Source organism: Drosophila gunungcola, unplaced genomic scaffold, assembly GCF_025200985.1.
Source record: "Drosophila gunungcola strain Sukarami unplaced genomic scaffold, Dgunungcola_SK_2 000231F, whole genome shotgun sequence".
NCBI lineage: Eukaryota > Metazoa > Arthropoda > Insecta > Diptera > Drosophilidae > Drosophila > Drosophila gunungcola.
This window is the reverse complement of record NW_026453392.1, coordinates 1-65,290: the sequence shown is the minus strand read 5'-3', so window position 1 is coordinate 65,290 and position 65,290 is coordinate 1. Positions and strand designations below refer to the sequence as shown.

General features: G+C 37.4%; 4 protein-coding genes across 10 annotated transcripts; 2 read left to right on the top strand and 2 right to left on the bottom strand.

The window, feature by feature from the left end:
• Positions 1-18,148: 18,148 nt before the first annotated feature.
• On the bottom strand, positions 18,149-19,868 carry LOC128266026 (B-cell CLL/lymphoma 7 protein family member B-A). The gene has a single exon (XM_053002293.1). The coding sequence runs from the start codon at positions 19,558-19,560 to the stop codon at positions 19,120-19,122; it is 441 nt and encodes a 146-aa protein (XP_052858253.1). The 5' UTR covers positions 19,561-19,868; the 3' UTR covers positions 18,149-19,119.
• Positions 19,869-20,317: 449 nt separating this feature from the next.
• LOC128266028 (palmitoyltransferase ZDHHC8) lies at positions 20,318-57,797 on the top strand. Of its 7 annotated transcripts, none has more exons than XR_008269004.1 (11): positions 20,318-20,676; positions 21,702-22,411; positions 41,294-41,412; positions 41,477-41,634; positions 41,699-41,871; positions 42,549-42,743; positions 43,708-43,957; positions 47,936-48,198; positions 48,794-49,045; positions 50,250-50,714; positions 53,574-53,712. XR_008269004.1 is itself a non-coding variant. In XM_053002299.1 (11 exons), exons 2-11 carry the CDS (start codon positions 22,320-22,322, stop codon positions 55,418-55,420), a joined length of 2,772 nt encoding a protein of 923 aa, XP_052858259.1. In that variant the 5' UTR covers positions 20,318-20,676; positions 21,702-22,319; the 3' UTR covers positions 55,421-57,797. The 7 variants fall into 7 exon arrangements, 5 of the variants coding, with proteins under 5 accessions (XP_052858259.1, XP_052858257.1, XP_052858258.1 ...); XR_008269003.1 differs by having other exon boundaries at positions 43,708-44,026; XM_053002299.1 differs by lacking the exon at positions 50,250-50,714 and adding an exon at positions 54,381-57,797 and having other exon boundaries at positions 41,492-41,634; positions 53,574-53,818.
• LOC128266029 (uncharacterized) lies at positions 51,344-53,006 on the top strand. The gene has a single exon (XM_053002301.1). The coding sequence runs from the start codon at positions 51,674-51,676 to the stop codon at positions 52,739-52,741; it is 1,068 nt and encodes a 355-aa protein (XP_052858261.1). The 5' UTR covers positions 51,344-51,673; the 3' UTR covers positions 52,742-53,006.
• A 284-nt stretch (positions 57,798-58,081) lies between the features above and the next one.
• Positions 58,082-64,802, bottom strand: LOC128266027 (von Willebrand factor A domain-containing protein 8-like; the record flags this gene model as incomplete). Its single annotated transcript, XM_053002294.1, has 6 exons — positions 58,082-58,337; positions 59,032-59,466; positions 59,840-61,942; positions 62,464-63,035; positions 63,511-63,831; positions 64,368-64,802. Coding segments are annotated over 6 exons (3,966 nt in total), but the record flags the coding sequence as incomplete, so codon positions are not given.
• Between the last annotated feature and the right edge of the window lie 488 nt (positions 64,803-65,290).

Below are 65,290 nucleotides of genomic sequence, written 5' to 3'. Positions count from 1 at the left end.
CTAAACCGATTTTGTATGGGTGGTATAGGTTGCCAGCTGTCCAAACAGTCACTCTTATGCTCTATCTCTAATTTTGGCCAAGTTACAAAAAAAGGACGCTTTAGGAATTTTTATTTGTCAAATCTCCGAGAGCCCAAAAAAAGAACCTAAAATACAGTTTTTGTATCAAAACCTTGGAAAAAAATGGTCACCAGATGGAATGTCATACACGCGCGAATTCGTCATTAAATTCCAATCAAATGGCATTCTCAGTTAAAAAATTTTCAGATTTTGAAATTTTCGTAAAAATGATGATGTGTACCCCCTTATCAAAAATGCAAAAATTGGTCATAACGTTAATTCTTCAAAAGTCTATTTTGAAAAAAATCGGGTTTTCTTATTAAACCAATAAAAATGGGCTCTAAACCGATTTTGTATGCGGTAGTATAGGTTGCCAGCTGTCCAAAACGTCACTCTTATGGCTCGATCTCTAATTTTGGCCAAGTTACAAAAAAAAGGACGCTTTAGGAATTTTTTAGTTTGTCAAAATCTCAGAAGCCCAAAAAAAAGAACCTAAAATACAGGTTTTTGTATCAAAAAGCCATTGGGAAAAAATGGTCACCCAGATGGGAAATGTGCAGACATCGAGCGAATTCGTCATTAAATTTCCAATCAAATGGCATGCTTCAGTTACGAAAAATTTCAGATTTTGAAAGTTTCGTAAAAATGAATGATGTACCACCCTCGTATTCAAAAATGCAAAAAATGGTCATAACGTTAATTCTTCAAAAGTCTATTTTGAAAATCGGTTTTCTATTTAAAACCAAATAAATGGCTCTAAACCGATTTTGTATGGGTAGTATATGTTGCCCAGCTGTCCAAAACAGTCCTCTTATGGCTCTATCTCTAATTTTGGCCAAGTTACAAAAAAGGACGCTTTAGGAATTTTTTATTTGTCAAATCTCAAAAACCCAAAAAAAGCACCTAAATACAGGTTTTTTGTATAAAACCTTGGGAAAAAATGGTCACCAGATGGAATGTCATACATCGGACGAATTCGTCATTAAATGCCAATCAAATGGCATTCTCAGTTAAAAATTTTCAGATTTTGAAATTTCGTAAAAATGATGATGTACCCCCTTATCAAAAATGCAAAATTGGGCATAAACGTTAATTCTTCAAAAGTCCTATTTTGAACAATCGGGTTTTCTTATTAAACCAAATAAATGGCTCTAAACCGATTTTGTATGGGTAGTATAGGTTGCCAGCTGTCCCAAAACAGTCCTCTATGGCTCTATCTCTCATTTTGGCCAAGTTACAAAAAAAGGACGCTTTAGGAATTTTTATTTGTCAAATCTCCGAGAAGCCCAAAAAAAGCACCCTAAATACAGGTTTTTGTATCAAACCTTGGGAAAAAATGGTCACCAGATGGAATGTCATACATCGGCGATTCGTCATTAAATTTCCAATCAAATTGCATTCTCAGTTAAAAAATTTTCAGATTTTGAAATTTTCTTAAAAAATGATGATGTACCCCCTTATCAAAAAATGCAAAAATTGGTCATAACGTTAATTCTCAAAAGTCTATTTTGAAAAATCGGGTTTTCTTATTAAAACCAACTAAATGGCTCTAAACCGATTTTGGATGGGTAGTATAGGTTGCCAGCTGTCCAAACAGTCACTCTTATGGCTCTATCTCTAATTTTGGCCAAGTTACAAAAAAGGACGCTTTAGGAATTTTTTATTTGTCAAATCTTCCGAGAGCCCAAAAAAAGAACCTAAATACAGGTTTTTGTATCAAAACCTTGGGAAAAAAATTGTCACCAGATGGAATGTCATACATCGGCGAATTCGTCATTAAATTTGCCAATCAAATGGCATTCTCAGTTAAAAAATTTTTCAGATTTTGAAATTTTCTTAAAAAATGATGATGTACCCCCTATCAAAATGCAAAAATTGGTCATAACGTTAATTCTTCAAAAGTCTATTTTGAAAAATCGGGTTTTCTTATTAAAACCAAATAAATGGCTCTAAACCGATTTTGTATGGGTAGTATAGGTTGCCAGCTGTCCAAAACAGTCACTCTTATGGCTCTATCTCTAATTTTGGCCAAGTTACAAAAAAAGGACGCTTTAGGAATTTTTATTTGTCAAATCTCCGAGAGCCCAAACAAAGAACCTAAAATACAGGTTTTTTGTATCAAAACCTTGGGAAAAAATGGTCACCAGATGGAATGTCATACATCGGCGAATTCGTCATTAAATTTCCAATCAAATGGCATTCTCAGTTAAAAATTTTCAGATTTGAAATTTCGTAAAAAATGATGATGTACCCCCTTATCAAAAATGCAAAATTGGTCATAACGTTAATTCTTCAAAAGTCTATTTTGAAAAATCGGGTTTTCTTATTAAAACCAAATAAATGGCTCTAAACCGATTTGTATGGGTAGTATAGGTTGCCAGCTGTCCAAAACAGTCACTCTTATGGCTCTATCTCTAATTTTGGCCAAGTTACAAAAAAGGACGCTTTAGGAATTTTTATTTGTCAAATCTCCGAGAGCCCAAAAAAAGAACCTAAAATACAGGTTTTTGTATCAAAAACCTTGGGAAAAAAATGGTCACCAGATGGAATGTCATACATCGGCGAATTCGTCATTAAATTTCCAATCAAATGGCATTCTCAGTTAAAAATTTTCAGATTTTGAAATTTTCGTAAAAATGATGATGTACCCCCTTATCAAAAATGCAAAAATTGGTCATAACGTTAATTCTTCAAAAGTCTATTTTGAAAAATCGGGTTTTCTTATTAAAACCAAATAAATGGCTCTAAACCGATTTTGTATGGGTAGTATAGGTTGCCAGCTGTCCAAAACAGTCACTCTTATGGCTCTATCTCTAATTTTGGCCAAGTTACAAAAAAAGGACGCTTTAGGAATTTTTTATTTGTCAAATCTCCGAGAGCCCAAAAAAAGAACCTAAAATACAGGTTTTTGTATCAAAACCTTGGGAAAAAATGGTCACCAGATGGAATGTCATACATCGGCGAATTCGTCATTAAATTTCCAATCAAATGGCATTCTCAGTTAAAAAATTTTCAGATTTTGAAATTTTCGTAAAAAATGATGATGTACCCCCTTATCAAAAATGCAAAAATTGGTCATAACGTTAATTCTTCAAAGTCTATTTTGAAAAATCGGGTTTTCTTATTAAAACCAAATAAATGGCTCTAAACCGATTTTGTATGGGTAGTATAGGTTGCCAGCTGTCCAAAACCAGTCACTCTTATGGCTCTATCTCTAATTTTGGCCAAGTTACAAAAAAAGGACGCTTTAGGAATTTTTTATTTGTCAATCTCCGAGAGCCCAAAAAAAGAACCTAAAATACAGGTTTTTGTATCAAAACCTGGGGAAAAATGGTCACCAGATGGAATGTCATACATCGGCGAATTCGTCATTAAATTTCCAATCAAATGGCATTCTCAGTTAAAAAATTTTCAGATTTTGAAATTTTCGTAAAAAATGATGATGTACCCCCTTATCAAAAATGCAAAAATTGGTCATAACGTTAATTCTTCAAAGTCTATTTGAAAAATCGGGTTTTCTTATTAAAACCAAATAAATGGCTCTAAACCGATTTTGTATGGGTAGTATAGGTTGCCAGCTGTCCAAAACAGTCACTCTTATGGCTCTATCTCTAATTTTGGCCAAGTTACAAAAAAAGGACGCTTTAGGAATTTTTATTTGTCAAATCTCCGAGAGCCCAAAAAAAGAACCTAAAATACAGGTTTTTGTATCAAAACCTTGGGAAAAAATGGTCACCAGATGGAATGTCATACATCGGCGAATTCGTCATTAAATTTCCAATCAAATGGCATTCTCAGTTAAAAATTTTCAGATTTTGAAATTTTCGTAAAAAATGATGATGTACCCCCTTATCAAAAATGCAAAAATTGGTCATAACGTTAATTCTTCAAAAAGTCTATTTTGAAAAATCGGGTTTTCTTATTAAAACCAAATAAATGGCTCTAAACCGATTTTGTATGGGTAGTATAGGTTGCCAGCTGTCCAAAACAGTCACTCTTATGGCTCTATCTCTAATTTGGCCAAGTTACAAAAAAAGGACGCTTTAGGAATTTTTTATTTGTCAAATCTCCGAGAGCCCAAAAAAAGAACCTAAAATACAGGTTTTTGTATCAAAACCTTGGGAAAAAATGGTCACCAGATGGAATGTCATACATCGGCGAATTCGTCATTAAATTTCCAATCAAATGGCATTCTCAGTTAAAAATTTTTCAGATTTTGAAATTTTCGTAAAAAATGATGATGTACCCCCTTATCAAAAATGCAAAAATTGGTCATAACGTTAATTCTTCAAAAGTCTATTTTGAAAAATCGGGTTTTCTTATTAAAACCAAATAAATGGCTCTAAACCGATTTTGTATGGGTAGTATAGGTTGCCAGCTGTCCAAAACAGTCACTCTTATGGCTCTATCTCTAATTTTGGCCAAGTTACAAAAAAAGGACGCTTTAGGAATTTTTTATTTGTCAAATCTCCGAGAGCCCAAAAAAAGAACCTAAAATACAGGTTTTTGTATCAAACCTTGGGAAAAAATGGTCACCAGATGGAATGTCATACATCGGCGAATTCGTCATTAAATTTCCAATCAAATGGCATTCTCAGTTAAAAAATTTTCAGATTTTGAAATTTTCGTAAAAATGATGATGTACCCCCCTTATCAAAAATGCAAAAATTGGTCATAACGTTAATTCTTCAAAAGTCTATTTTGAAAAATCGGGTTTTCTTATTAAAACCAAATAAATGGCTCTAAACCGATTTGTATGGGTAGTATAGGTTGCCAGCTGTCCAAAACAGTCACTCTTATGGCTCTATCTCTAATTTTGGCCAAGTTACAAAAAAAGGACGCTTTAGGAATTTTTTATTTGTCAAATCTCCGAGAGCCCAAAAAAAGAACCTAAAATACAGGTTTTTGTATCAAAACCTTGGGAAAAAATGGTCACCAGATGGAATGTCATACATCGGCGAATTCGTCATTAAATTTCCAATCAAATGGCATTCTCAGTTAAAAATTTTCAGATTTTGAAATTTTCGTAAAAAATGATGATGTACCCCCTTATCAAAAATGCAAAAATTGGTCATAACGTTAATTCTTCAAAAGTCTATTTTGAAAAATCGGGTTTTCTTATTAAAACCAAATAAATGGCTCTAAACCGATTTTGTATGGGTAGTATAGGTTGCCAGCTGTCCAAAACAGTCACTCTTATGGCTCTATCTCTAATTTTGGCCAAGTTACAAAAAAGGACGCTTTAGGAATTTTTTATTTGTCAAATCTCCGAGAGCCCAAAAAAAGAACCTAAAATACAGGTTTTTGTATCAAAACCTTGGGAAAAAATGGTCACCAGATGGAATGTCATACATCGGCGAATTCGTCATTAAATTTCCAATCAAATGGCATTCTCAGTTAAAAAATTTTCAGATTTTGAAATTTTCGTAAAAAATGATGATGTACCCCCTTATCAAAATGCAAAAATTGGTCATAACGTTAATTCTTCAAAAGTCTATTTTGAAAAATCGGGTTTTCTTATTAAACCAAATAAATGGCTCTAAACCGATTTTGTATGGGTAGTATAGGTTGCCAGCTGTCCAAAACAGTCACTCTTATGGCTCTATCTCTAATTTTGGCCAAGTTACAAAAAAAGGACGCTTTAGGAATTTTTTATTTGTCAAATCTCCGAGAGCCCAAAAAAAGAACCTAAATACAGGTTTTTGTATCAAAACCTTGGGAAAAAAATGGTCACCAGATGGAATGTCATACATCGGCGAATTCGTCATTAAATTGCCAATCAAATGGCATTCTCAGTTAAAAAATTTTTCAGATTTTGAAATTTTCGTAAAAATGATGATGTACCCCCTTATCAAAAATGCAAAATTGGTCATAACGTTAATTCTTCAAAAGTCTATTTTGAAAAATCGGGTTTTCTTATTAAAACCAAATAAATGGCTCTAAACCGATTTTGTATGGGTAGTATAGGTTGCCCGCTGTCCAAAACAGTCACTCTTATGGCTCTATCTCTAATTTTGGCCAAGTTACAAAAAAAGGACGCTTTAGGAATTTTTATTTGTCAAATCTCCGAGAGCCCAAAAAAAGAACCTAAAATACAGGTTTTTGTATCAAAACCTTGGGAAAAAATGGTCACCAGATGGAATGTCATACATCGGCGAATTCGTCATTAAATTTCCAATCAAATGGCTTCTCAGTTAAAAATTTTCAGATTTTGAAATTTTCGTAAAAAATGATGATGTACCCCCTTATCAAAAATGCAAAAAATTGGTCATAACGTTAATTCTTCAAAGTCTATTTTGAAAAATCGGGTTTTCTTATTAAAACCAAATAAATGGGCTCTAAACCGATTTTGTATGGGTAGTATAGGTTGCCAGCTGTCCAAAACAGTCACTCTTATGGCTCTATCTCTAATTTTGGCCAAGTTACAAAAAAGGACGCTTTAGGAATTTTTTATTTGTCAAATCTCCGAGAGCCCAAAAAAAGAACCTAAAATACAGGTTTTTGTATCAAAACCTTGGGAAAAAATGGTCACCAGATGGAATGTCATACATCGGCGAATTCGTCATTAAATTTCCAATCAAATGGCATTCTCAGTTAAAAATTTTCAGATTTTGAAATTTTCGTAAAAAATGATGATGTACCCCCTTATCAAAAATGCAAAAATTGGTCATAACGTTAATTCTTCAAAAGTCTATTTTGAAAAATCGGGTTTTCTTATTAAAACCAAATAAATGGCTCTAAACCGATTTTGTATGGGTAGTATAGGTTGCCAGCTGTCCAAAACAGTCACTCTTATGGCTCTATCTCTAATTTTGGCCAAGTTACAAAAAAAGGACGCTTTAGGAATTTTTTATTTGTCAAATCTCGAGAGCCCAAAAAAGAACCTAAATACAGGTTTTTGTATCAAAACCTTGGGAAAAAATGGTCACCAGATGGAATGTCATACATCGGCGAATTCGTCATTAAATTTCCAATCAAATGGCATTCTCAGTTAAAAATTTTCAGATTTTGAAATTTTCGTAAAAAATGATGATGTACCCCCTTATCAAAAATGCAAAAATTGGTCATAACGTTAATTCTTCAAAAGTCTATTTTGAAAAATCGGGTTTTCTTATTAAAACCAAATAAATGGCTCTAAACCGATTTTGTATGGGTAGTATAGGTTGCCAGCTGTCCAAAACAGTCACTCTTATGGCTCTATCTCTAATTTTGGCCAAGTTACAAAAAAAGGACGCTTTAGGAATTTTTTATTTGTCAAATCTCCGAGAGCCCAAAAAAAGAACCTAAATACAGGTTTTTGTATCAAAACCTTGGGAAAAAATGGTCACCAGATGGAATGTCATACATCGGCGAATTCGTCATTAAATTTCCAATCAAATGGCATTCTCAGTTAAAAAATTTTCAGATTTTGAAATTTTCGTAAAAAATGATGATGTACCCCCTTATCAAAAATGCAAAAATTGGTCATAACGTTAATTCTTCAAAAGTCTATTTTGAAAAAATCGGGTTTTCTTATTAAAACCAAATAAATGGCTCTAAACCGATTTTGTATGGGTAGTATAGGTTGCCAGCTGTCCAAAACAGTCACTCTTATGGCTCTATCTCTAATTTTGGCCAAGTTACAAAAAAGGACGCTTTAGGAATTTTTTATTTGTCAAATCTCCGAGAGCCCAAAAAAAGAACCTAAAATACAGGTTTTTGTATCAAAACCTTGGGAAAAAATGGTCACCAGATGGAATGTCATACATCGGCGAATTCGTCATTAAATTTCCAATCAAATGGCATTCTCAGTTAAAAAATTTTCAGATTTTGAAATTTTCGTAAAAAATGATGATGTACCCCCTTATCAAAAATGCAAAAATTGGTCATAACGTTAATTCTTCAAAAGTCTATTTTGAAAAATCGGGTTTTCTTATTAAAACCAAATAAATGGCTCTAAACCGATTTTGTATGGGTAGTATAGGTTGCCAGCTGTCCAAAACAGTCACTCTTATGGCTCTATCTCTAATTTTGGCCAAGTTACAAAAAAAGGACGCTTTAGGAATTTTTTATTTGTCAAATCTCCGAGAGCCCAAAAAAAGAACCTAAAATACAGGTTTTTGTATCAAAACCTTGGGAAAAATGGTCACCAGATGGAATGTCATACATCGGCGAATTCGTCATTAAATTTCCAATCAAATGGCATTCTCAGTTAAAAAATTTTCAGATTTTGAAATTTTCGTAAAAAATGATGATGTACCCCCTTATCAAAAATGCAAAAATTGGTCATAACGTTAATTCTTCAAAAGTCTATTTTGAAAAATCGGGTTTTCTTATTAAAACCAAATAAATGGCTCTAAACCGATTTTGTATGGGTAGTATAGGTTGCCAGCTGTCCAAACAGTCACTCTTATGGCTCTATCTCTAATTTTGGCCAAGTTACAAAAAAAGGACGCTTTAGGAATTTTTTATTTGTCAAATCTCCGAGAGCCCAAAAAAAGAACCTAAAATACAGGTTTTGTATCAAAACCTTGGGAAAAAATGGTCACCAGATGGAATGTCATACATCGGCGAATTCGTCATTAAATTTCCAATCAAATGGCATTCTCAGTTAAAAAATTTTCAGATTTTGAAATTTTCGTAAAAAATGATGATGTACCCCCTTATCAAAAATGCAAAAATTGGTCATAACGTTAATTCTTCAAAAGTCTATTTTGAAAAATCGGGTTTTCTTATTAAAACCAAATAAATGGCTCTAAACCGATTTGTATGGGTAGTATAGGTTGCCAGCTGTCCAAAACAGTCACTCTTATGGCTCTATCTCTAATTTTGGCCAAGTTACAAAAAAAGGACGCTTTAGGAATTTTTTATTTGTCAAATCTCGAGAGAGCCCAAAAAAAGAACCTAAAATACAGGTTTTTGTATCAAAACCTTGGGAAAAAATGGTCACCAGATGGAATGTCATACATCGGCGAATTCGTCATTAAATTTCCAATCAAATGGCATTCTCAGTTAAAAAATTTTCAGATTTTGAAATTTTCGTAAAAAATGATGATGTACCCCCTTATCAAAAATGCAAAAATTGGTCATAACGTTAATTCTTCAAAAGTCTATTTGAAAAATCGGGTTTTCTTATTAAAACCAAATAAATGGCTCTAAACCGATTTTGTATGGGTAGTATAGGTTGCCAGCTGTCCAAAACAGTCACTCTTATGGCTCTATCTCTAATTTTGGCCAAGTTACAAAAAAAGGACGCTTTAGGAATTTTTTATTTGTCAAATCTCCGAGAGCCCAAAAAAGAACCTAAAATACAGGTTTTTGTATCAAAACCTTGGGAAAAAATGGTCACCAGATGGAATGTCATACATCGGCGAATTCGTCATTAAATTTCCAATCAAATGGCATTCTCAGTTAAAAATTTTCAGATTTTGAAATTTTCGTAAAAAATGATGATGTACCCCCTTATCAAAAATGCAAAAATTGGTCATAACGTTAATTCTTCAAAAGTCTATTTTGAAAAATCGGGTTTTCTTATTAAAACCAAATAAATGGCTCTAAACCGATTTGTATGGGTAGTATAGGTTGCCAGCTGTCCAAAACAGTCACTCTTATGGCTCTATCTCTAATTTTGGCCAAGTTACAAAAAAAGGACGCTTTAGGAATTTTTTATTTGTCAAATCTCCGAGAGCCCAAAAAAAAGAACCTAAAATACAGGTTTTTGTATCAAAACCTTGGGAAAAATGGTCACCAGATGGAATGTCATACATCGGCGAATTCGTCATTAAATTTCCAATCAAATGGCATTCTCAGTTAAAAATTTTCAGATTTTGAAATTTTCGTAAAAATGATGATGTACCCCCTTATCAAAAATGCAAAAATTGGTCATAACGTTAATTCTTCAAAAGTCTATTTTGAAAAATCGGGTTTTCTTATTAAAACCAAATAAATGGCTCTAAACCGATTTTGTATGGGTAGTATAGGTTGCCAGCTGTCCAAAACAGTCACTCTTATGGCTCTATCTCTAATTTTGGCCAGTTACAAAAAAAGGACGCTTTAGGAATTTTTTATTTGTCAAATCTCCGAGAGCCCAAAAAAAGAACCTAAAATACAGGTTTTTGTATCAAAACCTTGGGAAAAAATGGTCACCAGATGGAATGTCATACATCGGCGAATTCGTCATTAAATTTCCAATCAAATGGCATTCTCAGTTAAAAAATTTTCAGATTTTGAAATTTTCGTAAAAAATGATGATGTACCCCCTTATCAAAAATGCAAAAATTGGTCATAACGTTAATTCTTCAAAAGTCTATTTTGAAAAATCGGGTTTTCTTATTAAAACCAAATAAATGGCTCTAAACCGATTTTGTATGGGTAGTATAGGTTGCCAGCTGTCCAAAACAGTCACTCTTATGGCTCTATCTCTAATTTTGGCCAAGTTACAAAAAAAGGACGCTTTAGGAATTTTTTATTTGTCAAATCTCCGAGAGCCCAAAAAAAGAACCTAAAATACAGGTTTTTGTATCAAAACCTTGGGAAAAAATGGTCACCAGATGGAATGTCATACATCGGCGAATTCGTCATTAAATTTCCAATCAAATGGCATTCTCAGTTAAAAAATTTTCAGATTTTGAAATTTTCGTAAAAAATGATGATGTACCCCCTTATCAAAAATGCAAAAATTGGTCATAACGTTAATTCTTCAAAAGTCTATTTGAAAAATCGGGTTTTCTTATTAAAACCAAATAAATGGCTCTAAACCGATTTTGTATGGGTAGTATAGGTTGCCAGCTGTCCAAAACAGTCACTCTTATGGCTCTATCTCTAATTTTGGCCAAGTTACAAAAAAAGGACGCTTTAGGAATTTTTTATTTGTCAAATCTCCGAGAGCCCAAAAAAAGAACCTAAAATACAGGTTTTTGTATCAAAACCTTGGGAAAAAATGGTCACCAGATGGAATGTCATACATCGGCGAATTCGTCATTAAATTTCCAATCAAATGGCATTCTCAGTTAAAAATTTTCAGATTTTGAAATTTTCGTAAAAAATGATGATGTACCCCTTATCAAAAATGCAAAAATTGGTCATAACGTTAATTCTTCAAAAGTCTATTTGAAAAAATCGGGTTTTCTTATTAAACCAAATAAATGGCTCTAAACCGATTTTGTATGGGTAGTATAGGTTGCCAGCTGTCCACAACAGTCACTCTTATGGCTCTATCTCTAATTTTGGCCAAGTTACAAAAAAAGGACGCTTTAGGAATTTTTTATTTGTCAAATCTCCGAGAGCCCAAAAAAAGAACCTAAAATACAGGTTTTTGTATCAAAACCTTGGGAAAAAATGGTCACCAGATGGAATGTCATACATCGGCGAATTCGTCATTAAATTTCCAATCAAATGGCATTCTCAGTTAAAAAATTTTCAGATTTTGAAATTTTCGTAAAAAATGATGATGTACCCCCTTATCAAAAATGCAAAAATTGGTCATAACGTTAATTCTTCAAAAGTCTATTTTGAAAAATCGGGTTTTCTTATTAAAACCAAATAAATGGCTCTAAACCGATTTTGTATGGGTAGTATAGGTTGCCAGCTGTCCAAAACAGTCACTCTTATGGATCTATCTCTAATTTTGGCCAAGTTACAAAAAAAGGACGCTTTAGGAATTTTTTATTTGTCAAATCTCCGAGAGCCCAAAAAAAGAACCTAAAATACAGGTTTTTGTATCAAAACCTTGGGAAAAAATGGTCACCAGATGGAATGTCATACATCGGCGAATTCGTCATTAAATTTCCAATCAAATGGCATTCTCAGTTAAAAAATTTTCAGATTTTGAAACTTTCGTAAAAATGATGATGTACCCCCTTATCAAAAATGCAAAAATTGGTCATAACGTTAATTCTTCAAAAGTCTATTTTGAAAAATCGGGTTTTCTTATTAAAACCAAATAAATGGCTCTAAACCGATTTTGTATGGGTAGTATAGGTTGCCAGCTGTCCAAAACAGTCACTCTTATGGCTCTATCTCTAATTTTGGCCAAGTTACAAAAAATGACGCTTTAGGAATTTTTTATTTGTCAAATCTCCGAGAGCCCAAAAAAGAACCTAAAATACAGGTTTTTGTATCAAAACCTTGGGAAAAAATGGTCACCAGATGGAATGTCATACATCGGCGAATTCGTCATTAAATTTCCAATCAAATGGCATTCTCAGTTAAAAATTTTCAGATTTTGAAATTTTCGTAAAAAATGATGATGTACCCCCTTATCAAAAATGCAAAAATTGGTCATAACGTTAATTCTTCAAAAGTCTATTTTGAAAAATCGGGTTTTCTTATTAAAACCAAATAAATGGCTCTAAACCGATTTTGTATGGGTAGTATAGGTTGCCAGCTGTCCAAAACAGTCACTCTTATGGATCTATCTCTAATTTTGGCCAAGTTACAAAAAAAGGACGCTTTAGGAATTTTTTATTTGTCAAATCTCCGAGAGCCCAAAAAAGAACCTAAAATACAGGTTTTTGTATCAAAACCTTGGGAAAAAATGGTCACCAGATGGAATGTCATACATCGGCGAATTCGTCATTAAATTTCCAATCAAATGGCATTCTCAGTTAAAAAATTTTCAGATTTTGAAATTTTCGTAAAAAATGATGATGTACCCCCTTATCAAAAATGCAAAAATTGGTCATAACGTTAATTCTTCAAAAGTCTATTTTGAAAAATCGGGTTTTCTTATTAAAACCAAATAAATGGCTCTAAACCGATTTTTTATGGGTAGTATAGGTTGCCAGCTGTCCAAAACAGTCACTCTTATGGCTCTATCTCTAATTTTGGCCAAGTTACAAAAAAAGGACGCTTTAGGAATTTTTTATTTGTCAAATCTCCGAGAGCCCAAAAAAAGAACCTAAAATACAGGTTTTTGTATCGAAACCTTGGGAAAAAATGGTCACCAGATGGAATGTCATACATCGGCGAATTCGTCATTAAATTTCCAATCAAATGGCATTCTCAGTTTAAAAATTTTCAGATTTTGAAATTTTCGTAAAAAATGATGATGTACCCCCTTATCAAAAATGCAAAAATTGGTCATAACGTTAATTCTTCAAAAGTCTATTTTGAAAAATCGGGTTTTCTTATTAAAACCAAATAAATGGCTCTAAACCGATTTTGTATGGGTAGTATAGGTTGCCAGCTGTCCAAAACAGTCACTATTATGGCTCTATCTCTAATTTGGCCAAGTTACAAAAAAGGACGCTTTAGGAATTTTTTATTTGTCAAATCTCCGAGAGCCCAAAAAAAGAACCTAAAATACAGGTTTTTGTATCAAAACCTTGGGAAAAAATGGTCACCAGATGGAATGTCATACATCGGCGAATTCGTCATTAAATTTCCAATCAAATGGCATTCTCAGTTAAAAAATTTTCAGATTTTGAAATTTTCGTAAAAAATGATGATGTACCCCCTTATCAAAAATGCAAAAATTGGTCATAACGTTAATTCTTCAAAAGTCTATTTTGAAAAATTGGGTTTTCTTATTAAAACCAAATAAATGGCTCTAAACCGATTTTGTATGGGTAGTATAGGTTGCCAGCTGTCCAAAACAGTCACTTTATGGCTCTATCTCTAATTTTGGCCAAGTTACAAAAAAAGGACGCTTTAGGAATTTTTTATTTGTCAAATCTCCGAGAGCCCAAAAAAAGAACCTAAAATACAGGTTTTTGTATCAAAACCTTGGGAAAAAATGGTCACCAGATGGAATGTCATACATCGGCGAATTCGTCATTAAATTTCCAATCAAATGGCATTCTCAGTTAAAAAATTTTCAGATTTTGAAATTTTCGTAAAAAATGATGATGTACCCCCTTATCAAAAATGCAAAAATTGGTCATAACGTTAATTCTTCAAAAGTCTATTTTGAAAAATCGGGTTTTCTTATTAAAACCAAATAAATGGCTCTAAACCGATTTTGTATGGGTAGTATAGGTTGCCAGCTGTCCAAAACAGTCACTATTATGGCTCTATCTCTAATTTTGGCCAAGTTACAAAAAAAGGACGCTTTAGGAATTTTTTATTTGTCAAATCTCCGAGAGCCCAAAAAAAGAACCTAAAATACAGGTTTTTGTATCAAAACCTTGGGAAAAAATGGTCACCAGATGGAATGTCATACATCGGCGAATTCGTCATTAAATTTCCAATCAAATGGCATTCTCAGTTAAAAAATTTTCAGATTTTGAAATTTTCGTAAAAAATGATGATGTACCCCCCTTATCAAAAATGCAAAAATTGGTCATAACGTTAATTCTTCAAAAGTCTATTTTGAAAAATCGGGTTTTCTTATTAAAACCAAATAAATGGCTCTAAACCGATTTTGTATGGGTAGTATAGGTTGCCAGCTGTCCAAAACAGTCACTCTTATGGCTCTATCTCTAATTTTGGCCAAGTTACAAAAAAATGACGCTTTAGGAATTTTTTATTTGTCAAATCTCCGAGAGCCCAAAAAAAGAACCTAAAATACAGGTTTTTGTATCAAAACCTTGGGAAAAAATGGTCACCAGATGGAATGTCATACATCGGCGAATTCGTCATTAAATTTCCAATCAAATGGCATTCTCAGTTAAAAAATTTTCAGATTTTGAAATTTTCGTAAAAAATGATGATGTACCCCCTTATCAAAAATGCAAAAATTGGTCATAACGTTAATTCTTCAAAAGTCTATTTTGAAAAATCGGGTTTTCTTATTAAAACCAAATAAATGGCTCTAAACCGATTTTGTATGGGTAGTATAGGTTGCCAGCTGTCCAAAACAGTCACTCTTATGGATCTATCTCTAATTTTGGCCAAGTTACAAAAAAAGGACGCTTTAGGAATTTTTTATTTGTCAAATCTCCGAGAGCCCAAAAAAGAACCTAAAATACAGGTTTTTGTATCAAAACCTTGGGAAAAAATGGTCACCAGATGGAATGTCATACATCGGCGAATTCGTCATTAAATTTCCAATCAAATGGCATTCTCAGTTAAAAAATTTTCAGATTTTGAAATTTTCGTAAAAATGATGATGTACCCCCTTATCAAAATGCAAAAATTGGTCATAACGTTAATTCTTCAAAAGTCTATTTTGAAAAATCGGGTTTTCTTATTAAAACCAAATAAATGGCTCTAAACCGATTTTTTATGGGTAGTATAGGTTGCCAGCTGTCCAAAACAGTCACTCTTATGGATCTATCTCTAATTTTGGCCAAGTTACAAAAAAAGGACGCTTTAGGAATTTTTTATTTGTCAAATCTCCGAGAGCCCAAAAAAAGAACCTAAAATACAGGTTTTTGTATCGAAACCTTGGGAAAAAATGGTCACCAGATGGAATGTCATACATCGGCGAATTCGTCATTAAATTTCCAATCAAATGGCATTCTCAGTTTAAAAATTTTCAGATTTTGAAATTTTCGTAAAAAATGATGATGTACCCCCTTATCAAAAATGCAAAAATTGGTCATAACGTTAATTCTTCAAAAGTCTATTTTGAAAAATCGGGTTTTCTTATTAAAACCAAATAAATGGCTCTAAACCGATTTTGTATGGGTAGTATAGGTTGCCAGCTGTCCAAAACAGTCACTATTATGGCTCTATCTCTAATTTTGGCCAAGTTACAAAAAAAGGACGCTTTAGGAATTTTTTATTTGTCAAATCTCCGAGAGCCCAAAAAAGAACCTAAAATACAGGTTTTTGTATCAAAACCTTGGGAAAAAATGGTCACCAGATGGAATGTCATACATCGGCGAATTCGTCATTAAATTTCCAATCAAATGGCATTCTCAGTTAAAAAATTTTCAGATTTTGAAATTTTCGTAAAAAATGATGATGTACCCCCTTATCAAAAATGCAAAAATTGGTCATAACGTTAATTCTTCAAAAGTCTATTTTGAAAAATTGGGTTTTCTTATTAAAACCAAATAAATGGCTCTAAACCGATTTTGTATGGGTAGTATAGGTTGCCAGCTGTCCAAAACAGTCACTTTTATGGCTCTATCTCTAATTTTGGCCAAGTTACAAAAAAAGGACGCTTTAGGAATTTTTTATTTGTCAAATCTCCGAGAGCCCAAAAAAAGAACCTAAAATACAGGTTTTTGTATCAAAACCTTGGGAAAAAATGGTCACCAGATGGAATGTCATACATCGGCGAATTCGTCATTAAATTTCCAATCAAATGGCATTCTCAGTTAAAAAATTTTCAGATTTTGAAATTTTCGTAAAAAATGATGATGTACCCCCTTATCAAAAATGCAAAAATTGGTCATAACGTTAATTCTTCAAAAGTCTATTTTGAAAAATCGGGTTTTCTTATTAAAACCAAATAAATGGCTCTAAACCGATTTTGTATGGGTAGTATAGGTTGCCAGCTGTCCAAAACAGTCACTCTTATGGCTCTATCTCTAATTTTGGCCAAGTTACAAAAAAAGGACGCTTTAGGAATTTTTTATTTGTCAAATCTCCGAGAGCCCAAAAAAAGAACCTAAAATACAGGTTTTGTATCAAAACCTGGGAAAAAAATGGTCACCAGATGGAATGTCATACATCGGCGAATTCGTCATTAAATTTCCAACTCAAATGGCATTCTCAGTTAAAAAATTTTCAGATTTTGAAATTTTCGTAAAAAATGATGATGTACCCCCCTTATCAAAAATGCAAAAATTGGTCATAACGTTAATTCTTCAAAAGTCTATTTTGAAAAATCGGGTTTTCTTATTAAAACCAAATAAATGGCTCTAAACCGATTTTGTATGGGTAGTATAGGTTGCCCAGCTGTCCAAAACAGTCACTCTTATGGCTCTATCTCTAATTTGGCCCAAGTTACAAAAAAGGACGCTTTAGGAATTTTTTATTTGTCAAATCTCCGAGAGCCCAAAAAAGAACCTAAAATACAGGTTTTGTATCAAAACCTTGGGAAAAAAATGGTCACCAGATGGAATGTCATACATCGGCGAATTCGTCATTAAATTTCCAATCAAATGGCATTCTCAGTTAAAAATTTTCAGATTTTGAAATTTTCGTAAAAAATGATGATGTACCCCCTATCAAAAATGCAAAAATTGGTCATAACGTTAATTCTTCAAAAGTCTATTTTGAAAAATCGGTTTTCTTATTAAAACCAAATAAATGGCTCTAAACCGATTTTGTATGGGTAGTATAGGTTGCCAGCTGTCCAAAACAGTCACTCTTATGGCTCTATCTCTAATTTTGGCCAAGTTACAAAAAAAGGACGCTTTAGGAATTTTTATTTGTCAAATCTCCGAGAGCCCAAAAAAAGAACCTAAAATACAGGTTTTTGTATCAAAACCTTGGGAAAAAATGGTCACCAGATGAATGTCATACATCGGCGAATTCGTCATTAAATTTCAATCAAATGGCATTCTCAGTTAAAAAATTTTCAGATTTGAAATTTTCGTAAAAAATGATGATGTACCCCCTTATCAAAAATGCAAAAATTGGTCATAACGTTAATTCTTCAAAAGTCTATTTTGAAAAATCGGGTTTTCTTATTAAACCAAATAAATGGCTCTAAACCGATTTTGTATGGGTAGTATAGGTTGCCAGCTGTCCAAAACAGTCACTCTTAGGCTCTATCTCTAATTTGGCCAAGTTACAAAAAAAGGACGCTTTAGGAATTTTTTATTTGTCAAATCTCGAGAGCCCAAAAAAGAACTAAAATACAGTTTTTGTATTTTGTCTTTGGAAATGTAACAAAAATTTTTCCTAAATTTAAGACATATTAATCTATTGAAATACAGCAAATTTCAATAACCAGTTCGTTACATTTTTCTGACAACTTTTTACATTAAAAAAGAAGTATACATATACTTAATACATTTAGACCCAAAAAAATTCGATGGAAATAAACAAAATCTCTTTGTAATTAAACATAGTAATCAATTAGGCATAAGAACCTACATGAATAAGACAGAGAACACACATAATTTTTTTTTCAAATAAACATAAAAATAAATTAATTTTAAGTTGTTTGTTAGAGTGAGCTTAAACTTATTAAGCATATAGATCGGATCGTAAAAATAATTTATAAAATGAAACATTTTAGGAGTTTGGTAAAAAATAAACAAATAAACACAAAGAGTTCAGATTACCATATTCTACATTTCACAGCTAACGGAGTCTGTAAACTAGGCATTTCAGGGCATATAATATGAATTCTAGACGAGAATTTCTATCAAATGGAGCCCAATAGGTAATAATTATGTTAATATCTTAAAGGGAGATAAATGCCTGGCAGAAAATAATTAAAAATTTGACTCTAGAGGTTCAGAAACCCTAGCAAGAATTATTGAGTTATAAATGAAAATAACCAATGCAAAATTTAGTGATTCGGTGAACTATGTTCGACATTGAAAAGACAACTGTCTGTAAACTAGGCATTTTTAACAACTATTAGTTATAACTGTATCGTTCCGCTTGCTAAGTGCCTGACAATTGAAATAATAAGTTTTGAAACTATCTTATGGACAGATAAATGACAAGTGATCAGATTACAATATTCTACAGCCTTGTCATTTAAGGACAAAAAATTATTGATTCTCAATACGATCTTGAATAGGAACTTGAGGTATAGTTACGGCTACCTTGAAAATATGAGTCATGTTGGATCAAAATCTATGCATAAATACAGAGAAGTTTTAAAAATAAACAGATAAATGACTAGGGATCAGATTACTATATTCTGCGTTTTTACAGGTATAGAAGTTTGTAAACAAGGCATTTTGGGCATCAAATTATGATTGTATAACAAGTTGTATGAAAAGTAACGCTATAGTTAATGGTTATGACAATATTTGAAAGTGCAATAAGTATCTGAGGCAAAATCATATTAAAATGGGGACTCTAGAGGCTCAGCAACCGCTTGTGAGTCATAATGGAACCAAATAGGTGCCAAACCTACGGACAGAAGATAGTTTTGAAAATATCTGAGGGGCAGATAAATAAGAAAGGGGTCAGATTACCATATTCTACATTCTTACAGGTAAACTAGGCATATAAGGGCAAAAAATTATGATTATTAAACAATTTATAAGAAATGTAGCCCTATAGTTGGTAATATCTTGGGGTCTGGTACACAAGCTGGGACAAGGGGGCTCTGGAAAGGTCCTGGCGACCATATAGTGTGCTCTTACAGGTGTTCGAGTCCTCGGCGGTGAGTCCCTGGTAGCTGGGCGTGATCTGGGGCGGCGTGGGCGTGCCCTTCTGCGAGTTCTCCTTGTCGCTCTTGCTGCCGCTGCCGCCTACGGGCACGCCCCCCGAACTCGTGGGCGGGCGGCGGTTGAGGGCCGAGCCCGGCGAGGCCTCCAGCTTGGACTTCTTCTCGCTGGCGGAGGCGATGGGCACCCATTTGTAGATCTTCATGGTCGTGTCGCTGATGGTCACCCACTTCTTCTCCCAGTGGCGCACCTTGTCCACCGCCTGCATCACCCGCTTGATGTCATCCTTCGCCCGACTCCGCGTCTCTGCCCGCACGCTGCGCGACATGGCTGTAGCTCGATGGCGCTGACTGTCCCCGCTTTCCTCGCTTTCCCCGCTTTTCCTCTGCCAATGTCGGCGTCGTCGCGAAAAGCCGCTTCTTGTTTTCCGGCTGTTTTACGCTGAAGTCCTGGTCGCCGAATCTCTTGAGTGGCAGTCACTGCTGCGGTCTCGTGTTTCGATGTTCTTTCAGTCCGGATTTTAGCCAGTAGATACTTGAATTTTTCTAGCCAAATTTGCAAATTTATTTTTACAAAATAAAGTACAATCGATAGTTGTAGGCGTGATGTGAACTCGTGCTATCGAGCATTCGATAGTAACGCTTACACATACCGACATCGCGCCAGTGTGACCAAAATATATACAGCCAATCGGTTTTCAAAAAGTATAAAACCATTAAAATTTTAGTTATTTATTTGTAATGGATTTGTTAAAAGTTTTTGTTGGGCTCCTTTAAAAGGGGTATAGATTCTGTTTACTTTTATATTAATAATAGAACGAATGTTTGGTTTGAAATTATGTGAGTTTTTTGGTATATTTGCTTTAGTTCTTATATTATTTTAAATAAAGTAATGCGCTGCTTGTGTATCTTTTTTAACAATCTGGCAGCCCGCTTTCTCTTATTTTTAGCGGTAGTACTTTCCTGGCCAGACAAATGTATCGATGGTTACAAGAATCTCAAGTAAACTCGATAGTATCGCATAGCCGATGTCTTGAAAACATCGATGACATCGACGTTCTCATCGATGTTTGTCCACCTCTAGCGGCCACTGCTATCGAAATCGAACCGACCGACGAAATTATGCGTACGCTCCGCTTTTTTTTATTTATTTTTTCGTAATCCAAACGCCTTGCCGCCCATAAAATAATGAAAAATCGCACAAAACCGGAAAAGTGCCTAATTAAATGTTCGCTGATTGCTGTGTGTGCGAACGAGAGCAAGAAATAAAAAGAAATTGCAGGCGACGCCGAAATAAAAAACAAAAAAAAACGTTGCAGCAACAACGTGCGTGCGTGTGTGCGAGTGTGTGTGTGTGTTTGTTGGTATATGTGAAGAGCAAAGAGAGCGAGTGAGAGGGCGATAGAAGGCAGAAGAAGCAGCAGCGGAAAAGAGAACGAAGAAAGGTGGGGAAAACCGAAAAAGGCGAACAAAAAACGCACACGAAAATGAAAATTGTTGTATGAAAAAAGACAGGGGAAAGTCAACGATCTATGTATTATATTTTCTTTGCCTGGATATCAAAATTAAAACGGTGTGCTAATACTAATACCAACACTAATACCAACAGATCAAGAGAATTTTAGCAAAAAACGGAAAACAAGAATTGTGCTCTCGACCACAAGAGAGAAAGAGAGAGAAACGCAAACAAATTGGAATAAATTATAGAAATGTAAAATAAAGTAAACAACTCGAATGGCAGGAATTTAAACTAATGTAAACAACGAAAGGGGGCGGTATATAATATTCGGAAATTGCTAAGTTCAAGTTTAAGAAGTAGTCATGCATTCAAAACAAATAAATTGTTAATTAATAAATTATATAATTTAGTATACAAAAAAGCATGATTTGCAAATGAAATTCAAATATTTCAGAATTCATACCAATAAAGAAATGTCCTCTCATTTAATAAAAATTAGTTGATTGTATATATCAAATCTATTTTATTCAAGTCGTGGAGAAAAATTAGTCTTATTATTTTAAAAATTTAAATTTAAAAATTGTGGCTCGATGACACATTTTGAAATTTTGTTTTACAATATTTTTTACATTTTATACCAAATGATCTGAAATGTTTTTAAAAATTGCAAACAACTTATGCTAAATTCCGAAATATATGTTGTGTTTTTTTGCAGTGATTTGTTTCGTGTAAAATTATTTTTAAAACTAATGGATTCAAAAATAAATCCATAAATAATCGTTCATTTAATGGCATCACTAATATATTGGGATCTTCTAAAGCAAACACTTGGCTAAATTAAATTTAAATAAAATTCGTGTTCTATTTTTAGGTATATTCATTTTTGAAATACAAGTGTGTCTGTGTCTTATTATCTATGGAAAATATGGAGTTTTTTTATGTGATAATGAAGTGATATATTTTTTTAATGTGTGCCTAATCTTAAATATTTTTTTTAATTTTTAAAAACAGGAGCCGTTTTAAAACCCAGAACTTTGAAAAGTCGTAGCTGAAATATTCCCCGATTTTCCCGATTTTCCGATTCCCGCGAATCTAAAAGCCGCGCTGCCGGCGTCGCTGCCTCTGCCGACGTCGACGTTGACGCCGCCGTCGCCGATCCCGTTTTCACGCGTCGCCGCTTCGTCTCGCCATCTCGCTCTTTTCCCGACCCCCCTCTCTCTCTGCCCCGTCCCCCGCGCCTTTCTGTCCGCCCCCCGCCACCTTAGAGAGAGAGAGAGAGAGAGAGAGAGAGAAAGCCAAGAAAAGAAACGTCATCAAGCGACAACAGCAACAACAACAACAACAACCACAACCACAACCACAATCGAGCAACATCATCAGGCGACAACAACAACAGCAACAAAACGCATTTCATTGCCAAGAAAAAAACGGTCAACGACATTGCAACACAGCAACAACAACATTAGCCAGAGAAATAGCAACAACATTGGCCCAGAGCAACAACAACAAACAGCAATAAAGAGAGACTGCAACAACAACTGATACAAGAACAACAACAACAACAACAACAACAACAACAACAATAGTAACATCAACAACAAGCGTACCAACAAATAGGAAAATAGGAAAATGCCCAAATGCGATGTGAAAACGCGCTACATTCCTGCGACTTTCGCCTGGATTGTGCTGCTCTTAACCACATTTCTCTTCTTCTTCTATCCGTAAGTTGATTTATATTATTAAATTTTTCTAGATCTATTATAAGTCTAAGTAATTTTATAATACAAAGAGTAGATGTTTTTTTTGTATTTTAAAAGTAATTTGAAAGTAATTGTAGGGGCAAAATTCCTTTGACTAAAAATATCTGTCCTGTCTTTCCATAATAATGACAACCCTTAATCCTATTTCTTCTAAAATTACTTATTGTAAATAAGTAAGAATAACAACCTGAAATAATTTCCTTAAAACATTTTTAAATTATAAAGTGCTATTAAATATCGGTGCAAACACTAAATTGTGAAAATAAAAACTCTATTTAAAAGATAAAAATAGAGGTTTACAAATAATTCTTATACAAAATTATTTAAACAAGTGTCTATCCCTCACTTTTATTTTCAAAAACCCTTTCCATTGTTGTGGAACTAGAGCAATTTGTTAGTGGAACTATTGTATGTGGTTCTATGATATCGCGAGAAGTTCATGAATGTTGGATGCGCCTAAGGCAATATTTACTGAAGTCACACACGCGCATTTTCGCAGCGGAGTAGCGTTTTCCATGACGACCCTACGGCCCTAGTCTGCCACCCACCACCCACCGCCCACAACCCACCAGCCAGTCTTCCCCCCACCTCCCTGTTTGTAGTTTTGTTGCTGCCACTTTATTTATTTTGCTCGCATTTTCGTGGATTATAACGACGGACTGTAATGCATTATTATATGTGGGACAGCAGCTCGTTTTTATCCAGTCTGCCCCCAATTTCCCCGCTTTCCCCGTCAGTTTTCCTTGTCTTAGTCATCTCGCAGACGCCATTTTCCCGCCCGCATCCCCCTTTTTGGCACTCAATTTGCAGTTGCTCTGCGGTTTTTCTCTTTTTGTTTTTTTTTTTCGCAAATTGTTTTTATGTCTTTTGGTCGTAAAAAAATGTTAGTTTTTAAAATCCCGGGGGGAAAATGGATCGAAAAAAAAAGATGCACGTGAAGGAACTGGCAGCATTGACAGACTTTTCGTGTATGCCATGAAGAAGTCATGACTATTAAAAGCTGATTTTAAGTACATCTGTTAAAGAAATGATTTTATATGATAATTATTTTTGTAAAATGTGTAATTTGTTTTAAACTACATTTTGAAATTGAGTTATTTTGCTGTTAGCCACATCGTGATATTTCATTTCGTATAAACACTTTTGTTATTTTTTTGTATTTTTTTGGAGACGACGAGAAGGCCAAGGGAGCAACAAATTTGCATAGCATGTGCACAATTAGCACATGAAACAAAACCAAAATAGCAATTAAGCAGTCAGTTTCAGACCCCCGGACACCTTGTCTATGGCCCTAGAGCTTTTTCCCCGTTTTACCACACAATTTTCCCCCTGTTTTCCTCTGTTTTCCCTCTCGTTTTTCCAGTTACGTCCATTTAATGACGAATTCTTTGTGGTCAATTGCAATGGCAATTGTTCCACTTGGTTTTTGCTCGTTTCACATCAAATGCAAACCATTTTTCGAACATTATCTAGAGGACTTTTGGTTCTCCATCATTCTTTACCTAATGTGTGACTTAAGCCTACCTTTTTTTCCAACACTCATAAAAAAAAGGTAGTTTTATTAATAATTTAAAACAATGTTTAACTAGTTGGTGCGCTGATTTGGAATCTTTGAAGTTAAAAAGTTTACTTCTAATACAAATCAAAATAATTATCTTAAATATATACAAAAATCACATAACTACTGTATGATTTGGGAATTATGTTGTAAGCAATATTATTTTCTTTCTGTGTACTTTTCTGCTACCTTTTGTTCTTGTTTTGCCTTTTTCGGGGCTCCCTTTGTTACTGTTATCTATGCTGGTGCTGACTGGCTCTTTGTTTTAGCCTGGTGAGTAATTCACAGTCACAGGAGAAGGGCCACGCCCCCACCCCCACTTGACTCTTGCGGCGACACTTGAGTTTTGCACTGTGTTTGCCTCCCCTGTTGCCTAGTTTGGGAATTTGTTTATTTAATTATGCCTTCCTCCTGCTGGTTTTCCTTTGTGCTTTGTTGTTATCTGGAGTTTTGGGTACGCGGCAGACGTATTAAATATCGCCTAGGCTCAAAAGCCAGCCTTGGCTCCAGACGCACTGAAAACATTGTGATAGTGGACCTCCTGTTTAAAATAAATAAATAACGACAAGCGTATGAAAACAAAATGAAATAAACAAATAAAAGCATTTAATAGGGAGCGCTTTGTATACCTTTATAATACAATCTTATAGATTGTATATAAATCGTGATAATGGTATTGAAATAAATTAAAATAAAAAAAATTAAATAAATATAAGCATTTAATAGGTAACAAAATGCTTTTTTATACTCTTATTAATGGTAATTTCCATATTATAGTTGAAGTAGTAAAATTTCTTAATCGTGATGATGGTTTTGCATTTATAATAATGTTCCAAGTAAGCCCACGAATATAATAAACCTAAGTAGTTAATAATATTCAGGGGCTTACAACTTTATAGCAGACATTTGCTGAGCGCACGGAAAGCCTATCCATTTAAGTATGCTATTAACTGAAATAAAATGTAATAAAATATAGTTATGGGTAATTATTCCACAGTGTATAGTGCTCCCAAAGTTTTCAGCTTTTGTTTGATTATCCCGCGACGTCATCTGATATGGGTGTATGTATGTGCGGTGTAGAAAATTCGGATAAAGAGGTTCGTTCGGGTCGGTTTGGCAAAAGTCCAATTACGGAATATATTTCGTGAGGGCTAGTTTTTCCCGTTTCGCTAGCCTTTGCTTTTTTTATGAATTTTCTTTTTTTGTATTTTCCCACTCAATGCCACAGGTTGCCTTTGTTACTATCACCAAAAAAAAAGGTCGGTAAGGCAAAACACAAAGCAACGCGCTTGACAAAACAAACCGAATCAGGGGAAAAAAATTTTTTTAAAACATGGCAGGGCACGAAAACTGTTGCTACATAACAACAACAAAAAAATAAAGGAGTGGGGAAGCAACAACGATAAAAACTACGGCAACACAACTGCGTCACAACAACAGTTTGGACAATAGTTTTAGCCACCCACGCCAACCCCACTCCCACTCCTCATTGAAATTCTAGAAGCCGCGCCACTCAGAGTGATGATTATTCCTCGCTGTTTCGCTTTTTCTGTTTGCGTTTGCGTTTGCCTTTGCGTTTGTTTTTGTCGTTAAGTTTTCAAACCCCTATGCTCCCCATATCCCACCCCCTAATTCCACCACTTTCATTCCCCCCCCCATTTCACACATGGAACAATAGGATTTCTGGGATTTTTAGCGCCAAATAAATAAATTCCTAAAACTATATAGGTTAGGCATGCATTTATATAAATTTGAAAGATAACCAAGCTATAAAAGAAAAATTAAATGATATATTAATAAATCGAACATTTTATAATTATCTTAATAATTATCATGGTTTCAAGTAGCTTTTCTAATAAATCATTTACCAAGTTATCATTAGAAAACAATTTATATGCTGCAAGAACTTTTGAGAATATACTGCAAAATTAATTATCCATTTAAAAGCAAATCAATCACCCTTATACAAAATATACTTTTTAAAGATAAATAAACTTAAATGTTGATAGTAAATCAATAAATATTTTTTGTGGCCTAAAAACTAATTTTTAGAATTCTCAAAATAATTCTTATGGTTTTAAATAGGCTTTTTCTAATTAATAATGTTCTAAGCTATCATTAGAAAACAATTTATTTGCCTCAAAAACCAGTACTGAATAAAATGTTATCCATTCAAAAGCAATTAAATCAGCTTTATGCATAAATCAAACAAGAAACTAACTTCAACTCTATCCCAACTCTCTTTAATTTTAACTTAACCAAGCCAAGGGTTTTCCAAGAGCTAAACGATAATGAAGAAGCTAGATAATTATAGGAAAATGGTTGGAAACAAAAAAAAGTCGGGGGAAAAGGGGTTTGTGTTTGCCAAGTGAAAGTGACGTTAATTACACAAAATTGAAGTAATTTAATTTCCGTTTTGTTGCTCTGACAACTTTCATCAAAAGAAAATTTGCAGGTGACGTAAAATAAGAGAAAAGTACGAGAATAAAGGGGTTGGAAGGTTGGCAGAAGGGATAAACTCAGTTTAGTCTTTCACAGAATATATGTATTTGGGAAAAATATAGACAGAGTGCATAAATAAGAGAGAACTGTGGCAAAGTAACCACTTTGGGTCAGTACAGTGAGGCTCCGCTCCGCACACCCTCTGGAAAAACCCTCCACTCGACCCAATTAAATGTTGTTTGTAATTTGTGTTAAAAGCATTTCAAGGACTACATTTACTTTTTTTTTTACCCCAAGTTTGCTTACTTGTAGAGCTGCTCTCCCGCACACACTTTTCTACTCTTGGTCTCAGCGGTCGCCGAGGTTTGATTTTCTTCATTTATTTTACTTATTGCTTATTACTGTCACTTACACTGAAAAAACGTAGGGTTTAATGCAAAGAAGAGGTATCATTATGCGTTTGGTTTAAGAATAGGGTGATTTTTTCTATTAGAAAACCACGGTGTTTCTCTACTATGTTATTATAGCCAAACTGTTTCAAATGTTTCCCAGTGTATTTGGGTTATTTTTCTAAGTTAGCCTCTACTTTTTCACTCGAATCCACTTGAGATATTCATTTGGTATTGCTTTTGTTTTTCCTCGTGGGATTTTCGGCCCCTCTATCGCCGCAAAACACTCGAATACAGGATTATGTGTGTATTTGTCCACTAATTATAATAAACAAAGTTTTCTTTTCGCCAGCAATTAGGCAACACTTGTGATGAGCATGAAAAGCATATTACATTTGTTATAATATTAGGTATATTTCTATTGTTTTTTATATATATAAAATAAAACACAAAGATTATTTGATTTCGCAATCTTTTAAATATATAAAAGTCACATTGTTTCCGTTTCTTCTTATCAAACCCAATTTATAAATTGTCAATGGGCACCTAATAATTTTTTGAAAAATAGGTGGAGTGATTCGTCATCAAAGGTACAAAGTCGGGGGAATATTGATGAGAATATTGATGGGGAGTTTATGCGAAAGCAGGTGGTTCAAAGCAATTTACTGGGACCCCGCACCCCTCGCACTTTTTGCTGTTTTCCTTTGGATCGTTTAATTTTATGTTAATCATGTTCCACGAACAAAAAAAAAATTTCACTTTGGCGCACGTGTGTGTGTGCGTGAGTTTGCTCACAGGTCGTGACCTGAGCCAGCCACGCCCACACAGCACACAACACATAGCACACGCCCACCCACTCTGAATTTGATGCTGAATAAACGGCCTTGGCTTTCCCTACTTTTCCTCCCGTTCGCCGCTTGTTTGATGGCTTCTCAGCATTTTCCATGAGCGTTTTCTAATTGAATCGAATTTGTGGCAGCCACGCGATGTAAATTATACATAAATGCCAACTTGATTGCAGCTGCACTGCACCCAAACAACACCAACACACGACCACAATTTTACATTTGCACCGGAAAAAATTGTAATTGCTTAATACATAGTTCACCATTTAAGGTGTCAATATAATACCTGAATAAATAAAATGAAGATGGAATTCAAACCAATGTTAAAATTCTATTTAAAAACGTATTGATATGAATTTTGATTGTTCCTGTCAACGTGTTTGTTACTCAGTGTTTTCTTCGGTGTACTCTACACATTTCGTCTTTTAACCTTCGCGAATGCCCACAACAGCAACAATATATGTATGTTATAAATACCCTAGCGTTACTAGTACCATAACATATTCAATAACCTTGATGTGTTTTCAAACGCACTCTTTTTCATATATTTATGGACATGCTTATAATCACTTTGAGGTATGATGTGTTTACCTTTGACATATAATCTGCATGAACTTTGTGCATATACCATTCAGTAACCTTTAATGTGTTGCCAAAGATAAAACTGAATCGAATTTTTATCAGCTCTACTTACTAAGGTTACTAGGTTCTAAACGCACTAAACATAGATTTAGTTAGAAAAACATAGTTTTATTTTGACAATCTCAATCAACAACATTCCCCGAAATAAAAACAAAACTGTTTCACTACTTTTATAAAATTTTGAAGTAAAAGTTTTTCATCATTTAGATATTTTCTCATTAGTTTTGAAACTTCTCCAGTGATTTAATCTCTTCTCCGAATTTGTTTTATCTTTTTTGTACTGTATTAATCATATGTTTCTGGTTGACAGCAACAGAAATTTGATGAAAACTAATGACAAATAAAAGTCGAAGCAACTTGAGTTCCTGGAACTGTTTCCCACACATGACTGGATTTATTTTCGTTTTTACTACTCTTTCAGTGCCAGTTGCCTTTGTCTGCCGCACTCGAGTTACTTTTTGTTATGGCTTTGGATTTTTATTTTTTTGTTTATATTTTGTCAGTCCAACTTGTTAATGAAAATAAATTTCTGACGCCGTCGTCGCCCTGATAAATAATAATAACAATAATAACAAGAGCATTTGCAGTTGTTCAGTGTTGTTGATAATATCCGCCGGCCATTGCCATAAAAAGCAATGTGCAAAAAAGCAGCCGTGGCCAGAAAAATATTATAGGGAAAAGGAAAACTAAGCACAAAAAACAAATGTCAGTGGTAGGCAAAAAGTAAAAAAAAATAGAAAAAAAGCGAGGAAAACGACCAAGAAGAAGCTGCTAAACTAGAAGGAAAAGCGGATTCAGCGAGGTGAGCTGAGCCGGGGTGCCATTGCCACGCCCCCTTGAGCCACCATCTGCCGCCCACAGACACCACCCTCTTCCTGTTTTCAATTTTTTACGCTGCCTACAAACTATGGCTACAGGCAGTGGCTTACTGAGTTTGATCTAAGGGGGATAAGATATTAAGATAATTGCAATTCTTCTGTGTTTCAAATCCGAGTATCTGAACTAAATCAGGAATTTTTCAAATTTTTTGCCTATGCAAATTTTGTATTTCTAAATTAAGGAGCTGTTCTTATGATTTTACATGTACCAAAATGTTATATACTTAAACAATAAGCTAAATATAAATAGTACACGTTGATTTTGAATACTTCAAACTTAATTATACGCAAAAATAATGGAAATTTTTTTTTTAATATTTGCATATTATGCTTAAGAAACGCTTTAACTCACTACGCCACTGAGTCTGAATATGTATGGGTGTCATTTGAATGCTGCTTGAAAATGGTTTTTGTTCTCGTTGTTATGCCATTTCGTTATTGCCACCATTGTTGTTGTTGTTCTTGGCTATATACCACCCTCAACTTTAGCCGGCAAAATGTTTAACTCTACACCTGCAAAAAAACGTAGAAAAAAGTTGTTAGAAATAAAGGGAAACTTTTTCAGAATTATTCATTTCTTTTAGACCTTAAACTTTTCTACAATCTGGCTGTATTTGGTTTCGTTTCAATTGTAAAAAAGTTGGCAAAAAATATGGAATTTATAGGAAATCTAAAAAAACTATATAAAAAAAATGCGATTCTAGATTTAATATAGTTACTTGAACTTGAAAGTCACCTTTATTTACAACAACATTTAAATTGTTATATGTCATATGGACTTTCACATATATGCCCAGATTTGTTAAAGTGTAAATATAAAGAGCTCAAGAAAAAGTGGATGCATTCTACGTAGTTTGCCCTCTATCGTTTTCTTCTTTAGGGAAATCGATAAAATTCAATTGACAGCGTTGCTTTTAACCATTACTCATTTGCAATTATGCCTGCTCTTAACCCTTTGTTGGTCAATGTCAATGACGCTAACCGTTTTGAGCCTTTTTCCAGCGTTTTTCTGACTTTTGCCATCATATATTCTTCATATTTATGAGTGCGCCGACATGAACTCTCTGTATGTACATTTCCCATTAAGTTCGATTTATTTTTTCATCAGGGCCAGACAACAGGGCAAACAGTAACAAAAAAAAGGGCGTTAATTTTTTATCACTTTACTGTTTATTGGGGGGATTAAGTGGCAATCATTTTGACGGGTTTTTTTTGCTTTCCGTTGAATAATTTCCTGTTGAATGCCTATTTCCGCCCCGATGCTCGCGTTTATTCTATTCGTTTCCCTCCATTTTTGCCACTCTTTTGTTAAATATTAATTAAAATTTTTAATTAGGTACATTTTTACGCCAAGTTTAAGAAACTTTTGGCAAAGGGGCGAATATAAAAGAGCACTGGGGATGAGAAAAAGTCAACATGGAAATAAGTGGGAAAACAAAGTGAAAATGTTGACATCCAAAGGGACAAGTGTATTTTTAGTTGGCAAACAAACGCACAAAATTTGTTTGCCACACCCCGCAACTCACAACTCACAACCCACATAAATAAAACGTATACGTATGCACTCAAACATATTACGCATACGCCCTAGAGGCCGTCCATTCAAATTTCATTTCATGCGTCTCGTCATAAATACGCACAAAATGCAAAAAAGAAAATAAACACAAAAAAAGAACATCAAAAAATTATATAAAAAGAAAACCAGATTAAACAAGGCAAAAAAAATTTACTTATATAAGCAGAATACTCAATTTTGTACCCGAGAAATTTCGTTATAAAAGGGGGAAATTCTGCGGATTTCCCTTAGTTTTATTTATGATTTAACATTTGGAATTGATATTGGTTTTGGGATTAAGAGCGACAAGTTTCTTGAATGCTTTACAACTAATAATAAAGATAAGTCTTTAAAAATCGAGACATATTGGGTGACAAATAATAGAAACCAACTAAAGACAATATTACAAATAGAAATGAAATCAACGGAACCTAATGATTTCATAGCTATAGAACTTATGTAAATGGTTTATTTTATTAAAAAATAAAAGTGTCTTCCTAATTTGGCGAATTTATTTGATGATTTCGAATTCCATTGTTGTTTCTTAAATAGATTCCTTTCAAGCGATGATTTTGTAACAAACGCACATCAACTCGCCTAGAAAATAAACAAACTTTGAAAGGAGAAAAAATTGGGTTATGGAAGACCCCATGCCAACTGTAGATATATGCGTGTCTATATGCCCAAAACAAATTCTTCCATATTTTTTGGCCTAAAACAAAGTTGCTTGACCTTGGCAAAAAGAAGAAGAAAAAAAACGTTCTCTTTTTTTTCCAGCATTTCCCAAACCAATTCAATTTTGGCCCAAAAACGTCAGTTTTTTTTTTTTTTTTTTGGTTTGCTGCCCATCAGGCAAAATCAATTTTTTTTGGCTTCCCCCGACTTTTTTTTTCCCTAGTTACATACATTTTTTGACAGGGCGCATGACAAACTGAAGGACTTGCCATAGACAGCTATTAAAAAGAAAAACTGGGAGTGGGTGCAGTCCCTCACTTTGCCTGATTATCCCGCTTTGGCCCCAATCTTTTGGTAACTCGAGATCCGCTTGCTCATACCATACCATACCATACCATACCATACCACATACCATACCGCCCCTCCCTAGAAACCACACCCCGGTTTTTTTTGTCTAGGGGGCCAAGTCTTGTGGTAGTCCAAAAAAAAATGGCCCCAACTTGTTATTACATTTCGTTTGCGCTCTTGTACTGTTTGCTTGAGTGTGTGCTTGCGGGATTTTCCACCTCACCACCCCCTAACTGTGTCTATTTTTCCAGCCCCATCCCCACCTCTCACCTGTCGATTCACACTCTCGCTTTTCTCGAAGATTGCCCAATAATTGCGTATAAAAGCGGCTAAAAGAAGCACAAACCAACCGAACAGAAGAAACAGGCTGGCATATTTTTTATTTTTACCTGCGGCTAAATGATGTCCGACTGTTTAGAGTGGCCCAAATTAGAGCAGTAAATTGAAAGGGTTTCCCAAGAGTGAACCAAAAATTGGATAACAAATTAAATTTTGAATGAAACTATTAGAGAATATATAGACAAAATACTAATTTGGCAGTCAATATTAGAGTGAAAATTTTGCTAAAATAAAAACAATTATTTATTTATTTATGCCCTAGAACAAAAAGTATAAATTCGATTTAGAGAGTTAGCAAAATAATAGTCTTTTTTAAGAGCAATATTTATTTTCAAGAGATTTTAAGTCAATAAAAGCAGCCAAAATCAGTTGAATTCTGGCATACTTGTTCTCTTTAATTTATCCATTTAAATGGTAATAAAAGTGGGCGCCGAAAAAAAAAACACCTGCAAATATTTTCGTTCCAATTATCTTGAAATGAATATGGCTGAGGATGATGATATCCTCACTGAGAAGCCAGTTCGTCTTATCGCCGCAGGCAAATGCAAATGGTCAATTTCCCAGTAAAAGGCAATTGATTCATTTATCGCTAATTTTGCAGAAAATGGAAACCACTAGAAAGAGATGGGGTGGCAATTGGCAGCTGTTCGCGGCGACTCTGTGTTTGGTAACTGATAAAAGCCATGCCGTTTAACCTTCTTCGCACTTTGCCCTCCCAAATCCGCCTTTCCCCACCCCTCCTGCCTTCCACTTGGTGGGGCAAAAACCAAAATTAAATAACGAGCCATGGCACTGGCACCTCATAATGATGTCCGCCCCTCCCCCACCGCCACGCCCCTTAACCCTCTGCCGCCCGCTTATCGTTTGGCACCTTTTATCGGGTCGCTTGGAAGAACCTCCGTTTGGAGGCCAGCTACTTCCGACGGTGGAATAATAGCGCCAAAGACGTCTTCCGCTAAATGTGTTAAAACAAAATAAAAAAAAATGTTTTAGGGCCAGGAGTAACACAATAGATTTTTGTGATAAACATTTTTTTTTTAAATTTTTTTTTATAACTTTAAAATGATGCATTAGATTACCAACACAATTTTGAACTAGTATTCATTTTACTCCACAACTTCGAAAACATAAAATTTGTTAGTTATTAAAAATATTTAAAACATATTGTAAATAAACAAACTTTTATAACAAAAACATATTTATTTTGAAAAATAAATACAAAACATATATAATTACAAAAATAATTATAAATTATAAAGCGTTGAAACTTAAACTTGAACTTTGATAAGCATCAAATATGAAATTTTTAGGGTTTCAAAATATTTAAAACAACATGAAAACATTTCTGAAATAAACAAACTTTTAAAAATTTGAATAGATTAACATTTAACATGTGTCTTAAAAATATTAAAACAATATGAAAACATTTTGTAAACTTAAAAACAAAATATATAATTGGCAATTATAAAGCGTACAAATTCTGATGAATTAATTGATTTTTTGATGCTACTATTTTGACCCACACTGTATCTATGCGGATGGGCTAGCCAGCCCAGCCACATGTGTAATAAAAAAGAAAAAAAAAAACCAAACGAGTGAAAAAAGAGCCCCCATAGATAAGTCAGAAGCAAAGTCGAGGCGACGTTTTGCCCATGGTCGAAGCACATTTTTTTTTGTTTTTTTGTAGTTTTTGTACTTTTCTTTTATTTCTCCTCACTTTTTGCGTACTCGACTGTGCTGGTGACTAATGCTTAGCCGACGTTTACTTATTTTTTCGTTTTTAGCGATAGTAGGATATTTTTATACTCTGTGTGCACGAGAAGAGCAGAAAGTAGAGTACAACTTGAAGGCAGAGGGGTAAATGTGACGACAGCGACGATTTGCCCGTGTTTTCGTCATCACCGCCCAACACTAATCTACAAAATGGCATTCCTCATTATCTCTAGGCATAAAGAAATGGTTAAAAATGAAAATGAAAAATACAATTTAATAGCAGTTTCGTCAAAAGAAATTTATTAAACTGTAAAACGTAATTTCTTTAATTATTTAAAAAAAACAACTTGTTAGAAAAATAAGAGTTTCCTTGGATATTAATGTAAAAAAAGCCCCAAAATTAATATTTGTGTATTCTATATTTTAAAGCAACCGAAACCTGTTGCTCAGTGCCCAAACAAAAATGGATTTCCATTTGCTTCTGCTAGACGCATAAAAAGCAATTCCAATTTTTGTTGAGTTTTTAATTAATGCAGCTGCCATCGAATGCGAAATTGTCTTTGCTCTTGACTATTTTAACCACAGCCTCGCCTCATCAGCCAAATTTCCTTCCAGCTTACAGTGCGTTTCAGTAGTCTAAGGCTTTGGCATGTTCAACTTGCTGTATGTTGATGTAAATAAGTTACAGTAATGCTGTTCACATATTAAAGAGTTTGCAATTGTATAGTTATATTTTGAAATGCTGATTCTTACACTTCATTTTTAAATAACAAAGGAACAGTACTGTTAATGAAAATAACGAAATAAATAAATATGTGTATATATGTCATTTTAGAGTTTGCACTATTAAAATTATGATTTGAAATAATTTGTTTGCTATTGAATACTTATTAGGTTGATGGCAAAGGAAAAAATTGCTGAAACATGCACTTACTATTTACTATTGTTGGCCATAGGTTTCTGCACCATAGGGACTTAAATCTTTGATAACTTTTGTTTAAATTTTATATAGATGAAACGCAGTGTAATAGAGTGCTCCTGTACCTCGGTGTGTATGTGCCTTGTGTGTTTGTCAATGTGTCGAGTCAATTAATTGCCGATTGAAATCGTACTTGCGGCTGGTTTTCAGTTGACCTCTTGGGCTCTTTTTGTTTTACTACCACCTTCCACCCACCACCCACCTGTCCCTGAACCTCCTGGTAATTGAGTTTTCTTCGTTATGAAGCGATGGACCCCATTTAACTTGCCGCATTTCGCCTAAATGTGACACATTTTGCCATTTAGCTTCTAATTTGCTCCGCCCACAAGCGCTGAAAGCTGCTTTTGTGGCAACTACTTAGCATAGCAATTTAATTTCCAGCAAGTGTCTCCTTGAAACACCCACACCACTCGCCTTTAAACCAGTAACCCTAACTAACCCCCTTTTGATTAAGTCACCCGTCCACCGGAAAGGCTCTAGAAAAACACTCTACTTCCTATTTTTTCTCTATTTATTTATTTATAAACAACGCCGTGGCTGAGGTTTTTATTGGGGAAGTGGGCGGCAGTGGGCGGTAGTGTCCAGCGGGATTCCTTCACCTTGACAATGCCACAGTGATGTAATGCCGGTGGGAAGGAAGGTCGAGACTAAGGAGAAAGCTGTCGTTGCCGTGCAGTAAATAAAACCACTCAACTCTTTCTGGAATTTAGTCGGGAATTGAAATTGAAATCGAAATTGAAATGGATGCCACCGACAGTTTGGTGCTGGGGAAAAGTGCGGGATAAGAGGGTATTCTCTTGAATATAGTTGCTTAATTTCCCAGAACCAAGTAAGGCATTCGTAACAAACTCGATGCAGTACACATTTACTTGGAAAAGTACGCATTTTATTTCACAAACAAGAATTTTGGAGAACGTCGGTTTCAAATTAAGCTCAAACGCAAAGTTCATGTTCATATTGATTATTTAAAAAAATAAACTACAGAGAGTATTAAAGTATAAATATTAATTCAATACTAAATACTGCAACCCCTTTACTTTTTAGTTTCATTTTCATACCAAAGAGTCTAAAACTGCAGTCTAAGGCTTTATTTTAAAAGTTTTATTTTAATACGTTCGTTACGTTACGTTACGTTAAATAAACATCTAATTGATACCTTTTTTAATACAAAATAGTTTTAAATTCCTGCAACAATAGTTCAGTTTTTATGAAAAATTTTTGTTGGGTGTAAGAAATTTGTAAACAAAATCGATGCATTGCAAATTACTTGTACTACTTACTTACTTACCTAATTTTTGAGAAAGTCGGTTAGTTCTTATTTTATTAAGCTCCAAACAGCAAGAGCAGTTCATAATGATTATAAAAAAAAGAGTTATCATGTAGTATATATTAACAAATGACATTAAATTCCTGGTTATGCATTTAAAATGCAATATATGTATCTAGTGGTTTACCCTCTGGTCAATACAGTCAGACAGTTCACTGCCCTATTAAGCTATTATATCCGCCCAAGATTTATGTCCCCAACCAAAAGCGCCCAAGAGCCGACCGCCTAGCTGAAATTATATTTCAATCAATGCAAAGCACTGTTTATTTGTTTTCCTTGGCAATTTGTTTCAATTTGATGGCGCAAAACATTAATTGAAGTCAAACACATCCTGTATGGGCTGGCTTTGTGGGGTGGGTGCTGGTTTCAGTGGCTCCGTGGGAGGCTCTTACACTGTATTGTGTATATGTGTGTGTGTTTATTGTCCCTGCTGCGGTCTTGTCACTAATTTGATTTGCTAGTTTGCCCCAGTTCGCCCTCCTTTCAGGAAATTGAAATGAATTATTTGTCATAAGACAGCGGCAAATCCTTGAGCCGCCTGCCTTTCTCTGTGCTACATTATATTTCTTTATTTTTTTCTGTATTTTTCTGATTTTTTTTTTTTTTTGTCATTTCTGGGCCAGAAACTCTTTCTACTCGATTTTTGCCACCCTCTTTTCGGCCTGACTTTGCATAAATGTAAACAGATTTCCCTCCCGGGACTTGGCAAACATTTTTGCTAAATTGAAAAGTAAAGCAAACAAGTGTAATATATATATATATATATATATATATATATATAGTATATATAGGTATGCTATGTATGTGTGGTTTAGGTTTATAGAGCTATACACCTGACTTATAATAGGGCATCAGCTGGGAGATAAGAGATCGCTTTTATTCTCTACTATTTTTGTGAATTTAAATTATGAATTTCAAGTTTGGGAATTTAAATACCCGCATTTTTTCCTGTACTATATTTCGTTGTGTTTATATTTAATTATAAAATAAATAATTATAAGATTCTATTCAATAATTTTATATTATATTTTAGATAATGCCGCCGTACGCAATTAGCAATGCCAATCACGTTGCTAGGCGGATTTACTATATATATACATATATATATTATTAAAGATGGGGTGCTGGCAGGTGGAAGGTGGGCTGTCATTTTGATATTCGATGCGAGTCGATTAGATTCAGATGCCTGCACATACGCGTAATACACAGCGATCATTAACATTGGCCAATTGCCATTTCCAATTTTGGGTTTATTGCTCGACAGCCTTAATGGGAATTGTGCAATCCAAGTTTTGTTTGGACAGTTGCTATCTATGTTTGTGCCTCCTATTGCTGTAAATAAATAAATAGTTCGCCTTTGTTCAGTTTTAAGAATAAATCAAATCTGTTAAATAGATTTACATTCTTTGGCCATTAAATCAGAAAACAAAATGCCTTGATTTTAGAAAACAAAGTCCGAAACATGGACTTAAAAATATGCTTCTCAAATATATATTTATTTATATAATTTATTTTATTTTATTTGGCAGGTTCAACTTTAAAGTCATGTTTAGTCCATTATTCGTTAAACTAAGGAATATTTTCCTAAAAACAATTAATTTTTATCTGACTGACTGACTTTAAATAAGGAAAGCAGCTGCATAATATCATTTAAATTTCCACTTGCATTTGTTGCTGATTAATAAAAAGTGAGGCTGAAATTCCGTAAACTGCATGGGCGAGGAGTTAATTAATAAAGTGTGGCTGGCGCAGTTCATAATAGATGTCAGTTGAATTAATTACCCTCGCGGCTCTCGTTAATTCTTGAGGTTTCGCCATCTTTGCTTCGCTTAGCTTTCATTATTTTATTCTTTTATCCATTTTTTGTCTCCCTATTTCGAGGTCGTATCCCCGGAATCCCTATTTTCTTTGTCTCAAAGCGATTAACATAAATCCCTGGCACGTGCTGAGACTCGCTCCGTTCCGGTTTTATTTGCATTCCTAAAAATTGTATGCAAATGCCAGTTGCCAGTTGCCAGTTGCCAGTGGATGAGATAGAGCTCTTTGTTTTGTTACAAGCGTTGTAAGCGTTGAAATAAATGCGATAAGAGTGCCGAAATAAATCAAAACCAGAAGCAGGCGGACACAATCCCAGATTCAAATACAGATTTAGCTACATTTACAGATACTATGCATATACAGATACTATACATATACAGATACAGATACAGATAGTGAAGGTGCGAAAATTGAAAATCTGGACTGCACTGTGCTGCTTTCTTTCAATTGTCCGTAGAGCCAGTGGGAAAATAAAAGAAAATGGAAACGGATACGGATACGGATACGGATACGGAAAACTGACAGTCTGAGGTCATTCTGCCAATTATAATGCAGCGAAGGACTGCGCACGATGATGATCAAGTTGAAGTTGAGGGCAGCAATGGGAGGCCAAGTGTGGAGATGATGATAATGGGAGTAGAGTTTTAGAGCTACAACAGCACAGTGGTCGTGGGGGCAAGTGCAAAGTTCTTGGGTTTGAGGGTATTACTTACTGACCACTTAACCGGTCAGTTGGCTTCGAAATCGATTTGTAAGAGATTTAACTAACCCTAAAGGATTTTTAAATTTATATTAGTAATCTTACTTAGCATGTATATATCTATCACTCTTATGTATTGAAAGAGTACAAAAAATCTACAAATCTATTTTACTATGACAAAAACTAAGTGTCGGCATAATCCCACTTGCCGAGTGACCACTGTAGTGACAAATGCACTGCGGAAAATGACAGAAAAAGAGAAATAACGTGCAGATTGATGATGAGCTGGCAAATGACGATGGTGGTTGCATTAAGGATGAGTTTATCCATTAGAATTCATCGGCGGTCTGCCCTCAGCAATCTGGGTTTGGGCAAAAAGCGAGCCGGAAGGCGGGGAGAGCAGTGGCGTAATGCAGTGAGAAATGCCGGAAGAAAGTAATACATTCACCCTAAGTAACCCGTAAACAGAACCCCGATAGCCCGTAAGCCCGTAAACCGAAACCAGCAGAAAGTTCCGCACATCCACATCATTGCAAATGTATCAGAGGTTGTGGAGAGGAAAAGCGGGAAACGTGGGAAAAGTGGGAAAAGTGGGAAAGCGGGAAAGTTGCAAAGGCGAAGACAGACGGAAATGGAAATGGGCCAGAAGAGGACACGTGTGTGTCGCCATCGCCCTTGCAACATTGCAACATTCATGGCTATGGCTTGTGGTTGGTCGACTTAACCCCTTAAGCACTACTACTGTGTAAACAAAAAAAGGTGGTGACAACAATAAACCATTGATATTGACAAAGTTGGAAAGGTTGAAGGAAAATTGTAGGTGTGGAATAGCTATATACTTGTAGTTACATTAAAATGTAGGCCAAAAATATATTATTTTGTGAACAAAGATAAAGAAACACATTAGGCTTAAAAAACCTTTGTTGTTTTAGATTTTTAAAAATTTGACATTTATTAATAATTCCCTAACATTCACTTTTCAATATACTATTTTGTCAGTCTTGTTTAAAAACCTTTTTATATTTGCCCATTAGGTATTATAAGCTTCACGAAAATAATTTTATAAAAATTTAAAAATTGGCTTCAAACTAATTTTGATTGCTATTTTCATAAGCTATAAAACTACTTTTATTTTGCCCGCAAATGTATGTATTAGCTTCACGAATACAATTCGAATATGTTTAAATATTGGTTTCGAACTATTTATGGCTATTTCTAAAACTACTATTATTTTGGCCGCAACTGTATGTGTGTACTCATTGGAATAGAGCGAACATATAGAGCTACATATTTCTTAAAATCACAGTCTGTGATGATAACTTCAACAAAATCTATTGAAATTAAATTTTCGGGATTCTTAGGATATTTTTGCAGTGCCAAAAAGGGTTAAGGTTCTATTCCGGTTCGTTTTGAATCCGATGCGGGTCGAATTCTGTGGAGTGGAGAGTTACAAGAAGGGGGGTTTCTACCGACAAAACAGTTCCGGTTCAGTAGACTCTAAAGTGATTGCGGCGACACAACGGGCGGGCTTCGTTGGATAACCTAGGGATAGCCTTGGGATTGGGCTCTCCCGGCCTCTGTTGTCCTTGCGTCCTGTTTTCCAAATGTCCGAGTATCCTGGCCACCTCTTGCTTAACGGTCAACAATGTGGTCGACGGATTTTCGACCGACTTTCGGCCTACTCAAAGAGCACCACACACACACAGCTAGGCATCCATGAAAACCACCTCCCCCAAAAGGCTGATTACAAAGCCATCAAATTTGTAGTCGCAGTTCTTCGGTTGTGGGTTTTAATCCAGCCCATCATCGTTATGCAAGGAATGGTGGCTTTTTGGAACCACTTTGAGCCGGTTGTGTGCACTACTTCCAGTTTGAAACCTGTTCGGTAAGCGGTTTTAATCAGGGCTCAAAACTAGACGAAGTAGCCGTATTACTTTATGGCAATTAGACTAGACGACACAAAAAAGGGTCAATATCTTGCTGTTGCCCATTTGAGTGGCTTTAAAGCTCGGCCCCAACTTCATTTGACATGCAAATGATTTCTAGGCATTTTTAAGTTCTTAAATTTTTAATGGTTGGCTTATAAACTTTATGGTAATTCAAGCTTTTATTTAAATGTTACTCATTATATACATTTTCTGTTATTAACACATTAAACTTTTGATGTATTGCTAACCTAATTTCATTATGGCTAATATTAAATTTAACAGGGTATTAAAAATGGTTATAAGTTTGTTTTGCTTATAGTTTTTATGAATGTAACCCAATTATCATTATATGTATTGTACTAAACCACTATCCAAATGTTAAATTATTAATAGTTGGCTTATTAACTGGATGGTAATTTAAGCTTTTATTTAAATATAATTATTTAACATGTTTTGTTTATTAATAAGACATTAATCTATTGATTTATTGTTATCTTATCTTGCTCCCTATCTTATTCCCAATTACTATAAAATGCTAAAAAGGTTATAAATTACTTTTGACTATTGATTTATGGTTGTCTCTTTTTTAGAAGATAAAAGTTGTCCCCAAATTAATTACACATTTAATAGGGTATTTAGTAGGTTATAAATTAGTTTTTTATATATATATCCTGTGTTTAAATCCCTTGTTCATCTGCCACTTACAGCTGCCAGTACTACGTGAAGAGCCACCCATGGGTGCTGGCCTACCAGGGCGTGATCACATTCTTCGTGCTGGCCAACTTCACGCTGGCCACCTTCATGGACCCGGGCATCATCCCCAAAGGTATGTAGCGTGCTGAGCAGGGGCCAGCGCCAGTCGTCACGGCCTAAACTTGACTGCATTCTAGCCTCGCCCGACGAAGACTGCGAGGAGGAGCTGCGCGCCCCGCTCTACAAGAATGCCGAGATCAACGGCATCACCGTCAAGATGAAATGGTGCGTCACCTGTAAGTTCTACCGCCCGCCACGCTGCTCCCACTGTTCCGTCTGCAATCACTGCATAGAGGTGGGTTCTCATCTATTATGTTTAGTCTTCTCGTATAATATATCATTTTGCTGGCCATTCGCAGACCTTCGATCACCACTGTCCGTGGGTCAACAACTGCATCGGCAGGCGGAACTACAGGTTCTTTTTCTTCTTCCTCGTCTCACTGTCCATTCACATGCTCAGCATTTTCTCGCTGTGTCTGGTCTACGTGCTGAAGATAATGCCCAACATCAAGGACACGGCGCCCATTGTCGCGTATCCTTTTGCAAACACAAAAAAAAAAGTTTTAAAAATATTCATAAAAACATTTAATTAAATTCTGAAAGTCATTTCTTTAAAAGATTTATAGGGTAATATAGATTTCAAAGTAAATAATGTTTAATAGCCCTCTAAATAGATTTGCTTAAAAATGAATTTTCGGATTGAAAAAATATTTTATAAAATTTATTTAATTCCCAAAGTCACCTTTAACAGATTTATAGGGTTATATACATTTGATGAATGTTTTATTTAATTATGTTTAGTTTTTTTGTTTAATATTCCCTTAAATGGATTTGTTTAAAAATTCAGTCAGTGGAAATAGATTTATAGGGTAATATAAATTTAAAAGGCATTTGTTTGGTTTAATTTGATATGATTTTTTTTTTAATCCTGTTAAATAGATTTGTTAAATATTTTTTTTTTAATTTGTTAGAATTTGTAGGGTATTAAATTGAAAAGGTTTCTTTTTATTCAATTTGCTTTTAATTATTTAAATAGATTTGTTTAAAAATGCTTTTGTCTATCCTATGTATAGTAACATATAGTTATGAACAGAAATGAGAATCAAAGTGTGACAGTTCTGGTTAAATATTTATGAAATTTAAGATCTGCAGGCATATTTATACTGCGCCGATTGGTTTGGCTTAACTCTTAACTCGCTTGGTATACAGCATGATCCTGATGAGCCTGGTGACCATTCTGGCCATCCCCATCTTCGGTCTGACCGGCTTCCACATGGTGCTGGTGTCGCGGGGTCGGACGACCAACGAACAGGTCACCGGAAAGTTCAAGGGCGGCTACAATCCGTTCTCGCGCGGCTGCTGGCACAATTGCTGCTACACACAGTTCGGACCACAATACCCCAGGTGAGTCAGTTCATTCAAAAATACCAGAGACCAACCGAATTTTCCACTCGGGGAAAGTGCGGAAATTACTACAATAAATATCCAAATTGGACTGCCAATTATTGGCTTCAGATTACGTGTCCTTGGGGAAGTAATTTGACTGCAAATTGAAATAATAGTATTGTAGATTGTAAACTTCCGAGTTCGATAGCCAATTATATCTTGAGTTTCAATCCCTTGGGGATGTAAATTGTTAAAATTATTTTATATGGGAAGGAAGTTCTGAAACGTGACGCACTTGCTAACAACATCAGAAAAAGCACTTTAAAGTGCTTAATACAAATGACACATAAAAAACATATCACAATATGACCACAATTTTATTTAAAAGTATTTATCTCTTTAGTTATAGTACTATAAACATATCAGTGACTCACTTATTTTTATAAATTATGTGAGGAACATAGCTATGTACAACTCTCAAAGTTTTTGTTATATTCTGTATGTGTCACAACTTCCCCACAAAATACCCATAACTTATGGAAATAATAAGCAGAAATATATGTCAATAAGAATTAATATCATTATCATTTTTACGATATCTTCTTATGTAAAATTCTGAAAACATTTTTTTTTAATATTTGTTTTTAAACATCTTAAAGAACGACTGTTTGTCAGTTTTATGTAAAAAAAATCGTAATGCCCCCTGATATTTAATTTTGAAATTCGTAAGATAACATGAATACAATTGGAATATTTTAATTTGATTATAAATATAAAAATCTCAAAAAACGATTTCTTGTATTTTTTTTTAATAATCATGTCAAACACCGATTATTTGCCAGTTATTTTTAATAAAGCTATAATCTTTACGGTCCTTTATATTATTTTGAAATTCATCGGCTTTCATTTGGGACTTTTGGGTATTTTACGTTCGAATTTAGATCTTTTATGTATTTTATTAACCCGATATTTGTGCTTGCAGCTTACTGAACCCGAAAAAGTACGCCTCGCGGCGGTCGCAGGTGCAGAACCAGGCGATCAGCACCATTTGCAACGACCGGAGCGGCCAGCAGACGGGCGCCGGGGGCGGGGCCGGCGGCAATGGGACCGCTGCAGCCGCAGCGGGCGGCGGGGGAGGCGTGGGCGGTGGCGGTGGCGGTATGCGCGGCACTGCGGTGCAGTACTCACCACGCTCCTACTACGACGCGAGTCGCGAGAAGCGCGGAATTCAGGTAAAGACATATATGGCCGAGGGCAATGGTTATAATCAACGGTCGGGCAGCACAACGCTTTACAGTAAGGTGGGTAAACAACAAGATTCTGCAATATCACCGAGAAAAGCGAAGCAGTTGCTATGCGAAACTCAGATTCCTATTAAATATATCTATGTATCCTATATCTATTGTATCTAATATCCCTGAATAGTATGCCACAGGTGGTTGGTCAGCAATTTCTTAAGTTCTTTAATTGAAATTAATAGTATGGGTACAAATTAAAAAGTATTGACATCAAATATATATCATCGAATAAAATGCTTTAATTATTTCCATCCGAAAGAAATTCTTTAATATGAAGTAACTATTGTAATGATTAAATTTATATTATATTTGTTTTATCAATGTATTGGATAGTTTTCCTTTAAATAGTTTCAATGAAAACAAAAATGTTTTAAATTCCTTTGAGCGATTGCTGAAGCCACCTGTTGTTGTTGCTACTGTTATTGTTGTTATTGTTGTTGTTGTTGTTTGGCTTAGTTAATGTTGTTGTAATCGTAATTTGTGTTTTTCTTAACTATACTTGTAACCGTTAACAGCTGTTTGTTTATGTTTATGTTTATGTTTTTGATTTTGTTTTCATTTCTCATCTCGCTTCAATGTAAACAATTTCCATTTGATTTCTTGACCTTTTCCTGGTTTATTTTCTGTTTCTATCACATTTTCCGTAGCTCATTTCGTATGATTTATCATTTGCTGTAATCCCATATCCCATAATAACCCCATGTCCCAAAAAGCCCCTCATCCGCTTAATGCTTTGGCTAATTAACTACAAAATCGATATAAATACATAACATATATAGTATATAGTATATATCAGTACATATATATATATGCTATATGTATGTCTGTAGAGAGCTTTATATGTCGGAGAGAAATGTGTGAAGTATCTTTGCCTTGTTCTTGTTGTTTTTACTTGTGACCTGCGTGGGCGAATAAAAGTTTTTCCGCCCCTCCCAGCTGCTCCACAACACATCCTTCAATCTCATTTTCCACCCACACATTTTCCACCTCCCCCTCCCCCTGCACTGCAAAAACTTTTTTGGCTGCCGCTTTTACTTCTACTTCTTCTGCCGCTGCTGCATTTACTATTTATTATTATTTTCCCGCTTTCCCTGGCATAAAAACAGAAAAAAAGGGGTGGTAGGGATGTTAGTTAGTTAGTTAGTTAGTGCCACGCCCGTTTAATTGAAGGACAAGCAAACCAAATGATGCACACCCATTTAGAGAAAGCAACGCTCTCACCCACTCAAAACTTTGCCATTTTCCACTTTCCCCACTATTTTCACATCCTCGCCATTGTAATTGCCTTCCACTGTCCTTGACATCTCATGAAAAATACAGTGAAAGCTCTGCCAAACGGACAGACTGTCACTGTGTGTATTTTGTTTGCCTATAAATAAATGTGAACAATTTCAAGAGGCTTTAAAAATCCAAAATAAATTTGTTTTACATTATTCTTTTTTATTTTTAATTTTGTATTTACTTAAGATAATTAGTAACCAAATTAAATCTTAGCCAGCTCAAAGAACAGTCCGTCTGTAATGCTTTATATGTTAAACAGTTTTGACAGTCATTTATTAAAAAAATTTATTTTATTTAACTCAAAAAAAAAAAACTAAAACATGCACAAGAGGTAACTATAAACTTTTCGAAAATCACCCGCACACTTTCTCTTTTGTTTTTCTTCCTAAAATCTTGTCAAAATCCAATTAAAAATCACTTTGTTGCAGATTAAGTCTTGCCAATACAGTAAACAGAGAAATGCTTTCATAATTTTGGCATTTGTAATCAGAAACTTCGGACTTACCGGGGCGGTGTGTTTATATCTCTTTTAGTGTTGCCCACTTTATTTTCCCTTTTTCCCTGGATTTATCTGCGCATTAACCCCCTCTAAAAAACCACTTTGCATGCATGCGGTTGGATTTGTTGAGTTGGCGTTTTAAGTTGCTGGACTTTCACTTTCCGCTATTATTTGCGCTGCATTTACCCCTATTTTACTATTTTACTATTCTACTGTTTTACTATTTTGTTGACTCGTTTTCACTTTGCTGGGCACCCACCCTAACCCCTTGCGTATATATCGTTTGTATATGCCGCCCAGAGCTGTCGTTATATCAGTATAAATATATATAGAAGTATATAGCATACATACTTATATCGAAAAGAATTGGTCGCATCTCCAAAAAAAAAACCAGCAAAAGATAAAAGAAAACAAAACCAAAACCAAAAACTCTACACTTACTGCAAGCACCGAGAAAGGTAAAAGATATCAAAAAAATAAAAAAAAAAACAAAACAAAAATTTAACTACAAAAATTAATTATAATTTTATTGAACAATTGATCGATTGATTGACCTTGACTTGCCCCGGAAAATCATTTATTCTTAATTTATATTTACCCATTATACTTTCTTTTCCCGATTTGTTGTCCAAGTTTTCGTACTTCTACCCCTGTTTCCCTTTCTCTCTGTGTCTTTATCTGTCCAGTTTTCCCTTTCTCTCACCTGTCTGTCACAACAAACTAATTCGAATGTTTTTTAAATTTATTGGGAACTATTTTACTAGTATTTTTGCTACAATTTTCTATTCAGAATGCAGTAATTTATTTGATTAATTTGTTACTTTTTTTTAAATATCTCTGATTGAATATTGGGTTGTTAAAAAAAGAAATTAAGCGAGTTAACTTCAGTTTAAGGACAATATTATTCAGAATTATCAAATTGAAACCGAACTTCCAACAGTAATCCCATTCATTTAAGTTTATGTTTTATTTGATGTAACACTTTTGCGTTAGGATATAACTCCTTTGTTCCGTTTCGTTTATTATTTTAGAAAAGTTTGTGTTTAGCGCAGTGCTTCTTCTTTTATCTCTGACTTTTTCACACTTTTTCCTGCTGACTTTCAATTCAGAAGTTGATTACTTTGTGGAAAGAACTTCCACTTTGGGACACAGTATGCGTTAAACTACAATTAATTAGCTAAGGAGGAGACACCCCAACCACAACCCCACTACACCCCACTTTCCACTGTCCACTGACCACTGTCCTCCTTTTACCCACCCACCCCAATAAAAAAAACCTCCGTTCCCTTATTTTGGGCTCATTTTTGTTCCATTTATTTTCATTTCAATCGACTTCTCTGTTATGGTTTTCATTTTCACATATTAATATATCATAATTCGATTTTAAAAGCAATTAGAGAAAAAGATGACAATTCTCTAGCATTCTCTCTTGATAATTAATTAATTTAAATTTCTGAAAAGTTGAAGTGATCTTTTTTCAGGATCTTAGAATGACTAGGATTTATAATTGCCTAGAGATTTTAAATCACTGGAGTATTTTATTTGACTCTCTGCGGACTTTTAATCAGTGATATAAACTTGTGGCATTCCTGAAGAATTATTTTTCCCTAAAGATTACATTTGTGTGAATTTTTATTAAGTGTGTATTATGGACTATGCATACTTTAACTCTTAAACTTGTTAAATTTGTTCTAAACCTAAGCCTTTTTAAATGTGTATAGTTTTTCTATTTCAATGTTTTGAAAAGTGTGAGTTATGAACTAAGCATATTGAAATTCTAAAAATTGTTAAATTTTTTCTAAACCTTAACCTATTTAAATGTGTTAAAATTGTGAGATTTAACTATGCGTATTGAAATTTTAAATATTATTTTTTTTTAAACCTAAACCTATTTCAATGTGTGAAAATGAAACCTTAACCAGTCCAGTTTTTCTGTACTGTCCAAACCTGTGTTTACTTATATTTTTTTATTGTTTCCCATATCATTTTGTTCTGTTCTTTGGAAATGATTGCAACTAAATGTAGGCCTAAGTCTGTGTCGATCTCATCTCTTTTTCGCCTGTACTTGTGTATATCCTGACAAATGATCACTAATCGCGTGTCCTACGATAACCATTGTGTCTCCATCGCAGCTTTCGCCTGGACGGGAGTGCTCCGATACCGACTTGGAGCCACCACCTGCGTCCCAGAGTCAGGATTGCGAACCGACGCCGCCGCTGCAGCGGCACAACTCGAGCAGTTTCTATCTGCCGCAGGTGAGCGACGGCGGCGGATTGAATGGCAGCGTTTCCACGGGCGGCGGCGGCGGGGGAGGAGGCGGCGGTGGAGGTGGTGGTGATTCCCCCCGCCACATGCGTCTCTACCATCCGCGTCACAGTCCGCACGCGAGGCCCAGGTGAGTTGGAGTTAATTAGACCGCCTACCCTGTCATTTACTGATTTGACGCATTCAATTGCCCCCGATTTCCGGGAATTTTCTCCATATGCCCATTAGGGTGGACCAAGTTTGTAGGAAAATTACAAGCTTAATAATATAACTAACTATTACGTACTTTTGCCTACTACTTTCAAAAAAAAAACCATTCCTATTGAAATTACGTGGCGTATGAGTAATTTTTACGAAACCATTGCGATACGCATAGTTACGTATACGACCTGTTAAACAGAAAAGATAGCTGACTTTGTTCTACTTGTTCTACTAATGAAAAGAAGTTATAAATATTTTGGTTAAGCTTAGAAGTTAAATTGTGGTTAACAAACAGATTTTAGTTATCAACATTCAGAAATCAATAGGCCAGCGTTGCCACCCTATTTGTTGGGAGTTATTTTCACGCATTTGATCCGAATTCACAGTCAACTTGCGAATAAATGAAATGGTGTTTAGGAACACACGTTTTTCGACAGTCTTTGCAGTTTTAGTTAGCGATAGATCTTTTAAATTGCTTTTAAGCCAACCATCGATTTTGACCATGGAATGTCTTGTTTTCCTAGGGGCCTGGATCCGCAGCGGGGCTATACGAGTGACGCCCTTTCGCCGGACCATCCCGTCGGCTATGGAGTGGGCGTGGGCGTGAACGGACCGCAACAGCAGCAACAGCAAGCGCTGGCGGCGGCAGCGGCGGCGGCGGCGGTGGCAGCACAAAATCAACGCAGCGCGACGACCACGGCCACGCCCACCATGCAGCAGCGGATCAAGCCGCTGGGCGTGGCCACGCCCCTCGTGATGGCGAGTCCAGTGCGAAGGTGAGTGCGCCCCCTCCTCTCCCACAATTCTGCCCAATATTCCGCCATATGTTGTCACGGTCCTTCCAACCACCCACCGCCCACCACCCACTTGTCCCGCCCGCTGTTGTTGTTGTTGTTGTTGTTGCTTCTATAGCTTAACCCTTTGCAGCCTTTGTTGAATCTACTTAAATATCTTAAATTGGTTTTTAAGCCAAGCTCAGCCAGTAAAACAATACATTTATTTATATTTAGATTAACAAACAATACAGGCAGCTAGTGAGTCCTACAAAATAACAAGCAAAACAAATGATAAACAAGAATTGCCTACTTGTGGTTAGTCTCTTGGAAAAAAAATTAAAAAACAAAAAAAAATATATATACATAAGTAAAATATACCTCGTTCATTTCAAAATTTGGTTTTACTTTTTACTTTTTTTTTGCCATAAGATTGCTGATTTTGTAATATACGGCTATAATTTTTTTTTTTTTTTTACTTAAAAATTTATATATATACTATTAGAATTGACAAATTTTTGTAGTAAACATTTCAAGATGGCAACCTTTAGCTATTCAATTTTAAAAAATCACTTTTCAAATAAAAAACTTTGTAAATATATTTAACTTTGAAACTTACGGCTTACGATTTGTAATCTAACGGGTTCTAAGGGGCTAAGCGGTTTGTGTGTGTGTGTTCGAAATTTCGTGTATGTGTGTTAGTGGCTGCGTTTAGTTCTGTTGTTTTTAGTAAGCCACCAACCTTAAGTTTTGGCTTAACCGCTAGTTTGTTTGTTTATTTGCCTTGCTACTTGGCCACCTTTCGCAGTTTTCTTTAAGGCGTGGTATACAAAAAGACTTGTATTAAATTTATGATAAAACGTGAAATATATATTTATATCTTCCTGGAATAAATATCTTAGGAAAGGGAAAACTTCACTGTATCGCTCTCCCTTTAGCGCCCACCGCCTGATAAGTAAAAGAAACGGGATGGATATAGTGCGCGAATAAGAAAGAGATGCCCTGCGGGTCAATAACCCTGCTTCTACATACATACCCTCGTAAATATTTGTTGCACCTCTGCGTCTCCCTCATCCATTTGGTTGTTTTACCACTCATTTCGATCTGGGCTCCTTTTCCATCTTATAAACTAATTAATTAATTTTTTCCCATTTTTTCTTTTCCCTTATTTTGTTGATTGCAAACTATTGATTTGGTCTCGATGTAGTCAATACTCAAACTCTGAGAACAGTACTAATTCCTAGGCTTAGCTTAATGAAAACCGAAAACAAAGAAGTCCAACAAGAAACAACCGAAAAAACCATGAAACAAAAATAAATAATACGAATACGTTATAAGTTTATTGAAAGAGAAGAATTAATAAAAAAAAATACATAAGAAATACAAAGTGTAAGTTAAACACGAAAAGAGGAACAAATGATATCGAAATGCAGAGGGGATCAAAAAGTTAACAGAACCGGAAACTGAACCGAACCGTTCCGTTCCGTTTCGCTCATCAGCCGTCTTTTTCTTCCGCTCGTTCCTCACTCTTCGCTCTTTTTCCAACCTCCACCCAAACCACTGAACCACTGGCAACCACTTGAACCACTCTGCAAGAGCACCCTGTAAACCGAAAAACCGTTTTCCGTATATCCTCTACTAAGCACCTTCTACTTTCTTTCTGCCGCGCGAGGTGAGTTTTACTTTCTTTCTTTCCGTTCCGTTCCGTTTCGCTTTCATTCTTTTGTTCTATCTCACCGTTTCCGTTTCCGTTCATTTTGGTTGCCGTTTTTGTTTTGCGTCCCGCCTTTAACTTAACCCCCACTCATGCGCATTTAACCCGCGGTTCAGGTTTTCTTTTTCCATTCGACCATGTTCCATCCTGTTCGACTGTCTCTCATCTCTTGGGTCGGTCGTTTGACTTATATCGAACTGCATTTCAACCTAACGATGGAATACCTTTCAACTCTTTTTAAGAAAAAGTTAACATAGGGTTAACCTGGAGTTTCATTTGTTTTTAACTTGGAAATCTTATTAACTCTTTCTGGGTGTTGTTAAGGAAGTAAACCTAACAAGAAAGTTGTGTTTACATTGATTGATGAAATGGAAGTTTAACTCTTTGATCTGTTTTTAACTTGCAAATGGTACTTGATGGCACAAGCTTAACAAAAAAATTACCTTTATATTAAATAATGGAAAAGATAGTTGATTTTTAATATATTCTAAAAATAATGATTTCTTTTAATAACCTTAAATTGAAAAAAAAAAAATTTCGTTGGAAATTTGTTGATTGATCCCAGTGGTCTACGTTAGCGAGCTGTCAAATTTGTCGAAAAATGTGTCACACACACAAAGGTATTGTACATCTCGGACGGAACTCGTTTTAAAAAGTAACGAAAAAAATCCAGAAAAATTGTTGTTTACTACTGTTTCGGCATTCGGCTCTTTCTTTGTTCCTCTACTTTCCAACTTGCCAAGTAAACTGCTCCAGTTACAATCGATGGATATAAGCATAATGCTAGATATCGTATAAAATCGAATGAAGAAAACTCTATGAAAATCATAAGATATTCTGTCTAGAAATCTGGCAACATTGAATTGGCTTTCCAAGAAAATCGAAAGAGATAAATTCCAAGTCTTAACGAAGGCACCATGATCAATGCCCAGCGAGAAGATCGTTGTCACAAAAGCTCCCTGAACCTGCTGGACAAAACGCTGCCCATTTCGGTGGCCACCGCACCACAGTTGCGCACTCGTCGGGAATTTAGCTTCAATGGCATGCGTTATGAGATGAGTGGGTTGCTGCATCCGCCGCAGCAAGTGCAGCTCACCAGGTTGAGAGCGGGTGGACAAGGAGGTGGCTCCCAGGGGAGAATAAGGAGCGAGAGCTCCTCGGAAAGAGTGCGAACTGGTGGCTCCCAGGAGAGACTTGCTCCTGGTAAATGCAACTCTGAGGCAGCTGGCGGGGATCGATCGGAGTCCCAAAAGAGAGTTTTTCCCAAGCGGCTGAATCTTAGCAAAGCTGCCAAACCAACCTCCAACTATTCCCTTCAAACTGAAGTGCAAGACAAGAAGAGGGAGGAGGAGGTTTTAAAACGGCTTAAGAATTCGCGTGGCCAGAAGCCACAACCATCGAAGGAGCTGGATAAGGAGCTTAAGAATTCGCGCGGCCAGAAGCCACAACTATCGAAGGAGCTTAAGAATTCGCGTCGCCAGAAGCCACAGCCACCGATGGCTATGGAGCTGCAGCTGGAGGAGAGTAGCACTCAGCAAAGCTGGCTGCTGGCCCAATCCCTGCTGAGGGCCTACGGCGAGGGAACACCCTCCAAGATGGACTACATCACCCTGGCCGGCTTGGTGCTCGGCTGTGTGGCCTCGCAGGCGCTCTTTCTGCTCTGCTGGTACTTCAGCTGGCTGAAGATGCGGGCCGTGGACCTGCGCCGACGCTTCCTCGGCAATGCCAACCTGTGGGAGTTCTTCGACCTGGAGGACACCAGGCGGTACTCGGTGCAGACCAAGTTGCTGCTGACACCGCTGATCCTCGTCGGCGGCCTGCTCTACGGAGTGCTCAGCATGCTGCATCTGGGGGTGCAGGTGGTGCGATCGGATGTGCCGCGCACAGTGGTTGTGTTTGTCCAGCGGGTGGCGAACAGTGGGCTGCTGGGCACCATCACCATGGGACTGCGCGGCGGACGAAGCGCTGTCCCCGTACGCCGATGACCCATATGCAAAGGGGATAACAAGGGGATTCAACAGATCTAAATCGATTCCACATGCACCATCTTACTTATAACCTACAACTTGCTACCTGATCATTTGTCATGTCTTGGTGGTCTATTAAAAAGAGCAACAAAAACTTGGCTCGTTGATTTGCGTGTGTGTTATTGACCTTTAACCCTGGGCTGAGGATGCAATCCATTTCGATAACCCATTTATTTGGTTGAGGCTTGAATATCAATGGCTTTATTAATTACAATTAATTTCGACGACCAATTTTTTTTTTTTTATGAATTTCAGACATTAACTTTATACGGTTGTTTTATTTTTAATACATTTTTTTGCATTCATTAATTTTAATTATAGTTATATTAATTTACAAAACCAACTACAAATTAGGAATTACTTGCTGTCTTACCAAGTTATATAAGCAATAAAACAAAGATATTACTTCATTGAATTTGTAACTAAACTCTTTAGCTTTAAAACTCTACTGGCAAACGCTTATTGACCTAACTGACAGTTGGTTAATTTTTTCGTCTCTGTTACTAAACGTGGTTTTAAACCGATCTTGTTGTCTTAACCCCTGTCTTGAGGCCATAATTTCGCTCACATCAGATCGGATCAGAAAAGCAACCACTTTGACTCTGTCCCTCGCTCATTGATCGCTATCGTTTTGACTAACCGTCAGTTAACCGAGCCGTTAAGTTCTAACATCCAGTCTTTGTTAATTTTGCAGCAGCTCGCCTCTCAGCATGCTTTGCGATCGTTGGCAAAATATCTAACACTTCCCTTAACTAATCCCCGTTTCTCTTGTGTGTGTACCTTTTAACAGATCTAATCCGGGCACGCCCACTCAGCCGAGACGCCCCGATTTCATAGGGCTGAATGCCCAGGCGGTGGCGCAGCAGCAGCAGCAACAGCAACAGGCAGCGGCGGCGGCAGCAGCAGCGGCCTATTACGAGTACACCAGCGGTCTGCCGCCTCAGCATCCGCAGGCGCCCAGCATCCAGCAGCAGCAGCAGCAACTGCTCCTCCAGCAGCAGCGCGTCCTCATGCAGCACCAGCAACAGCAGCAGGGTGAGTGGGCACACATAACCGAAGGTTAAATTACCATTTTCAGATTAAACCCCTCTTTAAGCCTAACACAATGTCGAGAAAATGGCCCTTAAAGGCATTTAACTAAAGAATAAATTCAATTCAATTTTCAGTTTGAAGCCATTACGTCGAGAAAATAACCCTTAAAGAATCAAAAATAATTAAACCGATGGTATAATTCAAATTTCCAGTTCAGGCACAACTTTTAGCTGAGCAAATTTGCCACAATGAATAAAAATTTAGTAGGCAGAAAATTTGACTATATTTTGTAATTTTTTTATACAAATTCTGTAGGTTTTTAATTGAAATAGTATGTAGAACACCTGGCCCGGTTTTTTATTGTATCTTAAAAAATGTTAAATTTGAACAGTTAATCATTAAATTCTTGAAAATATTCGAAACTATGACTTTGCACGAAAAGATAACCCCTTAAACTGTTTATAAACAGAACTGCTGCATCGTTTACAACCAGCTTTGTACTGAGTGTTGGCCTAACCTCACCTCCCTCTCTCTCGCTCTCTCTCTCTCTCTCTCTCTTTTCCAGCTTTGCAACAGCAACAACAACAGCAGCAGCAGGTGGCGGTACATGCGGCGCATCCGCAGCACGCCGCTCTGGCGCAGGCGGCCTACGGCGGCAGTCCGCAGCGGCGCTTCCTCTCCGAGGGCGAACTGGTGCGCCAGGGGGCCGGCGGCGGGGGCGGCATTGGCGTGGCCGGCGGCGGCGAGCTGTCGTACGCGCGGTCCAACAACACGGTGGATAATATACGTGAGCTGGCGGGCAGTCCGCAGCGCGGCGTTTACATGTGGAAGGACACGTCGCCGGGATTCACTAGCTCAGTGGGACAGCAGCAACAACAGCAGCAACAGGTGGTCAGCAGCGGGATTGGCAGCAGTGCGGGCACGCTGTCCAGCAGCGGAGCCTCCGCCGGCGTGATGCCGCATGCCCAGTACATGACGGCGGGCGGCGGAGCCCATCCGCTGATCATGACGCACTCGCGACTCCAGGACTATGCCATCCAGCAGCAGCAGCAACAACAGCAGCAGCAGCAGCAGCAACAACAGGCCGCCTCATATCATCGCTCCAACCCGACGAGTCCCACCACCATGCCTCAAGTGCCCGGAGCTGGCCAGCAGGGCTATATTCTGCGCTATGGCGGATCGGGATCGGGATCGGGATCGGGAGCAGCTGGCAGCAGTGGCAGTTTGGCCAGCGTGACGGGCAGCAATCCCGTCTATCAGCCAGCATTGCGGGGCGGGGTGGCCGTGTTTCCGCCCAATCCGCTGGGAAATGCCAACCAGACGCAGCCCTCGCCGCAGATAAAGCGAAAGCAGACGCCCACGCGTCCCATGAGCTTTGTGCGGGCCCTGGAGATGACCGACTCCATGGAGATGCAGTCGCTGGAGCAGCAGCAGCAGCTGCAGCAGCAGAATGGTGGCATACCCACGAGCGGAACGGCAATGGCAATGGCAAACAATCAGCAGGGCGGCGTTGGCGGCGGGCAACTAATCCAGGGCAACGCCTCCAATTCGGGCACGCCGGATAGGGCCAGCATCTACGACATGAACTACGAGATCTCCGTATAACCCGTGGTGGTGCCCGTGCTCCTGATGCCCCCATCAGTTGGCCAAGCTGCTCCAGTTGCAACCAGTGGTAGTGGCAGTGCTAGTGGCAGTGCTAGTGGCCAACTGGAGCCGGCCGCCTATGCCTGCGTTCCTGTTTTGCCCCTCAAGCCAATGAGCAATGGAATAGGACCCAATAGTCATCAGCATCATCACCAACATCATCATCAGCTCCAAACGCAGCAGCAGCAGCAGCACCACCACCACCACCACCAACATCCGCACCAGAACCACAACAACCTAAGCCTAAACACAAACGCAAACTCCAACCAGAACCAGAACAAACGCAAATTTTCAACCTTCTTTTGAGAGAAGAACGAGCATGTTTTTATTTTATTTTATTGAAATTTTATTGTACCCAAACAAAAACGATTGATTAACCAGAGCTATTTACACCAGATGTCTGTGTATATATATATATATATATATATATAAGTTGCACTGCTGTTGCAGCTTTTGCTAAATTTTAAGTCATTTTATTATGTATTTTTTATGCTTTGTTTTTTATGAATATATTTTAAGGCACTGGAAAATTAATTTATAATTTTAAATGATTTTTTAAAATATGAAACAAATAGATTTGAAGATAAAGAGAATATGAGATAAATTGAGAAAGAGTGCAGGCAGGATAAATACAGTGCGTTTCGTGGGTATAGGAGCAAAGAAATGTTAAAGTAAAATCCACAAAAAATCAATGCCACGCACTGTATTTTAACTGGTAAAACTGCTATATCTATTATACATATAGTACACACATATATGGAAACCTTTTGCAATCAACTTGAAAATCGCCAAAATTTGTACGTCTTTGTGTGTGTGTGTGTGTGTGTGTGTGTCTGTGTGTGTTTATCTGTGTGTGAGTGTGCTTGTGTGTGTGTGTTTAATGTTTAGTCTTTATAAATTGATATCTATTTATGCCATATATAATGTATATAGGATATATGCTACGTCAGGGCCCAGGTGCAGAGAACTTTTGTCATTTGTGTACATACTATAGGTGAAGCGAAGTTAGAAGATCTAGAAATGTGGAAGGGGAGGCGGCGGAGCAACCGATTTGTGCTTAGAATACAGAGATTATATATAGTGTGCTGGCGAATTTAGACGGAATCTTTGCTGCGGGTTGTGCGTGTGTGCGTGTGCGTGGCAACTCCTTAACTATCATAATCTGTAAATAGAAACCCGTTTTGTAAGAGAACTACCTCCCTCTTATCCGATTCCTCAGTCCAGTGCAGCGAAATCGTAGCCCCCCAGTACAGTTCGTTTCGGGAGCGTAGAGCAGTCGAGCCCCAAGGTTTCACTCGAAGTCATTCTGCAATAAGTTCAGCCACCCACTTAATTTCTCACTCAGGATATTTGATTAACAGTTTCACAAATCCCCCCCCCCCCCCCCCTTACAGCCCCGAAACGCACTGTTTTTTTTGCCCCCCAATTTACTTAGAATTCGTAAGAGAGAGCCCTTATGTAACTTGAATGTCGTCCAATTGAAAATGAGTTTTGAGTTTCCTGTACATAAGTGTAATAAGTTTTGAGGTTCTACAAACTACGCGTACGCCTGCTTGCCTAAATATACATACATATATGGGCCCCAACTTTGTTGTTATGTTTTTAAGTGAACTTAGCTTTTATACCGGATCCCCAAACCAACAACTGTGTGTGCGTGTGCGTTTGAGTGTGTGTGTGTCCTTAGATCAATTCAAAGGCATGTGTTTCGGTTCGATTTTTTTGTCCTCGATTCGGTTTATTAAAAAATGGCAAATTTCTAGCATTAATATCTGTAAGAAAGTTAGCTCTATATAGACACGACACTCAATCCATCGATCGATCGGGGAGAAAGCAACCGAGAATTATACATGTGTAAGCGCGATCAATCCAATTCCGAATCCCGAAATTCTGAAATCCCGAAATCCCTATCCCATAGATCATGAGAATTTGCAAGGATCAAAACTTGTATAGACTATGCGGTAAGGTGTGCGACATAAGTGACTGGGACAGCCCACATTTCGCTCTTCAGTTCGACTTCTTCCACACAAACAGTGCTAATATTTATCGAATATTCCGAATACTTCCAGCTGCAAAAAGGTGTGTTTGGTGAAAATACAGCTGTCCCATACACACACACACTTCGCACACCTTATTTATCGGATCAAGAGTATATATTATACACGCGTATATTTAAGCGGTTTTTGCTAACACACTTTAATTCATGAATTTGCAACAATATTTAATAAAAATAATGAAATGCATATACAAACAACAACAACAACAAAAAGAAACAAAAATCGAGAAAAACTAAAGTGTAATGTAAAATGTAACATGAGGAAAAAAAAGAACAAAAAAAGAAAACGAAGGAAATTGTTTTAGATTTTTATACCAAATTTAATTATTGTAAAACCACGACGAATCGATTATTTTTTGTAATACCCCGTAATCCCCGCCAGAATGAGAGTATGAGCATCCCTGCCAGAGAAGTCCTCGAGTTCGAAATTGTTTTTTTGTTTTTTTTTTTGTGTATTGAATACTTATGTAATTTGTAAATTATATGACAAGTAATCAAATAGCAAGCATAAACAGCAAGGCAATTAATAAACAATAAAAATACAAATGCAAAAGTAAAAGTAAACAATGTTTCCTTGATTTACCATCAGTATGGTACAATTTATTGCTCGATTTATAGACTCAATTCAGGCTTAACTACAACTGGAATTATCAACACTGCGTTCAACATAAACCTAATCTATTGTAATCCCATTCCTGGGTATCCTGCAATTGCACTTCAAGTAACTACAGCAGCGAGGAGGTGAAGATCTGCTGCAGGATGTGAGGTAGCTTGGTGAGGTCCATGCACACGAAACTCTGGCCCGCCGGCATTTCTGCATTGATTCTGGAAAGGAGAGGAGAAGGATATGTCAGATAGAGTCACCCATTACAAGGTTAGTACATCATATTATCCATATTAATAGGTAATGTCATTAAAATGTCTCAGTCTGAAGAACGCATTGGGGTCACCAATTTCGATCCATGCAGCTACCTTTAATTGTAATATAATCTTCATACCCTTTGATAAAACTTAAAAAATTCCAAAACTAAGCACTAATTTCTTAAAACAGGATCAAAAGTAGATTCATATTTACTACTACTATACTAATATTTTTTGCAATAAAAATTAAAAATAAAAAAAAATACATATCAAAGGCATGAAGAACATACTTTTTTTTAATTAGTTCAAAAAAAATGGATATAATAAAATATAGGCATACTTCTTTAAATAGGTTCAAAAAGAGATTCATATTTCATCAAAGGTTAGAAAAGTATAGAGGTCACCAATCATATGTTTTTTTCTAAAATAAAAGGCTCAAAATTCAAAATAAAGAGAAATACATTACAAAGGCACTAACTTTCTGGAGCGTGTATTTTTTAATAATTTGAATCTACACATATACAAATAGAAGATTCAAATTTCATCAAGAATTGGGGTCACCATTTTTGTTTTTTTTTGTGTGTTGTAAATTTTTTTGAGTATCAAAAACCTAGCGATTGCTTTGAACTAAGTATTTAGCGTTCTACTGTGTACTTACTCATCGGCCTCCTCGGCCAGGCTGCCAATGAAGATGGCATAACCTTTGACCTTCGGCTCGCCCCGCTTGAGGGCCACGGCCAGGTCCTTGGGCGCGATGCCGTAGCGCTGCAGATTGGCATCGCTGAGCACCACCACGATGGCGTTGTCGTAGTCCTGCTCCGCCCCCAGCGTGGAGCAGGCCTCGCGGGCCGCCTTCACCGTGGAGTCGCCGGACCAGCAGAACTGCGAGTGCGCGTGCATCATCCGGATGGCCTCGAACCGCTCCTTGTCGTTCTTCGGCGGACTGCCCGCCGCCACGAACGGAATCTCCCAGCCCTCGCCGCTGTGGCCGACGATGTCGTAGACGATCTTCTTCTCGAAGCCCTCGAAGGCCTCCATCACCATGACCACGGCCTCCAGCTGTCGGTCCAGCCGTCCATCGTAGCCATTGAACCTGTAAGCACATATGTTAGTACATGTGAAGTAAAGGGCTTACATTACTTTTTTTTTTTAATTTTTAACGTAACGAGTTTATAACAGTTTTAACGACCATCGAATCATTATTTTTATTGTTATGGCCAAGATACTGATCTTTTTGGCCGCTATAAGACCGACAAGCTACATCACTCGAATAAAATATATATTTTGAATATTTTATAAGGGGTTACATCACATTTTTTTGCGAAGATTAGACACAAAAAAGTTGTTAATGGCTTAATTTAACCATCTTTGACAGCGATTTTTGCTGGCCAAATTTCGCTTATTTAATAACCCCTTATGATCGCTTTTGTTTGTTTAGTACTGTATTGAGAGTTTGGAACACCCACCTGTACATCGAGCCGGAGACATCGACGACCAGCTTGAGCCGGTTGGGCTTCTCCTGGACGTGGTCGGCCCAGGGATTGGCCTCCGCGCGCCGCCGGTAGATGTTCTTCTCGCCGGTGATGCCCTCCACCAGCCGGGTGTCGTCCAGGTCGCCGTGCGTCTGGTACTTCTGCCACTGGCGCTCCCTGCTCTTGGTCTGCATGGCCTCCAGGATGGCCTTCAGCTGCTGCACCGGCCGGCGATTGGGCTCGCTGAACTGGGCGTAGAGCTTGTGGTCGTGGGCGGACATCTTGATCTCGCGGAGCTTCTCCTCGAAGGCGCGCCGGTTCATTTCGCGGGCCGCCTTCTTGATCTCCTCGGGCACATCGGCCTTCTCCTCGTCACTCAGCTGGTGCACCTGATGGCCCTTGTCCAGCCGGAAGGGTCCTCCCTTGCCGCCCAGTCCGGCGGTGTCACGCCCCCCACTGCCGCCCGCCCACGTGTTGCCGCCCACATGCGGCTCATTCTTGGGATCCAGCTTGCCGAACTTTGGGCCCGAGACACCGAGGCCACTGTGCCGCTTGATGGAGGCCTCCAGCTGGGTCTTCTTGCCCCGCATGGTCAGGAGTTCCTCCTCGCTGGCAAGGCACTCGATGCCATGCTTGGCCAGCACCTGACTGACCTGCTGCAGTGCCTCCGGCTGGTAGCGATCGAAGTCCAGCACGTTGCAGACGACCTCGGAGAGGTGCTCCTGGGGATAGCGCTCCAGGTGCCGCACAATGCTCACCACCTCACGCGTGGAGTAGGGATAGTTGAGCAGGCCCTCATCCGCCAGCGATCTCAGTTCTCCAAAGGCGTTGACCAGGGTGCGAAGTGTTTTGAGGGGAACCCCGGGACCATATTGCTGCAGCAGAAAGATCTCGGAGTCCGGATCCGGATTGCTGATGGCATGGCAGCTGAAGACATCGCCCAGGGCGGCAAAGAAGTCGTTGCCCAGGAAGGGGAAGCCCGGACGATTGGCCAGCACGATGAGCCGGAAATCGGGATGCGTTTCTATGGCATTGGGTGCGCTGCCTCCACAGCCAGCTGGCACAATCCTCCGGCCATCGGCGAGGACCATTTGGCCACTCTCCACCAGCGTTCGCAGTATGCAGGTCACGTTCACCGGCGCCTTGTCCGCCTCATCCACGACCAGGACATGACCCGACCGGACCGCCTGCACCAGAGCACTGTCCTCGTAGGCCACCTGGCCATCCTTGAGCGTGGCCTGCAGCGTCAGACTGTGCACTGTGGTGTCGCGGTGCAGCTGGATGTACTCCCTTGGGCGCTGCATCAGCTCCAGCAGGCGGTCCACCAGCTTGTTCTTGCCCACGCCCTGGTTGCCCACCAGCAGGAGGTGCTCCCCGTTGAGGTAGTCCTGCAGCAGGAGCTCCAGCAGCCTGATATGCTGGGGCATCTCGTAGAACAGCGTGCTGGGCACCTTGGAGAGCTCTTCCTGTGTAATTTCTCCTCGTGTGTAAAGGGTGGAGTTAATCCTCAAGGTGTTGGCCTCCACAGATATGTGATTCTTGGTGACTCTCGAAGCTCCGGACTCAATGCCCACCTGGCGGAGCGCCTGCTCCAAGGCACTGCGCGACAGGGCGGGCATGAACCTGGCCAGGAATGTGTTCTGCAGCATCTCGTGGACATCGCTCTGCGGATAGGCGGCCAGGCGGCGGGCCAGCTTGAGCAACTGCCTGGTGGACAGTGTGCCGGCCAGGCCCTGGAGCAGCGGATCCGGCGAGGAGCGCAGCAAGTGGGCCAGTTTCAGCAGCCCCTCCCCTCCAGCGGGCAGTGAGCCGCCGCAGAGCTGGGCCAGCAGCTGCTGCTCCTCCGCCTGGCGCAGTGGACGCAGCTCCTGGTAGAGGAACAGGCCGAGCAGCTCGGCAGTCAGCCAACTGGGCTGGCCGCCACCCGGACGCGGGGGCTCCGCCAGCGCCACCACGCGGAAGGACTCGTGCAGCGGCAGGAAGCCCATCTCGGCCAGCTGCTCCGCGGAGAAGCCCTGCTGGAGCAGGCTCCGGTAGCGGTTCGCACCCAGCAGGGTGCTGCCGTCGCACAGCTGCAGCTCCCGATCGTGAATGAGACTGGAACAACAAAAACCATGGGGTAATTATGTACATATGTTAGCAATTTTACTAGCAACCTTTTAAAAAGCACGTATTGGTACCAATAAATGGGGTAAGTGTGTACATTTAAGTACATTTTGGTACAAAATAAATATAAATGTAATATAAGTTAGATAAAATAAAAATATTGGGGTAATTATGTACATTTAAGAACATTTTAGTACATTAATAAATAAATATAAATGTAATATAAGTTTAATAAAATAAAAATATTGGGTTAGTTATTTACATTAAAGCGGTTTTAAATAGTACATTTTTTAAATAGTACATATTTGTACGAAATAAATTTAATAAAAATGTAAATGTAAATGTAAAAATAGTTGAGTAATTATTTAAAATAACTAAAAACCGCGGAGGATGAATATCAAAGTGAAAAAAAATCTTATATTAAGTATATATACTTGGATTTGCTACGTTTTGTTTTTAGTAGTGTAAAAACTACTACTATTTCGACCGCAGCTGGGTGTCTGTGTACTCACCGCTGCAAAACGCTGGCCGTGCTCTTGTGCAGGCGGTGCAGGCCATTGAGGAGCACCACGGAGCCGGACTTGGCGGCCCGCACCAGCGGCGAGTCGCGCCACACGGTGTCGCCCTGCGGACTGGTGATGCGCTGCTGCACGATGTCCCGGCTGGTCATGTCCTCGTAGAGCATCATGGGCTCCGCGCTCTGCCGCAGCAGGCGGAGCAGCTCCTGGACGAGGGTCAGCTTGCCCACGCCCTTCTCGCCCATGAGGCACACGTCGCCCACGGCGTAGGCCTGCAGCAGACTGGCCAGCGCCTGCCGCTGGTGGGGCAGGTCCACGAAGCTGGAGCTCCTCGGGGCCGTCTCTCCGCCGGGCAGTGTCAGCTGCAGCTCGTCCAGCTTGAGCTGCACCTGGCCACCAGCCCCTGGCCCACTCTCGATCTTCTTGATGCTCTGGCTGGGCGCCAACTGGATGTCCAGCTTCTTGAGCAGCTCCTCCACGCGCTTCTTTTGGTCGGGCTTCAGCATGCTCTGGTAGGGATACAAGCGACTGAGCACGTCGTAAAGGCTCAGCAAAGGATTGGCCTCCTGGAAAGCAACATAACAAGAGGAAGATATCAATCAGGATTCAGAGGGCTGGATGAGTGATAAAAAATGGAATATTTAAATACAACATTTATATTAAATATTTAACTTAAAAATGGCAGAGGAAAATCCAAACTGTTATATTTCAAATACAGTGCTTATTAAAGTGCACTATTTAATATGAATGTGTATTTGATTGTAGAAATTGTTCACATCATTTTTAAATTAAATATTAAATACCAAACCAAATAGTAAATGGAGTGTTTATTTAATTGCACTGTTTTATATGAATGTATTTTGTTTGAAGTTTGAAGTCTAAACCGAAAATGTACAAATGAAATATTAAAAAAATGTAATATCTGCATATGTTGAATAATGAAAAACTAAGGGCAAATCGAAGCGTTGAATGTTTGACTTGAGTGTGAAATACTTGGATTTACTACGTTTCTTTTTAAAGTGTAGTTTGACCTTAACCCACCATCATTTGCACACCCAATCGCAGGTTGTGCAGTGGAAAGTCCGGCAACTGGAGCGCCGGATCCGCCTGCTGCAAGGTGAGGGCGAAGGTGAGCAGCTGTTTGAGGTGCTCGGCGGGCACAGAAGGCGCCTCCTGCTGCAGCTCCTCGAACAGCTCGCCGTAGGAGTAGGCGGTCACGTTGCGCGACTGGAAGCGGGACCGCAGCGGCGGATCCAGCGGAGTGCCCTTGTACTTGTGCGTGGGCAGGCCCAAGGCCACCACCCGGAACTGCTCGGAGACCCGCAGCAGACCCCACTCGTCCAGCTGCTCCCGTGAGTGTTTCTGCAAGAATGGGAAATATTTAGTATACGAATAAATAAATACTATAGATTATATCCCTTTGTCGATTTACCACTTTGCTATCGTTGTCCGATTTTAATTAAAATTAAAACCCTATTTTCGAAATAGTAAATCATTACTAATCTTTAATTAATTATTATTTAATGGAAAAACAGAAAACTGACAGACTAATTTTATAATTATAAATAATTAAAACATATTTCGATTTAAATTTAATAACACATCCTAATATAACTCATATCTCATATACAATGCACACTAAAAAGCATGCTTTAATTTGACAATATTTGAATTAATGTGAATAATATTATATTGATTATAAAAACCCTAACGAATAAAATCTGCTCCGAAAATATTCAAATTAAATATAATATATATGTATATCTAAAAACCGCAATAGGTGAAATTCAAAGCTAAAAACTATGAAATTGAGTATGAGATACGTTAATTCCCCACGTTATTTTTTACTAGTGTAGAATTGGTAGGACTTAGGGACCCACTAATCCTCGATAACCCACCTCCAGCAGCTTGTCGTACCGCTCGGGCGACATCAGAAACTTGCCGCTCTCCAGATGCATCTCGCGATTCTCCAGCAGATTGTTCAGTATGGGCAGGACGTTCCGCTCCGCGTGCTCCACGCCGTCGAGGATGAGGACGCGGCCATTGAGGGCCGCTCGCACCGCGCCCTGGTCGTGGTAGACGGCCGCCTTGTCGTGGATCTCGCGTCGCTGCTTGAGGTCGCTCTCGGTGGTGTCCCTGCTGAGCGCCACGTACTCCACCTCGCGCTGCGTCAGCTCCAGGAACTGCAGCGCCAGCTGGCGGCGCAGCGGACCCGGCTGGCCCAGCAGGAACATGTCCTGACGCAGTGCGTCCTTCTGCAGCATCCAGCGCAGGTGGTGCAGCGCCGACTGCGACAGCTGCAGGCTGCCATCATCGGCATATTTGACTGCGGATTAACATGGATTAACATATAGATGTTAGCACGCTGATGCAAAAATCAAAATAATATTTAAATTAAATATAAAATTACAGCATAGATATTAGCACACTCATGCAAATACTTAAATAAATATATATTTAGCTATTAAATTATATATTTCATATTTAAGTTAAATATAAAATCAAAATATTGCGAGATTTAACATTTAACATTTGAATTAATGTGAAAAATATTAAATATAAAATTGATTCTATTTATTTTAAATGCCTTATATTTAAGGGTAACATAGTTCAATTTGAAACTAAGCTTTCAGATATAAAAATCTATTCCAAAAATAGTCAAATGAAAATTAAAAAAAAATTAATGATTCAATAGATAAAATAAATAAACTTGAAATACTTGCAATATCTACGTTTGTTTCAACAAAGTAAAACTTTAACTAAGTATTATTGCAATTAAGTCAAATACGTATTTAATAGATAGAAAATAACAATATGTTTT

Excerpts from the sequence above, each read along its gene's own strand:
- LOC128266026 (XM_053002293.1), bottom strand. The coding sequence starts at position 19,560 with ATGTCGCGCAGCGTGCGGGCAGAGACGCGGAGTCGGGCGAAGGATGAC.
- LOC128266028 (XM_053002296.1), top strand. The coding sequence starts at position 22,320 with ATGCCCAAATGCGATGTGAAAACGCGCTACATTCCTGCGACTTTCGCC. Across the intron at positions 41,872-42,548 it reads GACACGGCGCCCATTGTCGC|CATGATCCTGATGAGCCTGG; the intron begins GTATCCTTTTGC and ends CTTGGTATACAG. Across the intron at positions 44,027-47,935 it reads GCACAACGCTTTACAGTAAG|CTTTCGCCTGGACGGGAGTG; the intron begins GTGGGTAAACAA and ends TCTCCATCGCAG.
- LOC128266029 (XM_053002301.1), top strand. The coding sequence starts at position 51,674 with ATGATCAATGCCCAGCGAGAAGATCGTTGTCACAAAAGCTCCCTGAAC.